Consider the following 72,089-nt stretch of genomic DNA (forward strand, 5'->3'; position numbering starts at 1 on the left):
GTCATAGCTGGAATGCCCGCATCACTAGCTGAGAGTTATGGAGTAAAGTTCTAGTTCTTGATTATTCAATTTGATACTATTTTCAGTTTTTTTATGCCAAGCTGGTCCATTATTTCCTGGGCCATGGATGTCTTTTTTAGGCGTGTCCAAAGTCATCTAGAATCGCTTACAGATTCAAAGGGTTAAAGCACACTATTGATATCAGACAATTTGTTAATCCACCACAGAGCTCTTTTCTCCACCAGGCAGTCTGGACAGTTCCTGCTCACTACTGATATTGCTGAACAGAGCATTACCTAAGGCTATTAAATGAAGGCATTTCCTACCATTGTCCATTCATCATGGTCCCCCAAACTTCCTGCTCTACCATCTGACTCCAAGCAGGAACATAGCCCTTTTCATTATCTACTCCAAAGCTTGACTGAGATATATTTTAGCACCAAAAAAAGAAAATACCTTTAATATCTTTCTATTCCATCCAAAAGCCTCAGTGAAAAACACATGAGTCTAGGATAAATTTCTCTTTTTGAAATCATTTACCTTTCTTCAATAACAAAACCAAGGCTTGGTGTGCTGACTCACATCTGTAATCTCAGCAATTTAGAAGGCTGGGGACTCAAGGAGGATCCTTTGATCCCAGGAATTTGAGACCAGCCTGCGCAACATTGTGAGACCCCTGTCTCTACAAAAAATACACAAATAAAGAAAAGCTGGGTGTGGTAGCCTGCATGCTACTTGAGAGGCAGAGGTGGGAGTATTGCTTGAGCCGGGGAGATTGACACTGCAGTGAGCCATGTCGGAGCCACTGCACTCCAGCCTAGGCAGCAAAACTAGACACTGCATCAAACAAACAAAACAAAAACAAAAACAAGTTAAATGCATACCACTTTCTATTACTAAACAGAACACTTAATATTTTTGTATAACTACCTCTTATTATAATAATCTTCAAAAACAGTGTGTACCTGCCTTATACTTAAGATAAGAGCATATCCTAATACATTCACGCGCACCCAGAGAGAGGCATACACACATATAATTTATACTTCACTGATAAAAATTTTACTGCCAGAAAGTACTATGTATGACCGTTCACTGTGAAATACCCAAACACGGCTCTCTGTATACCAGCTGATCTGCCCCCAGCACTCTGACCTCGCGTGTGAGTACTGTTCATGGCAGCCTCCCTGCCATGCAGTGAACAGGCCAGACACACCCCGGTTAATGCCTTTGTAGGCCCGGTCTCTGACTAGAACGCAATCCTTGAGATTCCTGTGTGACTCCGTTCCTCAGCTCCACGGCTTTGCCTATTGCCCCTATCCCCATAGACCACCTGGTGACCTTATTTAATACTGCAGCTCATGCCCTTTTATTGCACTCCTGAGGCCACCATCTTACCCTCCTCTAACTTTCCATAGCACTCATCGTCTTATCAATGAATACATAATTGATTGATTAGGCTTATTATTTCTCATTTGCCTTTCATCTCACCTGAACATAAGCTATTCTCTTTGTTTTGTCCTCTGATGTAGCCACAGTGCCCTAAATAGTGACTGGCCTATCGTTAAGTCTTTATCAAATACTCGTAATGAATGAATGAATGAAAAAAAGTCCTCACAGTCCGTTTTCACTGTAGTCTATTTCAGAAGTTTTCATCAAGATCATTCACTACAAAAACAAGAAGCCCATCATTGCATTGCATGTGTTTTCATCTGCTGATACTGTGCGTGACGGTGATGAGGTTTATCTGATGTAGGTGACTTAGTGTAGGTCAGGTCCTAGAACAATTTGCCTGGTATTAGACCTATCCAAGGAAGGTTACTGGGCTCACCAGCTTTCAAACTAGCCATGGAATAAGGTGTAAAATCCAACCCACTCACCTTCCAAGCAATGCTCAGAGCGAGAAGCAGGCAGCAGTGGCCAGTGCAACGCAGGGACTCTCAGCACAACTGGAACAAGTGAGTGGGATAGCGTATTTCTCAGGGAGCGCCATTTGCAGGGAACTCAACATTGTGCAGGGCACATCCTACTTAACCACACCCACCTCGGAGCCACACTTCGCCACTTTCCAACCATCGGGTCCTTGGGCAATATTTACATCTTCTAAGCCTCAAATATCTTTCCTATAAAATGTATCACTAATTTATAAGTCACTTTGAACATAGTGTCAGCCTGGAACAAGTGAAATACTCAGTCAATGTAAATGCTAAGCATACTGATAATGTTTTTGCAACAGAAACGAAAGTGAGATTGTTACTTTTAAGAAAGCAGTTCTATACAGAAGTTGGAAAACGACTACTTTTCAGATAGAAAAAGGCCAACGTCAAACTTAGCTTTCATAATGTTCTTCAGCATTTAAAATGGAGTTCTTAAGTCAAAATGGGGGTTTAATTATTTCAGCACTCAGGATAATGCATGTCCTGGCCTGTCTGCAGTGTCGTTTTGTTTTAGAATCTAAAGTAATTTAGGAAACTATTATGTCGTCGTCAAATCATTTATTTTTCTTTTATCATCGTCGGATTAGGTTGAGTTGCTCTTTGTGAAGAAGACTGATTTATCATCACTAAATCCATCCAGTTGTTCACAGGTCACAGATCACGTGAGGAGAGTGGAGGTAGAAGAGACTCTTTTGTAAAAGGCACACTTCGCAGTGCTGGGGGTAAGCGTCCCAGTGACAGGGATGTTAGTTTGGCAGGACTGCGAGTCCTGTAACTGTGTGCACATGTACCAGTTACAGTTCTCATCTAGGAAACAACAGAAAACACAAGGAGGCGTTGCAGATGAATTTACAGCAGAAGAGGAAACGGCTTCTCATTGTATTGCACTTATTGTAAACGAGTTCTCCTCATACATGACCTGACCTATATTGTACTCTTGTAAGATATAAGATAAAATGATTACAGAAATCATTAGAGGAAGGTAAACCCAATTTTAGAACTTCATATTGAATTAATTTTAGCTGTATACTTTTAAAGTTTTATTGTACAAATTATTTCAAACACATGGAAAAGCAAAAGAATATTGTAACAGATGCCTATACAGTTTGAACTCAGATAAATATAAAGGTAAAACCGTGTGGCAATTACCTCAGCTTTTTAAATGCAATGAAACCCTTGTAAGTTCATTTTTTTCTACTTCCTTCCCTTCTTTTTTAGAGGTAACTTCTATTCTTAAGTTGATTTTTATCTATCTCTTTATTGGTTGTTGATATCCAGAAAATGTGTAGTATTTTTACCTTTTTTAAATATAAACACTGTTGTAATGTAAGTATCTTCTTGCAGTTTGCTTCTGTAATCAATCTTGTTTTCAAAATTTATTCGTTTGGGTACATAAAGATCAAGTTCACTCATTTTAGCTGCTTTTCTTCGTCACAATTTATGGCAAATCATTTATTCACTCTCCTAATTTCCAGGTTGGCATTCATGCAAATCATACCCTAAGAATAACACTTAGATACACCTCTCTTTCTGCATATGGAGGATTACTTTTATGGCATGGAATTCTAAAAGTGGAATTGTTGAATCTGCAACTTTTCCAAATATTGCCAAATTTCTCTCCAAAATGGCTTTAGCGAATTATACTTGCACTAGCAACATATGAGTTTCCATATCTCTGCAACTCCATCCAGTCTTGAAATTATCACACTTAATATTCTACCTATTAGCTGGTGTCACAATGCTGTTTTAATTCACACTTTTCCGATCGAAAGTGAGACTGGCATCGTGTTTTACATCTGTATTTCTTAGCCCCATACTTTGTGGAAAAATACAGTTGTATGTCTTGCATACAAAGGTATTGAGAGCTTTAAAACTCCAATGTGTGTTACCTTCATTAGGAAGTCACCTTACATGTGGATAACCGTATGTATAGATTCAATATACTTGGAAATAAAATACATTTCCTATTGCTAAGGAAGTGAAAGTGCCCATTATATTACGACACTCAATGTTATTTAGATAGGTTAATGTATTTTTATCCTTACATGCGTTGCTATGTTGAGGTCGTATTATTTTTATTTTTCGTTTACATATTATAGGTGTTATAATGTTATTTAAATGGTTCTTAAGCACTACATAATGGGTATGTAAGATTCCATTAAGACAATATGAGGTAATTCTCAACCATTCATCTACTGTTGTAAGAGGGTGAATCCAGGTTTGATATTAAAGGCTTTTTCTGACAGGTAAAATTATGATTATTTTTACCTTACATTTTTTAAAGGGAGAAAAAAAAAAAAGAACAGAAAATAAATACAGAGGGTAATTTGTATTTCAAAATTAAGTTTTGGCTATTTATTTTACTATGTGTGGGGCGGGGAGAGGTTGCAGGGCAGGGTTAGTCTTTATTTTTCATAATTCCTAAATAATAAAATTCAGCAGCAATGGTTTTGGTTTTTCTCTGCTTAGTTATTACTAATAATGAAAATACTAGCCTGGTTGATTGCCCTGTTTCATAAAACGGAAGCATTAAATGTATGCTTTTTTTCCATCATTGAGGCCAAGGTAGAAAAATAGATAATAGTAACATGTGATGCTTCTTAATCCCCATAATTTACATGAGTTCAAATTTGAGGAACTGTGAAGTCTCAAAGTCTTTATTGCTTAGACTAAGGTCCCCCATATAAGGAGAGGAGAGAAAACAGCCAAAGAGAAGCAGCAAGGTTACATACATTAAGTCTTACTAAATGATGGCCACCGGTTTTTCCTTTCTCTGCAAGGATAAGTAAGAGAAGTCAGAGAGTCTCCGAGTGGTTGTGAAATTCTATTCTGCTTACATGGGGCTGCATTAACTGACCCGTCTCACTGCTGCGCTATGGTGAATCTCAGCTATTGACAATGTCATTTCTGTCTGATGCTCCTTTTGTCGTTTCAGGCATCTCTGTAGTCAGTCTGTTGGTTGAGAACTGGGCTCCTTTCCAGAACAAAATGAACATTAGGCATTTTGTCCTTTGATTTTTCATCGTGACTTTTAATGGCATCTAAAGGGCATATTACCAGTACAAATAAGAATATCTGGCCTATAGCTTGGCTTATAAAATATATGTTCCGTTTTTAGCATAGAGAGAAACATCACAAAATATCTTGTCTTCTCTAAAGATATTTCTGTTTTTGCATATGATTGAGACAATAAAAGTATTCTTTTTGGTGGGATCTATAACTTGGAGAAATCTGCCTGATTATGATTCAGATTAGAATGTTTGAAGTCTTATCTAGACTGTATTACTTGGTCATCTGTTTTCTTGATAGTTTTTATTTTTTTAATTTATAAACAATGCAAACAATTGATGTAATAGTTTACATGCACATAAAGAAAGATGGAATGCTCACAGTTTAAGATCTAGCCCACTAATGAAGGCCATCACATTTAGGGGAGCTGAGGGAACTACAGATAAATATTCTAGGCCAAAGGCCCTACCAGACTGAAAAGAATGTTTTTGTTTTTGTTTTTGTTTTTTTTTCTGCATTTTAAGTCCAAAGTGATGAACTCCAGTGGTACCTTTTGCCTTAGGGAGGTGTCCTCTTGAGACAACCAGCCCAAACACAGCTGATTGCTAGTTCTGACTGAGAGACAAGTAAATGTTTTCATAGCAAGTGATTCTGCCTACAAACTGAAAATACTCTTCCGCATTTGGTCCTCCAAGAGGGAATGCTGGTCTCTGTAAACAATTCCACTTGTCAATTCTGCCCCTACAACCACTCTGAAAACGATTCTGCAAGCTCAATATAGCTCTGGCAAGGGAGCCCCATTAAAAGCCTTATATCTCCTTAAAACAAGGAGAAACAACTGTTTTACATACTCAGATTCTAAGTTCCCTTGCATCTTGGTTTTAGGTTGCATCCATTATCGCTTCCAGTGTTTACATGGGTGAGGGCTGCCAATGTTACTAAAAGATTATCTCTTCATATTTTATAAACTTAAGTAAGAAGTGCTTACGAGCAGTACATGGCTGGGGTTTGAGAGCAATAGTCACGCCATACATTGTTCACTTATTTTTTATGCCCTTCACACTCAAGGAACCAGCAAACAATGTTATAATAAGTTACTTTTGCATGAGTCAATAATGTATTTGACTCTACATCGGGCTGCTAAATCCTCTCTTATTACGAGTATCTTAAAGTGCTTTAAATTTGGTTTGGAAATTTTCTATTTGTATTTTGTTCCCAGTTCTGAAACACCATTTTTCAATCTGCGGGTCCTGTCCTTTGGGGGGTGGTGATATGAATTTGATGGGTAGTGATCAGCTTTCCTTCAAAGTGAGAAACCAGAACAGAACACCAACTGGAGTGCCTACCACATGGGAAGATCAATATTATTTCAAGAAACTTTTGTTTAACAGATATATATAGATTTCTGTACTGGTATCCTGAGTCTTGTTGCAAAATGTATATTTGTTATGAATAACAAGAAGAGAAAGTTTGTAATCCACTGCTCTAGGGCATTTTATCTTCTATATTTAAATAAATAACTTTTATTCACATGAACACATTTATTTTTAGCTGAACTCTAATAGCATGGTACATTTTGTTTGACAGCTTGATATTCCTTTGTGTTCTCCCCATGGATATTTTTCACAATTCAAAAAAAATTCAATAGCAATTATTCAACATCAAAATGTCATTATCACTGCTCATCCTTCTAATTTTGTTTGAAGAGTCCTCTCTTTCATAGTATTTGCATTCCATTGGCTCTTTCTTCCAGTTCCCTGCATTTCCCTTTCTAAGTGTCATTTCTGCCTACCGTTTAAGAATGGGTCAACTTTGGAATGAAGGGAGTTTATTTAGGATTCATTCTAATTGACAATAAGTAGCCTGGGGATTTAGCTGCCACAGCTGTCCCTTATTAGATCATAGTTCAGGTCATCAAATTAAAATAAGCTGTCCTAAATTCTGCACTGTACAAGGGAAGAAAGAGAAAGCATTAAGCCCTCTGCAAAAGCCCTTTAGAGTGAATTATGTTGATGGTTTGTGTAGAGAATGGGCCAGATGACAGCTAAGTTAGAGCAGCCTGTCACTGCAGCTAATACTCACGTGTCATGTGTTAGACTGGGGCACCACTGAGGCTCGCAGTTGACTGGCTGTCAGCTTTGGTTCAGAAGGTCAAGGTGCACAGGGTGAAGCCCTCTCCATGCTTTCAGCATGCTGCTCTGAGCCTTCAGTTCCCAAAGTCTGGGATTTCTAAATTATGGAATGTTATGGGTCTGTGTGTAGAGTTTTAAATCACTGTCTGGTTTGGAAGCTGTTTTATTTTTACCCACATTTTTGTAGATGACTTACTTGGGAGAAAGATACACCTAAAAATAATTGATATTGAGAAATGCTCCTGGGCAATGGCATATAATGTTGCATGCTAATGGGGAACACCAATTTCTTTGCTGCCATGTTCCCTAATCATTTTACATTTGTTTATAAAAGTATAAAAGCACTGCAGATTGACACTATTGGTATAGGCATTTTACATCAACTAAATGTGCTCCCCTTCTCCTGTTTCCAATCCCAACTGAAAATTAAAGGCGTGAACAAGATCTTAAAGAAATAGACTATGGTGGGATGGGGCAGTGGGGAGGCAAGCTTAAAAGCATGCTATATATATTTTTCTCTTTAGTCTGACAAAAAATAAATGATAACAGATAAAAGAAGATCATTGAGATTTACTCAAACAACTCTCAAAGTTCACCAAAACAGTTCTCTCCAGCACATTTACCACTGCCTCTGATGTGCTGGGTGCAGGTTAGAATACTCAGATGATCTGGAACCAATTGAAGTTATGCAGTGAGATAGACTGAGTGTTCTCCTGACCATTCTCCAACTTTCTCATCAAATGTTGCACATTAGAAAACATCCTTCTCTTTTGGAAGACCTAACTATAGCCTACTACAATAAATGAGATAGAATAGTATCACCTCATAACCTGAAAATGGCTTATAACCCAAAACCTTATCATGCAAAACTAATCTTTCTTTGCTCAATAAGAGATTGGCCATTATTAATGAAGAACTATGGGGCCGTGTGAAATATCAACACTTCCATTGGTATAAAGCTTCCATTTTCTCAGATATTTAGAAAATCATAGATTAGACTATCATTTTTCAGCATAGAAGGTGAAAATAAACTAATCTTTGTAGACTACATACTATGCAAGGCCATTTTGATTGCTAAATGAAAATGTGCTATTTCATTTGACTCGGAAAAATAATAGTATTTAGTACATTTCAAACGTTTCAATACAGTGCTCAAAGTTACACTCTTGAAAATCATGAACATAAGAATCTTTTTTTTTAATCTCTATTTACTCAATACAACACTGGTCGTGAGATACATGTGTATAAATTAAGTTTATTGAGTTTTACCAAGTTTTTAATCCAGTTTCTGAGATATTTGTTAGGCTAATTGTCTTCTATCCTTTAATATGTCTTTCCATATCAAATCCACTTAATGTAAGAGAAAAATAACAGGGAAAAAACATTTCCAGTTTGGCAAAAGATGCTTCTATAGATATTAAAATAAATAAATCTTTATCTCCTCACCTGCTGGTAACTTCAGCACAATATCCCTTTAGTAATCTTTACTTGAAATATACATTTAGATAGATAGTTGTTTATTTAAGATAAAAGATAAAATTAACACTAAAGGAATAAGTTTCACAAAACAGTTATTTTTGAGTAAATTACATCTATGCCTGTGGGCTCAATTCATGAGAACAAATCAAAAATGTAATTTCATACTGAATCATTCCTATTATTTTCTAAGACCACCAAATATAATGCAAAATCAAAACATATCAATTATTAATCGGCCATGTTTGAAGGTGATTTATGGCCATTGGATTTGAGTTCAGGAATGTAACTTGACTGTTAATTTGCTTTAAGCTTTATGAGATTCTGAAGAGAATTTCCATTTGTATAATAGAGACAAGGCATGGATTGGCATATTACAAACAATAAAGCCATGAACGTGGACCCATATCAGAGAATTTCGTGAAGTGTAATTGACATAATTATATTTGAACCAGTTTGACTGAATTTATTATAACCTTCATATTCCCTGAAATGTTACACTCAATCTTTCAAATAAGTGTTATACACACAATATTTTTAGTTTCTATTTCACAGGTACTGATTCCCCCACCCCCCAAAATATAAAAGACCTTCTCTTTACCCTTACTTTTAATCGGGGAAGTGGGTGGGGTGGGCTGGCCTGAGTTTGAACTCTAAATAATCCCCTTCCTCCACATTTCCATGAGGTGCCACTAACATGTCGTAGGCGTAGACTTCAGCTTTATCTCCACTTGTGAAAATACTTGCTAGTCTGCAGCAAAGTACAGCTAAAAGTACAGAGCAAGGCATATTAATCTAAGGATCTAAAAAGCTTCTGTGTCAGGAAATGGCTACTGACTTTTTATCTGATACAAACTGCCATCCGTTTAAAGGGCACCTGATCGTAGAGAAAAGCCATTGTAAGAATTTTAAAGAGTGAGAACAAATGCTTCATTATTGACATCGTGAAAAGTGTATGCCCCTTTAATTCACAATACTAAGATGACCTAATAGCAGACCCCAAACAATTTCAAGGTCTATACTTGTCACTTTTATTTTAAGGTATTTTCATATAATCAATAACCATTCCTCATAACTCTGGTGTATTTTAAATTACTGAAATGTTTGCAGTAGCAGGGGTTATTTTTAATTGCTGTGATTGTAAAATCTGTCTCCCCTCTACCCCTTTTTATCATAAGCGGCTGGTGGAGAACTTAGCATCACCAGAATGTAATGGTAAGCCATTTGGGTGCCGATCACGTGTGTGAGTACAGAGCTACTTCTGCAATATTCTTTCTACGATTTTTTTTGTACTTTAAGTCTCAGTGGTGGAATTAATTTTTCCCCAAAAAACTGAGTGCAAAAGCAGAATAAAATTTTTATAAAAATCGTATAGTTCAGCAGCAGTTATGATATCTTATTCCGAGGCTGGTAGTTTCACCAAGTGTTTTGTAATAATTAATTAAATTTATATCTACTCAGAAAAATATTGGCATCCAATTTTACATGTCAGAATAAAAGAATAGGAACCATCAATGTCTATAGTCTCATCTGAAGGGGAAAAACAATAATTATGCTTAATAATAGGTTTTATTTACTACTCACTTCAGAAATATACATTTTAGATAGTTTATTTCATTTAGTTTGTGCAAAAACCTTGAGATATGGATAGTCTCATACTAATTTTAAAATTGAAGAAACTGATCCTTAAAATGTTTTAATTTTAATTAAATTAATTGCCCAATTCAGAGATAATAAGTGTCAGAAATGGATCTGGAATGGAGATTGGTCTAAGGTCTAAATAAAAAGCTAATGTTAATTATGATGCAATGACCATCTAGAATATTAGCTCAATTTGAGATTGAAAAATAGATAATGCTGAAGTATTTAATATTTAATGAAGTACTTTGACTATAAAGAATCAGTTGGGTCAGTTTGGAAGACTCAGAAGAAGATAGTGGGAATGTTTGGAACTTCCCAGAGACTTGGAGGGCTCAGAAAACAGGAAGATGTGGGAAGGTTTGGAACTCCCTAGAGACTTGTTGAATGGCTTTGACCAAAATGCTGGTAGTTATATGGACAATCACAATGAAGTGCAGGCTGAGGTGGTCTCATACAGAGATGAGAAACTTTGGGACTGAAGTAAAGGTCACTCTTGCTATGGAAAGAGACTGATGACATTTTACCCTGCCCTAGAGGTCTGTGGAACTTTGAACTTGAGAGAGATGATTCAGGGTATCTGGTGGAAGAAATTTCGGGGTTTTTTTTGTTGTTTTTGGAGATAGACTTTCATTTTTGTCACCCTGGCTGGAGTGCAATGGTGTGACCTCAGCTCACTGAAGGCTCTGCCTCCCAGGTTCAAGCGATTTTCCTGCCTCAGCCTCCTGAGTACCTGGGGTTACAGGCACATGCCACCACACCTGGCTAATTTTCGCATTTTTAGTAGAGATGGGGTTTCACCATGTTGGTTAGGTGGCGGAAGAAATTTCTAAGCAGCAAATCATTTTAGGGAAGCAAAACATAAAAGTTTGGAAAATTGACAGGCTGCCAGTGCAGTAGAAAAGAAAACTCCATTTTCTGGGGAGAAATGCCAACCAGCTGCAGAAATTTGCATAAGTAACAAGGAGTCAAATATTAATGGCCAAGAAAATGGGGACAATGTCCCCAGGGAATATCAAAAATCTTCACAGCAGCCCCTCCCATCACACCCTGGGAGGCCTAGGAGGAAAAACTGGTTTTGTGGGTCAGGCTCAGGGTCTTGCTGCTTTGTGCAGCCTTGTAAGTTGGTGCCCTGCATCTCAGCCATTCCAGGTATGGCTAAAAGGGGCCAAGGTAGAGCTCAGGCTGTTGCTTCAGAGGGTGCAATCCCCAACCTTTGGCGGGTTAAATGTGTTGCCAGGCCTATTGGTGTACAGAAGACAAGAATTGAGGTTTGGGAACCTCCACCTAGATTTCAGAGGATGTATGCAAATGCCTGGATATCCAGGCAGAGGTGTGCTGCAGGGGTGTAGCACTCATGGAGAACCTCTGCTAGGGCAGTGCAGAAGGGAAATGTGCAGTGTGAGTTCCCACACAGATTCTCTACTGGGGCACTGCCTAGTGGAGCTGTGAGAAAAGGGTCACAGATCTCCAGACCCCAGAATGGTAGATCAACTTACAACTTGCACTGCATGCCTAGAAAATCTGCAGACACTCAACACCAGCCCATGAAAGCAGTAAAAACATCAAAAAAAGCTTAAAATCAAGATAAACCTTGCAAACTCTTGGTATCCCATATGAGAGAGCAGGGCTTTTATCCCTATTTTGCGAAGCATTCTTATAAATCAAAAGGAAAAAAAAACTATCAGAGAAACCCCAAATGTTATGAACATACATTCATGCATACATAAAACAAACAACAGCCCAGGTTTCTCACCTATATTCCCAAATAAGAATCTATAAGTACCTAAATAAAAGAGATTTACTTGCAGTTAACAATATTTTTAAAGAAGAGACTAGACTGGGTTGCTTCAAAATTTTTATTAAAAATAATATTTGGTGCCTTTAATAGTACATCAATGAATTAATAAAATAATGTTTTGTTTTGCTGTTATATAATTATGAAGACATTATCATTATAATTGATTTTTATTAATTTTCAAAAATATTCTAAAAGTTCAAAAGTTCCTACTGTAGAAAAAACAGTGGGTCACAATATTGATGAGAATAAATAAACCACAGGACCTTCCTGCTAAGAACTTAAAACTTACTAGAAGTTGCTATCATATTTACATAACTGTAATAGAAGTTTCATTTGGGTGTTTTAAATGCCTGTCAGCGGAAGGTGAGGGAATATAAGGATGAATACGTTAAATTATGGTATTAAAAAAACAACTGCGAACACACCGTGGAATTCCATACCATATAAAGATGAAACAGAATTGGATATTTTTCTTTGTGAACTCTCTGAAGCTGAATAACAATGTATACAAAATTAATGTATACATTAATCTCATGTAAAAAGAACAGCATCCTTTGTAAAAGTTTTTCCATTTATTTACTTTATAGAAAAGATTTTCCAATCCATGTTATAAAAATATTCTTTATGATTCTATTATCTGTATTAGAACTAAGCCTAATTGGATTGGGAGATTTGGAAATGCATCAAAGAAGAAGCACATCCTCCCAGGGATGGGCAAGACTTTGGAAGGCCGACTTTGAGAGTGCAAGGCAATTTGTAACAGAGTCCCAACAGCCATTTACTCAAAACTTAAAATTCTTTTATTAAGATTCTGCATCACTCAGGGTTTGCACAGGAAAACTGAAACAACTCTGGTTATTTCAGGTGAAACTATGCTTAATTCTGAAAATTATGTGTTTACAAGACTGCTGGAAGGAGCGAACCTCAGAGAAGGCCACGGAAAACTAATTTTAAGCACTGTCTCGAAGAGAATTTGGAAACTACTCTGTAATCACTCCTGCTTGCTGCGTCAAGGTGAGAGTCTCACAGTAAAATGCCCAGAGGCTGCTGCAAAACCTCAGGTCAACTGAGGACCATGTGTTCTACAAAAACAGAGACAGATGCAGGGACCAAGTGGAGAGACGGGAAGGAATTTCTGAATGCCACATCCATTTGTTCTGGAGGCCTTGTGCCCTTTGAAGTATTTTACGATTCAATAAATGCAGCCTTTTGCCGAAAGCATCCCCGATTTAATGTGTGTTACATGCAACCAGAAGAATCCTGATTAATGCAAGCCTCCTACCTCTCATGACATTTGTTACTGTTGTTGTCAACACAAGCTTTTCCAGAAAAAGTTGTCCTAGTTCTCAAATGTTTGCAGTTTTCTCCTCAATAGAGAGTGATAGGACCTTCTCTCCATCAGATACGGAGAGTCCTATCCATAGGACGAGGATATGGAGAAGGTAAGAGATTTTATTCAGGTTCGTTCTGAAATCTTGTGTTTCTTGGAGTTCCCACATTTCCCTAATTTGCTTCAGGGGCAGTGCTATTCGATGATTAAGGCCAGGGACCCTGGAGTCAGCACCTCGACTGCCCTAGCTAACAGTCCTCGTGTTAAATGGAAGTGATTGTACTTCTAATGTCTAAGCCTATTGCAAAGATTGGATGGAACCCTGGGTGTGAGGAGCAGGGCCTACTAAGTGCACGGAGGAAATGCACTGGATACATTTCACTACTTTTTCCAGATTCTTGGGGCAGAAGTTGGGAGGTGGGAACAGTTGAAGCCTTAATTATATGAGCACCGTGGATAGTACCAGAACATAGCCTTTCCTTACTTTAAAGTATTCCAGGATGTACTCATTCTTTTTGTTTTACTGGATGCATAATGTCTAAGTTGAGCTGCTATTACAGAAGGTTTGCTCTTTGAAGAGATAATAATAAGTTGAACTCAATTTACTGAGTAAATCTGGATCAAGCCTTTCATGCTATTTTATTGCCTCAATCTGCCATTATAAAACCATCCTATAAAGAAACGTGATGTAGATTACTAATAATGGTATTTTCATTTTAATCTAACTCACTGAGAAATAAAATGTTGGTTCCCACTTAAACTGTTATTTGAGGAAACCAGTGAGAGGAAAGTCATTCTCAGAGTATGTAACCTCTAATAACATAACACTTGGACTGTATTTTATTCTTACTATATGATTAACCCTTCATCTTGCAGATACATTTCTCAAAACGAGTACACTCAGGATTGTACAAAATTAGTACACATGATTATACAAGACAACCAAAGGCTCTTTTAGGATTACATAACCACATAGGATTATACGAGAGACCCTTTGGTTCTCTCGTATAATCCTATAAGCATACTTAATCAGGAATAATGGACACTATATTGTTTAATACAAGCTAAAATAATGTTTCTGATCAAGATAATATATTATCATGTATTTTAAAAAAGCATTTCACAGGCATTCAGATTTCCTTCCTTTACTGTGGCCCATGTATTTCTAGGTTCTGAAATAGATTAATAAAATATAAAATAAATATAAACCTATGTTTGAACATAATTATACTTTAATTACATATCTCTATATCTGTCCATCTAAACTTGCAGACCTTAAACATTATGAATTATGGATTTTTATAACGTTCTTTAGTTCCTGTTATTGATCATTATTTTGAAAGCTGAAAATGGGTATAAAAAACAAAGAAGACATCAGCTTGGCAACATAGAGAGACCTCATCTCTACGAGAACATTAAAAAATTATTCTGACGTGGTGGTGCACACCAGTGGTCCCGGCTATGGGAGGCTGAGGCAAGGGCATCTCTCCAACCCGGGAGTTGGAGGATGCTGTAAGCTGTGATCTTGCCACTGCACTCCAGCCTGGGCAATAGAGTGAGACTCTGTCTCTACAAAAAATAAAAAAAGAAGAGAGAGACAGAAAGAAACCGGAGGAAAATGGGCAGAGTGGCCAATTGGAGTCACAGTATAGCGTTCCTGGTTCCTGTCACCTGCTCGCTCTGAGGTGGGTTAACTCTGGAAGTCTTCAGCATTTCCACTGCTCTTTGATTTACCTTTCTTGGTACCTCAAGAGATTCCTTGCCTCCCTTCCCAAGAAAGCCTGGATGCCAATGTGGAGATGCGGCAAGATCTAAAGTGATTAAAGCTTTCTCTGTCTACCTCTCTGTCCCTCACCTTTTTCCAGAGAAATTAGTAACTGCCCCTGTTACTGATTTCTTCTCCTTGTCCAGAAGACAGTTCACCAATGACTCATATGTTATAATTTGTTTCCTGTAAAAACTGATTTTTTTGTGATTTTTTTTTTAATATGTGAACTTGAAACAGCCACAAAATAAGCCATTTTACACAGTTGAGTAATGATTATTTTTTTGGTCCAGTTACACAGGAAACTTATTTTCTCCTCATTCTCATAAATCAGAGAATATGAATTCTGTTATCGTTAAACTTCAATTAGCAAAATGGAAAGAAGGTCAGAGACTTAATTTGGATAATGAGGACTTCAGATAAGGATGGGAAGTTCTTAACGTAAATGATGCATGTACAGAAACATGGCCTAATTCAGATAACAGAGCTTTTTAGATAAGAGGTTCACATAATCGACTTTTCTGAGAGTTGAATTAAAATGTAGACAAAAATGCATTAAAAAACAGTTAAGGATAGATTAGTAAAATACATGTATAAGACATAGAGACAGACTCAACTAGACACACCCAGCAGCATATTTCTTTTGTTGAACAAACCTTTCATTCTCTTTACCTACTTACATTTTATTTGAAAAAAAAGCCCATGTGCTATTATAATATGAGGGGTTTTCTCCTGGGCACAGCCATTAAGAAATACAAGCAACTTTGTATCAAAATGTGTTCTTACAATAAATGCTGAGACACATTCTTCCTTTCTGCTCCTTCGGGAGCTTAGTTAAGTTATTCTTGGTGCTCTTCCAAACCCTTTCCAATATCCTCCATTCCATTCAACACTATGTTTGTGTCCATTTGTTTCCAAAATTAGCTGTTCCGTTTAGTCAATTCAGTTTTTAAAAATCCATTCTGGAAAACAAACAAAAGAAGTAGTAATTGAGTCAGCCATTTCTTTATTATTATTATTTTTACCATGTAATCATCTGTTTTGAAAAAGAATTAATGATTTTATAGGTACATTGTATTTATTGAAGAAGAGTTTAATGGTTAAAAAAAATTTCAACATATCTTACAAATTCTCTGAATTGGGCCCTAAACATCCCTTCCTATCTTTGTAATTGGCAAATTATTTACACCTATATTCCATTTGAAAATATATCTTTATAATAATGAAATTAAACTAAATTTATTAAATAATTTTGCAGCAACTGTTATTCTGTAAAATATATGGCAATGTCAAGAAAATAGATTTTACATAAATATTAGCTTTGTCATCACACAAGTATGCATATATACATCTATGTATTTTTGTACTTTAATTTTGTTGCAATCCTTACATATCTAACTCTATAATACATTGACTATTTTTTTTGTTTGGCGGGGGAGGCCCTTGAATTTACACTAGTATGTGCTTTCTTAGGAATGGGAAGTTTAATTCCAAGACAATCTCATGTATATTGGCTTATGTTTATCTGTCTGTGGCCAGAGAATTATCTAACCAGATCAAAATAAAGTCTTGACGTCATGTTTCAACACATAAGCCAGAGAATCGTTTTCTTTCATTCTCTCAGTAAAATTGTGGTAAGAAACATAGACTGCTTCGCCATAGCTTTCATTCTTATTGTCTTCTCTTTTAGGGTATTTTCCTTACAATGACAGCCTAGACAAGAATTCTTGTGTGAGTCATTATTTATTGAGAATGTGTTCTCTGGAAAAAGAACGAAAGAGTAAGGCACAGAAAAATAAGCAAGAATGTGGTCTAAGGTGCAGTCTACATTCAACCCGATTCCACAGGAAACTATGTAGAAAGAATTGCATTCCCGAGGTGCCCTCCCATTGGGTTAAGGTGTCAGGTGACTCATCGTACCAATCTACTGGTCAGTCATTGGCTGAGGGCTCAGTGTGAGGTGAGGTGGGGTGCTGGGGAGATCTGTCACATAATCCCTGATTCAGCAGGGTGGCTTTGGTTCACTGAGGGCAACTTGTACAGCCAGTACTCACAGCAGCTGGTGAATTTACAGCCATCCAGTAAATTTGAAGACATACTATCAAAAGTGTTTCTACAACTTCTTTTCTGCTTTCCATTAGACTAACTAGATTTAGTTACCCTTGTTTAGAGCTTCCTCTTGATGTCCTAACTATATTCTAGAACAAAAGTCAGAAACTTTTCCTGAAGAGGGTCGATAGTAAATATTTTTCACTTTGGGAACCACATATGGTCTCTGTCACAGATTCTTCCATGTTCTAAAATCTCCTAGAGTTGTAGAACATTAAAAAGTATGATACAACTTAATACTCAAACAAAAATTGTTTTTATAAAGAAAAGGATAAGGTTAGAGTTTTAAAATATGAAGCCTGTCAGACTTGAGAAGTCAAGCAATGATGAGAACATGGGATGGAAGAAGTCAGGGGGAATGTGATGCAAAGAACAGTCCAGATGTAGCCCATCAGAACCAAGGCCATGAAAGGTATTCTAGAAAAATCCAGAATCTTCTTGCTGTTCTTTAATATTTTTCTTGGACGGCATGTGTGCTTTGAAGGTAGTAGACCTATTTACTTAATTACAAAACTCCAGACTAATGAGGACTACAATACACACCTAATACAAGAAAGCATATTGTATCCTCTTACTCCATCACCCTGAGGCCCAAAGAGAAACATCCCTTCCACGTGAGTTAAGAAGACTTGTGAAATCAAGCCAAGCTGAGCTCAGAGGAGTCAGTGCTGACCAGAAATCATAATGTATCATCAGCGGTGTGTCTGGAATTGGTGGGTTCTTGGTCTCACTGACTTCAAGAACGAAGCCGCGGACCCTCGCGATGAGTGTTACAGTCCTTAAAGATGGTGTGTCTGGAGTTTGTTCCTTCTGATGCTTGGCCGTGTTTGGAGTTTTTTCCTTCTGGTGGGTTCGTGGTCTTGCTGGCTTCAGGAGTGAAGCTGCAGCCCTTTGTAGAGAATGTTACAGCTCTTAAGGTGGTGCGTCTGGAGTTGTTTGTCCCTCCCGTCCGGAGTTGTTCATTTCTCCTGGTGGGTTCGTGTCTTGGCCTCAGGAGTGAAGCTGCAGACCTTCAGGGTGAGTGTTACAGCTCACAAAGGCGGCGGGGACCCAAAGAATGAGCAGCAGCAAGACTTACTGCAAAGAGCAAAAGAACAAAGCTTCCACAGTGTGGAAGAGGACCCCAACGGGTTACCACTGCTAACTTGGGCAGTCTGCTTTTATTCCCTTATCTGATCCCACCCATGTCCTGCTGATTGGTCCACTTTACAGAGAGCTGATTGGTCCACTTTACAGAGAGCTGATTGGTCCATTTTGACAGAGAGCTGATTGGTCCATTTTGACAGAGTGCTGATTGGTGTGTTTACAACCCCTGAGCTAGATACAGAGTGCTGATTGGTGCGTTTACAATCCTTTAGCTAGACACAGAGTGCTAGACAGAAAAGTTCTCCAAGTCCCCACCAGGACAGCTAGACACAGAGTACCGATTGGTGCATTCACAAACCTTGAGTTAGACACAGGGTTCTGATTGGTGTATTTACAACCCCTTAACTAGACATAAAGGTTCTCCAAGTCCCTACTAGACTCAGGAGCCCAACTGGCTTCACCTAGCAGATCCCACACCAGGGCTGCAAGCTGAGCTGCCCGCCAGTCCCATGCCTTATGCTGGCACTCCTCAGTCCTTGGGTGGTCAATGGGACCGGTGCTGTGGCCCAGGGGGCGGTGCTCGTCAGGGAGGCTCGGGCCATGCAGGAACCTGCAGCCGGGGGAGGGGGAGGGGAAGGATCAGGCATGGCAGGCTGCATGTCCCAAGAACTGCCCCGCGGGGAGGCAGCTGAGGCCCAGCGAGAATCCGAGTGCAGCGCCAGCAGGCTGGCACTGCTGGGGGACCCAGTGCACTCTCTGCAGCTGCTGGCCCGGGTGCTAAGCCCCTCACTGCTCAGGCCTGTGGCACGAGCTGGCTGCTCCGAATGCAAGTGTGGGGCCTGCCGAGCCCACACCCACCCGGAACTCGTGCTGGCCCACGAGCGCCATGCACAACCTGAGTTCCAGTCCAGGCGTTTCTCTCCACAACTCTGGGCAAGCAGAAGGAGCAGGCTGCGGCCTCGGCCAGCCCAGAGAGGGGCTCCCACAGTGCCTGGAGGGTTGAAGGGTCTTCAAGTGCACCCAGAGTGGACTCCGAGGCTGAGGAGACACCGAGAGCAAGGGTTGCTAGCACATTGTCACCTCTCAGCAGGAAATAGAAGTTGTTCTCATAAGCCACTGAAGCATTTTGGTTAGTTGTTACTGCTGTGAAAGCTGACTAATACAGAAAAGCTGACATACTCACTTCTGAACGAGTTTGCCTCATTAGCATTTTGGAATGGAGTAAAGAAATAACAAGTTAGGAATTAATCATTCTGTAAGAAAAATGAACATTTATGTATGCAGATACTTCTTAAAATTTTTAACATCAGTTAACTTGTTTAATTCTCATTAAAGCAGTCCTGAGTCACAGGTTAAAATAGTTTGCTGAATTTTCAGTGGCAAAGCTGAGATTTGAATACAGGCATTCTACCTCTAAAGAGTATATACAGGTAAGATTTACACTACCCAGATGCTATAGTGAAATGTGTGTGTTCATATAAACTCAGGATCTGGGCGTTTCATTTTTGTGGCTGTTTTTAGACAAAGAAAAGTTTCAAATAAATAGAGAATTTCTGGCATTTCGAAGAAGACAAAGGGAACAGAAATACAGAGACCTGTAGAATTGAGTAGTATTGTGCCATGAAAAAGACAGATAATGCCAAATTCCTTTCCTCTTATTGAAGGCTTTGTATATTTCATTTTACTAGGAAATGTGGCATATCCATTTATTCATATCATGGGTCTTGATTTTTGCCTAAGTAAGGTTGAATTTCTCGCTGTTCTAGCAAACAGACGATGCCTAACTAAGCCAGATGGCCCAATAATGTTGGAAAGACATTTTATGTGGTGACAGATGTTGAAATGAACCATACTGGCTACACAGTAAATGCTTGAAGAGTTTTCTTTAAACCGATTAATCAGAGGAATGAAAAAATCAACAAAAACTATGAATAAGGGCAAAGAGAGATGACTAAATTTTATTTGAAGATTGAATTTTAGTAAGATGAATGGTTGGGGAAAACCCCAGAAATCATGAAACAAATACATGAAGAATCAAGTACAATTAATGATGAAGAATCAACTGAAAATTTCATACCTTTATGTTATTTATTTATTTGATAAGACAGGGTCTTGCTCTGCTGCCCAGCTTGGTCTCAAACTCTGGGCCTCAAGTGATCCTCCCATCTTGGCCTCCCAAAATGTTGTAATTATAGGCATGAGAAATTTCAGTATCTTTAGTTGTGTTTTTAAGAAATGTCAAAACAGCCTGAGAGAAATTTGTTGTAGCACTTAAAACAATCAATAGTCATTATTTGCATGTAGCTCCTAGAAAAATAAAAATAAACGTATTTTGACAAAGGATGTGAATAGACAATCTATAGGAAAACATAGATTGTCAATACATGAGTGAAAATATACCCAACTTCATTGGCTAATCAGGGGAATGCAACTTATAACATTAAGATACTATTTCTTCCCTGTTGGAAGAGTTGACAAAATGTATTACTAGTATAATTAAGAAAAAACATTATCATATAATACCAATTTTAATATAAAACACTAGTTTTTCCAAGTAAGTGGACAGTATCTGTTCATGTTTGAAGTATACATACTGTGATTCAGAAATCCAAATTCTAAGCATCTGTCTTGAAGAATAAAAATCAGAGATGCTTTGAAATTGGAGATAGAATAAAAGTAATAATATATAATTACGATTAATAATATACATAAAATAATAATACAGTCATAGGTAATAATATATAATTATGAAAGGGATAGATTTTCCCATCTCTTCTCATTTCCAAATTTCAAGGAAGTGCTTTTATTTTTGGAATTTCTTGTCTAGCATAGAGGGCAGGGACTTGGGAAATGCACTTTCCCAGAGTGAGTGTAATAAGGCAGAGACTGTGGAAAGGGGTGGCAATGGTGCCAAATCAACCACAGAGAACAAGACCCAGCACAGTCTACTTCTTTGTCAATAAACACACACACACACACACACACTCACTTTGTTTCAGTTAGTTCTTGCTAACTCCGTGACTTGACAATGACTTATTATTTCTTAGGATTCTGTGGTGTGGTTGGATGGGTTCTCTCTTTCTCTCCTAGTTTCACCTGGGTTTACTGATGCAGCTACATCCAAGTGGAAGGTACAGGTAGGCTCACTCACATTTCTGGCAGTTGGTACCTGCACGTGACAGAGGACACTGAGTCCTCCACCCGAGCTCACAGGCACAGAAGGCTTAGACTAACTTCCTTTCAGACCAGCAATCCAAAGAGTGAAACTGGAGGCTGCATGTTCTCTCAACGCCTAGTCTCAGAAGTTATGGAGCAGCGATCAGTTACATTTTGTTAAGTCACTGAGCCAACTGAGATTCAAGATTCTATATATTACTTGGAGGAGAGGCAAAGTCCCATTGAACAGAGGTATGCAATCTGGGGTGGTAGAAATGTGTGAAACTATTCGTAATCTTCCACACACTCTTACTCAAAGCTAAATATTCATGCCCTAAAAAGAACAGCATTGTCATCCAGAGTGATAAACCTATGCTTCATACAAGCTAAGATATGCTCCTCCCTACCCCAAAAGGGAGAGATGCAAAATGGGGATACACATGCCCTATATGCCTTTAGTCCTTTTCTTGGTGATTACATTGTTGGGATAGTGTAGAGGAGAAATTAGATAGTAATTGTTATGTTTATACTTATGCATGAAAGGGTTTGTGCAAAACTCTAATGTCTTCATTTCTGCAGCCAGTCATGAGGACATAGTTAGTGTTTGTAATTTCCAGCTTCCATTCTTCACTCCATGTTACCCTTGCATTCAGTCAGCAGGAGTTTGTTGAAGTCCTACAGGCACTAAATTAAGCAACTCTACCTAAATCTCTGCTTCATGGTGTTGTGACAGTTTGGGTCCAGTCATGATCTACATGGTTACTTAAATAGGAGAGGTTTAATCTAAATAATTACCGTAGTATAAGAAGAAATAATGGTACGATATGCTACCCTACAGCTTAGGGAGCATATCCAAAGATGAACAATTTTGGAATGGACCCTCTCCACCAAGGCTGGGGCTCTGACTTCTTCGGAATTGTATTTGCAGGCCAGTGAATGGCAGATAACTTTTCTGGTTTGCACAGAGCAGAGCTGGTGTGCAGCTGCTGGGCAAGTGAGAAGCAGTTTCTGGGGCACTGCTGAGCCTGTGTCTACATGCACCATTGTGCAGAAGGGAAAGGAGCCAGTGGGGAGGGGAGAGGAGGTATGTAGCCGGCAGTGTTCTCTTTAGGACAGGCTGCAGGGGATAAACCCGGAGAGAGAGCTGTGCAGTCAGAGGGTGTGGGGCACCAGTTTAGGCAGGAGACCAGGAGCACACAGTGCAGGAGGTCTGGGACATATGATGTCTGCATCAAGTGTGTATTAGTCTGATCTCATGCTGCTAATAAATACCTGAGACTGGGTAATTTATAAAGGAAATGGTTTAATGGACTCACAGTTCCACATGCCTGGGGAGGCCTCACAATCATGGTGGAAGGCTAATGAGGAGAAAAGTCATGTCTTATATGGTGGCAGGCAAGAGCTTGTGTAGGGGAACTCTTCTTTATAAAACCATCAGGTCTTATGAGACTTATTCACTATCACGAGAACAGCATGGGAAATTCCTGCATCCATGATTCAATTACCTACTACCAGGTCCCTCCCACAACACTTGGGAGTTATGGGAGGTACAATTCAAGATGAGATTTGGGTGAGGACACAGCCACAGCATATCAAAGTGCAAAGGCGATTGCCATGTTGTTCTGCAAGGCTGTTGCTCTCCAGGCACTCTGGGCATCTCTCTGTGACAGAGTACCAGCTGATGACCCTCCTAGCCACACTTGCTGGAGGTACAGCCACCAGAGCTGGGAGAAAGAACCTCCTCCTTCCACAGGGTACCTCCAATGTCTTTCAGCTGATAAAGTTTATGAAGGTGCCCAGTATAAAAGAGAAATGTTTAAGAAAAATTATCTATTATTGTGAAGCTGGTACAAAGAGGGTGAATTTAGACATGAGAATCAACAAATGAATAATTGCACGGTGATGTCAGGAAAATACACTCCTTTTTAGTTAAACCATTAATAGTTAAGTTTCTGTTCATTGCAACATTATTTGTAACAGTCAAGACATGGAATTAAATGAAGTGTCCATCAACAGATGAATACATGGTGTGTTAGTCTGTTTTGCGGTACAATAAAGGAAGACCTGAGACTGGATAATTTATAAAGAAAAGAGGTTTATTTGGATCATGGTTCTTCACCAGCATCTGCTTGGCTTCTGGTGAGGCCTTAGGAAGTTCTTACTTATGTAAGAAGGTGAAGGGGGAGCAGGTGTGTCACATGGTGAGAGCGGGAGCAAGAAAGATGCCCGGCTCTTTTAAACAACCAACCTTCACGTGAACTAATAGAGTGAGAACTCACTTATTATTGCAAGGACAACACCAAGCCTATTCATGAGGGATCTGCCCCCATGACCAAAACACCTTCCACTAGGCCCACCTCCAACTTTAGAGGTCACATTTCAACATGAGATTTGGAGGGGACAAACATTGAAACCATATAAAATGAATAAAGAAAATATGCTATAGATACAAAACGGAATACTAGTCAGCCTTTAAAAAGAAGGAAATCCTATCATTTTTGACAGTATGAATGAATCTGGAGGACATTATGTCAAGTGAAATAAGCCAGGTACAGAAAAACAAATACTGCATTATCTCAAATGCATATGGAATCTAACAAAGTTGAACTAATTGAAATAGAGAGTTAAATGGTGATTACCAGGGACTTGGGGGAGGAGTTTGGAAGATGTTAGTCAGATTATAAAATTTCACCTAGGAGTAATAAGTTCTAGAGATCTGTTGTACAACATGGTGTTACCTTAAAAATCAATGAGGGCGAGACTCTGTCTCAAAAAAAAAAATCAATAAGAGGGATTTTAGATGTTCTCACCACAAAAATGGTAAGTATGTGAAATAATATATACATATTAATTAATTTGATTTATTCGTCCCTCAACATGTAAATATTTCAGAACATTGTATTGTATATGATAAATATATACAATTTCTATTTAATTATAATAAGTGTATTAATTTTTAAAATCTGATTTATTTTGTTCATCAAATATAATACATACTCATAATTGGCTGGGCATGGTGGCTCGTGCCTGTAATCCTAGCACTTTGGGAGGCTGAGGCAGGTGGATCATGACGTCAGGATATTGAGACCATCCTGGCTAACACAGTGAAACCCTGTCTCTACTGAAAATACAAAAAATTAGCTGTGGTGGTGGGCGCCTGTAGTCCCAGCTACTCGAGAGGCTGAGACAGGAGAATGGCGTGAACCCAGAAGGCAAAGCTTGCAGTGAGCCGAGATGGCACCAGTGCACTCCAGCCTAGGAGACAGAGCAAGACTCCGTCTCAGAAAAAAAACAAACCCATAGTTGTAAAATTAACTATTAGATGAATATTTGGTTTAGAAAGTGGAAGAAATATTTAAATAAAGTGCTGCATTTATATAATTTTTGTTTTATTTATATTTTTGTCTAAGAATTTAAATGATTATTATGCAAATAAATGAAAAAGATAAGTTGAAGTATAAATTTAAAACCATGAGGTGATTATTAGAGAACAGTATCTAGCTGTAACAAATGATTTTTATCATCATTTAAAAATTTCAAAATTTTCGATTCAATTGTTGTCACATGTGTATGTAAATTATAATTTTATCATCATTGTCTATGTATAATTATTTTCATGATGAAACTTCACTCTTTGTCTCTCTTTTTTATCTTTTTGAGACAGAATCTTGCTCTGTCATCAAGTCTAGAGTGCAGTGGTATGATCACAGCTCACTGCAGCCTCAACCTGCCAGGCTCAAGTCAATTCTCCCACCTCAGCCTTCTGAGGAGCTGGGACTACAGGCACATGCCACGATGCCTGGCTAATTTTTTTATATTTTGCAGAGATAGAGTCTCACAATGTTGCCTGGGCTGATTTCTCCTGGGCTCAAGCAATCCCCCGACTTTGGTCTCCCAAAGTGCTGGGATTACAAGTGTGAGACACCGCACCTGGCCTTGTCTCTTATTTTTGCTATTGTTTTATATTCTTTTGTCACAAGACCAAGTAGCACAAAAATATCTTGAACAATAATATCTCAAAATCAAAGCTTTGAGACAATAAATGCTTCCTTCACAATATATTAAGATGTTAGATATTGATAAATTTATCAAAACTACCATGTGTTTAATCATTTTGAAGATCCCCCTAACAAAAATATGCTGACTTTCTCTTTTGTTAGATTATCAGAAATATTCAACAGAATTTGATAAGACTGAGCCCCAAATTTTGTAGTAGCAAGAAGTCACAATAAGAACTCAACTCACATATCTCATATCATTGCAAACAGGAACAATGAAATTTTCTCAGAGAAAAAATGAGTATCATGTTTCACTTCGACAATCATGATAGAAATATGAGCAATAATATTTCAATGAATGAAGCGTCAGAGAGTTCAAGTATCCCTTGAAAATATCAAATTTCTGAAACTGCTATTCACAGTTGGTAAAGAAAATGTGATATCAGCATCAGTGCTGAACTTAGGAATAATATATCTCAAATGTGATTCTGTGCTTTTAGGGAACATAATGGTGTTATTTTATGCTTCATCACTTCTTGTTTTAAGAATATTCTCTATTTGAAGTCTAGCATGAGTATCAAATAGAATATGATTTTTTGTCAGTTTAATGTATGTGGAAAATGAATGCATGATTTAAACGAGACATGAAATTATATTTCCAGTTATAGCTCTACATAAAGATTTCTAATGACAAAAAAATGAGGAACATGAAACTTGCAAAATAATATAGCTCATCCGTGAGCTCCCTTATCCAATACTCTTAAGATTTGTAGTTTTACCCCAAAATAAATTTATGATTCCATAATTTTTATTCATTATCAGGATATCCTTGCAATGATATATTTTCTTTACTATGTGTGACATTCTCATGCTTACATCTTTAGGCAAGGTTAATTTTCATTAAAAAAAAAAGAAAGTGAAAACTGAACATGTAAATAAGATAGTTAAACCTTCTTTAAATTTGTTTCTTTTATTCTTATTTACATTCCATTTTGTTTCATATTATGGCTATCAGAGTCCACACGCCTTCAAAATATTATGCCATACAGCAGCATGACTCCATTCACTCTTAGATACATCTCTAACAAAGTTCACGATTTGACTACAGAGTACATTACGAAGACCTTCTCTTGAAAATTATTTTCTGAAGAATACATTTATAAAGATATTGTGGGGCAGGTGTTTGTTTCAATGAATGAATAATTACCTTATTATATTCAACCCTATATAAGTAATAGCACATTTGGATGGTGTTTATGATTTTTACATTCATCTTTGTAACTACTTTCCTTGATCGATAAAGTCTATTAGTCCACAAAATTCCATTGTCATCTTTCTGTCATCTGTGGTTCATGGCTGTTGCAACATCACAAATCATAAGCAATGTCAGCACTGCACCCGGCTTCATTTCAGCTGCCACATCCCTGACTGACACTTTTGACAGTGACTTAAAGCTTTTCCTTAATTACCAATACAAAAATCCTCTGACTTGTGTGGAAGGATTTGGTTTGCAAAAATGGACAATAGAAAGTCATTCTAAATCTATAAGTAGAGGAATGACATAAAGTCTGTGCCAAGCCCAGGATGCTATATCAAGGGATGTGGGATGGAGGCTGTCAAGTGATAAACCCCAACGAGGGCAATCATGGCTCAGAATATAGATTGTGAATGGGATTACGAAACAGGTGCAGAAGCTGCTGTCATACGATCAAGAGCACACTCAAGATTCGAGTTCAAGCCTTCCAATTCTAGACTGTGTGTTCTTAATCTCTAGAACTAAAAATGATTTTGCCCATTTAACCTGTGTTTAATAGTACTTTTGTATAATTTATGTATGCTAGTATTCATGGATGTACATATTCCTCATCGATATTCTGGCTGGTCTGTCAACCCCTGAAGATCTGAGATGGTTTCTTTTGTGTACAAATGAACTAAAATGTCTTAGCAAGGATGGAAGATTACTGGGGCAAGAATTACATGATAAACTTCGAATTGATTATATTCTAGGTTGCTGACCAATAGAGAGAAGAATAGAGGTTACTCTGGAGAAGAGATGTGAGTTTTATTTTGGGTGAAACCAAAACTAAGCTAATTTAAAAGAGTAAACAACAAACAAACACAAAAACGAGTTGTGTGAACCTTAGTGTGTGAATGTACTAGGCTTTATTTTGGTTAGTCATTAAGTAATAACCAAATTTGTTAAATAGTTAAAGTGTTCAATGAAATAATAAACAGTGAAATATTATGTGAAAGGGAGTTCACAGGATGCAGGAGCACAGAAGTTTCATGAAGGGTTCATAGGAAATATTCCACATTTTCTTTTGTATATGATTCAGGGAGTCTTAGAAAGCCCTCCACACCCCCAAGTATGGAAATACAAGCTAATCAGAACATTTTAAAGATGTATAAATTGTGCTGGAAGGTCAACATACTACCTACAGAATCCACAGAAACAATGCTTAGCAGGGAAGGCTTATTTTAAATGATTAGCGCAACAAATGAAAAGTGGCATAGTAAAGAGTGGCATGGTACTTGCCAACTTTCCCTCTTGTAAAATGGCTAACATACAAGTTTATTATGGAATCTAAATAGCCTTGGAAGTCTAAAAAAATGAGAAGAAAATAAGAACAATTACAATATTTCTCTCTAGGGTTATTGTGTGTCGTACAATTATTTAAAGGTTTTTCATGTAAAAAGTTTGAATGATTGCAGGAGAGGGTATATAATACAGGTATGACATGGTTTCGCTGTGACCCCACCCAAATGTCATCTTGAATTGTAGTTCCCATAAACCTCATGTCATGGAAGGGGCCCAGTGGGAGGTAATTGAATCATGGGAGCAGCGTATTAGTCTGTTTTTTATGCTGCTGATAAACACATACCTGAAACTGGACAATTTACAAGAGAAAGAGTTTTAATGGACTTACAGTCCCACATGACTGAGGAGGCCTCACAATCATGGTGGAAGGCAAGAAGGAGCAAGTCACATTTTATGGGAATGGCGGCAGGCAAAACGAGAGCTTGTGCACAGAAACTTCCGTTTTTATTTTATTTTATTGTTAGTATTATTGTTTATACTTTAAGTTCTGGCTACATGTGCAGAACGTGCAGTTTTGTTACATAGGTGTACACGTGCCATGGTGGTTTGCTGCCCCCATCAACCCGTCACCTACATTAGGTGTTTCTCCTAATGTTATCCCTCCCCTAGTCCCCCAACCCCCTACAGACCCTGGTGTGTGATGTTCCCCTCCGTAGGTCCATGTGTTCTCATTTTCAACTCCCACTTACAAGTGAGAACATGTGCTGTTTGGCTTTCTGTTACCATGATAGTTTGCTGAGTAAGATGGTTTCCAGCTTCATTCATGTCCTTCCAAAGGACATGAACTCATCATTTTTATGGCTGCATAGTATTCCATGGTGTATATGTGCCACATTTTCTTTATCCAGTCTATTATTGATGGACATTTGGGTTGATTCCAATTCTTTGCTATTGTGAATGGTGCTGCAATAAACATACGTGTGCTTGTGTCTTAATAGTAGAATGATTTATAATCCTTTGCATATATACCCAGTAATGGGATTGCTGGGTCAAATGGTATTTCTAGTTCTAGATCCTTGAGGAATTGCCACACTTTCTTCCACAATGGTTGAACTAATTTACACTCCCACCAATAGTGTAAAACATCCCTATTTCTCCACATCCTCCCCAGCATCTGTTGTTTCCTGACTTTTTAGTAATCGCCATTCTAACTGGAGTGAGATGGCACCTTATAGTGGTTTTGATTTGCATATCTCTAATGACAGTGATAATGAGCATTTTTTCATATGTCTATTGGTTGTATAAATGTCTTCTTTTGAGAAGTGTCTGATCATGTCCTTTGCCCACTTTTTGATTAGGTTGTTTGTTTTTTTCTTGTAAATTTGTTTACATTCTTTGTAGATTCTGGATATTAGCCCTTTGTCAGGTGGATAGATTGCAAAAATTTTCTCCCATTTTGTAGGTTGCCTGTTCACTCTGGTGATAGTTTCTTTTGCTGTGCAGAAGCTCTTTAGTTAACTTAGATCCCATTTGTCAATTTTGGCTTTTGTTGTCACTGCTTTTGGTGTTTTAGACATGAAGTCTTTGACCATGCCTGTGTTCTGAATGATATTGCCCAGGTTTTCTTCTAGGATTTTTATAGTCCTAGGTCTTAGGTTTAAGTCGTTGATCCATCTTGAGTTGATTTTTGTATAAAGTGTAAGGAAGGGGTCCAGTTTTAGTTTTCTGCATATGGCTAGCCAGTTTTCCCAATATAATTTATCAAACAAGGAATCTTTTCCCCATTGCTTGTTTGTGTCAGGTTTGTTAAAGATCAGATCATTGTAGATGTGTGGTGCTGTTTCTGAGGCCTCTGTTCTGTTCTATTGTTCTATATATCTGTTTTGGTACCAGTACCATGCTGTTTTGGTTACTGTAGCCTTGTAGTATAGTTTGAAGTCAGGTAGCGTGATGCCTCCAGCTTTGTTCTTCTTGCCCAGGATTGTCTTGGCTATGGGGGCTCTTTTTTGGTTCCATATGAAGTTTAAAGTAGTTTTTTCCAATTTTGTGAAGAAAGTCAGTGATATCTTGATGGGGATAGCATTGAATCTATACATTATTTTGGGCAGTATGGCCATTTTCATAGAACTCGGCTATTGAAACTTGTATATGCTTCATGAAGTTCTTGTGCTGTGTTTTTCAGCTTCTTCAGGTCATTTATTTTCTTCTCTATACTGGTTATTCTAGTTAGCGATTTATCTAACCTTTTTTCAAGGTTCTTAGCTTCCTTGCATTGGGTTAGAACATGCTCCTTTAGCTCAGAAGAGTTTGTTATTACCCACCTTCTGAAGCCTACTTCTGGCAGTTTGTCAAACTCATTCACTGTCCAGTTTTTTTCCTGTGCTGGCAAGGAGTTGTCATCCTTTTGGGGAGAAGAGTCGTTCTGGTTTTTGGAATTTTCAGCCTTTTTGCGCTGGTTTCTCCTCAACTTTATGGATTTATCTACTGTCAGTTTTGATGTTGGTGACCTTTGGATGTGGTCTTTGAGTGTATGTGCTATTCCTTTCTGTTTGTTAGTTTCCCTTCTAACAGTCAGGCACCTCTGCTGCCAGTCTGCTGCAGTTTGCTGGAGGTCCACTCCAGACCCTCTTTGCCTGGGTATCACCAGCGGAGGCTGCAGAACAGCAAAGATTGCTGCCTGATTTTTCTTCTGGAAGCTTCGTCCCAGAGGGGCACCTGCCAGATGCGAGCCAGAGATCTCCTGTATGAGGTACCTGTTGGCCCCTCCTGAGAGGTGTCTCCCAGTCAGGATACACAAGGGTTAGGGACCCACTTGAGGAGGCAGTCTGACCCTTAGCAGAGCTTGAACACTGTTCTGGGAGGTCCGCTGCTCTCTTCATAGCTGTCAGGCAGTGATGTTTATGTCAGGTGAAGCTGTGCCCACAGCCACCCTTTCCCCCAGGTACTCTGTCCCAGGGAGATGGGGGTTTTATCTATTACATGCCTGAGTGGGACTGCTGCCTTTTTTCAGAGATGCACTGCCCAGAGGAGAGAAATCTAGCAGTCTGGCCACAGCAGCCTTGCTGAGCTGCAGTGGATTGCACCCAGTTTGAACTTCCCAGTGACTTTGTTTACACTTTGAGCTTAAAACCACCTAGTCAAGCCTCAGCAATGGCAGACGTCCATCCCCCAGTGAAGCTCGAACATCCTGGGTTCATGTCAGATTGCTGCTTTGCTGGCAGCAAGAATTTCAAGCCAGTGGATCTTGGTTTGCTGGGCTCCCTGGGGGTGGGACCCGCCGAGCCAGACCACTTAGCTGCCTGGCTTCAGCACCCCTTTCCAGGTGAGTGAATGGTTGTTTCGCTGGCATTCCAGGCGCCACTGGGGTATGGAAAAAAAGAACTCCTGCAGGTAGTTTGGTGTCTGCCTAAATGGCTGCTGAGTTTTGTGCTTGAAACCCATGACCTGATGGGGTAGGCACTGGAGAGAATCTCTTGGTTTGCAGGTTGCCAAGACTGTGGGACAAGCAGAGTATCTGTGCCAGAGTTCCTCAGGCTAAGTCCCTCCCAGCTTCCCTTGGGCAGAGGAGAAAATTCCCCAACCCCTTGTGCTTCCTGGGTGAGGTGACACTCCACCCTGATTCGGCTTGACCCCCTGTGGACTGTATCCACTGTCCAACCAGTCCCAATGAGAAGAACCAAGTACCTCAGTTTGAAATGCAAAAATCACCTGCCTTCTGTGTCGATATTGCTGGAAGTTGCAGACTAAAGCTGTTCCTATTCAGCAAGTGCCATGCTTTGGCAGCTTTCTTGTGGTGTTGAGTCTGTGTGTGGATGGCAGTCAAGAATTGAGGTTTGGTAACCTCTGCCTAGATTTTAGAGACTGTATGGAAATGCCTGAATGTCCAGGCAGAGGTATGCTGCAGGGGTGGAGCCCTCATGGGAAACTCTGTTAGGGTAGTGCAGAACAGAAATATGGGGTTGGAGCCCTCACACAGTTTTCCCACTGGGGCACTCCTAGTGGAGCTGTGAGAAGATGACCACAGTCCTCCAGACCTCAGAATGGTAGACTCACTGACAGCTTGCACCATGTTCTTGGAAAAGCCCACAGACACTCAATGGCAGCCTATGGAGGAATCTGAGAGTGGGGCTGTACCCTGCAAAGCCACAGGGGTGGAGCTGCCCAAGGCTGTGGGAACCCACCTCTTGCGTCGGTGTGACCTGGATGTAAGACATGGAGTCAAAGTAGTTCATTTTGGAGCTTACTTTAAGATTTGACTGTGCTGCTGGATTTTTGGACCCACATGGAGGCTGTAGCCCCTTTATTTTAGCTCCTTGCTCCCATTTGGAATGGCTGTATTTACTCAATGCCTGTATCCCCATTGTATCTAGGAAGTAACTAACTTGCTTTTGATTTTACAGACTCATAGGCAGAAGGGACTTTTCTTGTCTCAGATGAGACTTTGGACTTGGACTTTTAGGTTAACACTGAAATGAGTTAAGATTTTTGGGTACTGTTGGGAAGGCATGATTGATTTTGAAATGTGAAGACCTTAGATTTGGGGGAGACCAAGGTGGAATTATATGGTTTGACCCAAATCTCATCTTGAGTTGTAGTTTCCATAATCCCCATGTGTCATGGGATGGACCCAGCAGGAGGTAATTGAATCATGGGGTGCGATTACCTCCATGCTGCTGTTCTTGTAATAATAGTGAGTGAGTTATCACAAGATCTGATGGTTTTGTAAGGGGCTTTTCCTCATTTTACTTGGCACTTCTCCTTCCTGCCGTGGTGTAAATAAGGACATGTTTGCTTCCCCTTCTGCCATAATTGTAAGTTTCCTGAGGTCTCCACAGCCATGCAAATCTGTGATTAAATTAAACTTCTATCTTTGTAAATTACCCAGTTTCAGGCAGTCCTTTAATGCAGTGTGACAATGGACTAATAAAGGTGGTTTTCCAGGTTTATGAGGTTTTTTTTTAAATAAGTTATGCAATTATCTTCCTTACAGACTCCAGGACTGTAAACATTATAAAATATTTTTAACATATATAAAGATACATGCTATGGAGATTAAAAGGAACTTAATTTCCAGATTATCTTGTTAAAGTTAATATATCTTGGAGTTATTTAAGATGAATATCTTATCCTAATGATTCTCCAACTAACCAGAAAGTAAAATAGAATAACTTCAGCTTTTAATTACTAATATTATATTTGTAGATTATTGTGCAGTTGAAAAGACACTTTCATTTTGTCATGTATTCTCAACAATATCTTTCACAATAAATGAATTGATGGCATCATCATTATCATCATCATCATCATCATCATTATCATTATCATGACCATCATCTCCATTTACAACAGTATGGGGTAATCAATAAGAAATCATTAAAGATGCCTTTGAACTTAATAATAAAGGTGTTGTTATTAATATAAAGTACAGATAAGAAGGTTCAGAAATAAACTGATGAGATTTTTATATTTTTCTCTTTTCTATCATTACATTTTTTTCTAATTCTAATTTGGCAGTTATAAATTAGAATAACAGTACAATTTTGTCTTCAGAATTCTGGGTTGCCCCATAAGTTATTAAAGATTTTTCATGCTGTTTCAATCATAAAATTAAAAGCAATTCTAGAAATGAGCTACTGCTAAATCACATAGCGATTATTATAATTAAAACTGTAGTGGAGACTAAAAGTATATTGTAGTTGTAGACTCTAAGTAAAATCATATATGCAAATAACAATAAATAACAATACTGATAACTACAAGTGTGCATTTCCATAATCATTTTTGATTTATAAAACTTTTACCAATACAAATTTAAATCCAAGATTTGCAAGTATATCCTATTCATTTCTTCTTTTTAAAAAAGGAAACACTGTCTCTACACATAATTCTTAATTCATTTCTTTTATAATCAAGTCTTCATTTATTTTACAATAATTTAAAATGAAATTTTATTATACCAAACTTTATATTATAAATCATTTTATTATCACACCTTGCTTCTTCCAATCACACTTTTTAACTTCAGCATTTATTCAATCGTTCAATCTAAAATGATTGAAGGAACAGAAGATATACACTATGAGGCAGAGGAATAAAGACAAATATCCACAAAACATCACTTTGCATCAACATGCTTAAACATGGATAGCTGCAAACAGAATCTGACCAAACTCCAAACATGTAATAAATGTCTTAAAATGTATTTCCCTATAAGATGATATATAGAAAAGACTTTTAAAAGTTGTGAGAATTAAATGAGATCCTTGGTTCAATGAGTGTATGGGAATCTTGCTGGATTGCAAAGCCCTGGTATGCAACTGGAGTCATCTTGTAACTAAAGGGGTCATTCCTATACGGTAACTCAGGGAACTGCTCACTCAAACAGTAGATAATGGTATTTCCTGTTCTTCCTGTGAGTTGGAAGAGTCTAAACAACTGTATTGTAAGAGTCTCACTGCTTTAGGTGAGGCCAACGTGATTATTTCACTAAGGATTACACTATTTCTCTAGTGAGTGAAGCTCTCTTTTTTGTTTGAGAAAATACAGCAGAAGAGTCTGCCTTATACAGTTTTCTCTTGCAACACTGAAAAGGCTATTAGTATTTACTGTTTACTGAGGTGAACATTGTTTAAATTTGCATTAGACAATCCATTTAAGAAACAACTAAATGCTGATGATTACAATGTCTGCATTACATTAAAACTGTTAATTTGTGGCAGTAATAATTTAGGATTTTAATTATAAGCCTGAAAAGCAGATTTAGAAATGCAGTTGGCACGACTAATGTTAATTTGTCCTTTAGCGTTTATTGAAAGCAATATATCCAATGTAATTATAGTGCATGTCAAATAACCCACTATTTTATTTTTTAAATGTGTGATTCCTTAATTTGCTTGATTAAGATGACTTGCCATCTGTTAAAATTTTTGTTGTGTCGTTTTTGGTGGGTTTTACATACTTATCAGCAATGACTTTATCTACAACATTTTTTATTGATTCAATGATCATTTTCCTGATGCTTATCCATTAAGTCTCTCACTGTGTTATTCATCATCATTTTCTCTATACTTATTACATCAAGGGTCATGTAATGTCTACTTCACTAAATGCTGCAAATGTTGTTGGGAATCAGATGTGTGCTATCATAACAGACATGAAATTAATGGCAAGCATATAGTCCTTGGGTTCTTTTTCATTGAAACTAGTACAATCTACTAAGAAATTTTACCTCTGTGATAAGATGACTGGTTCTAGCCATATTAGCCTTGTATAAATCTTTCACTGTTTTCATTTCTTCTTCATAATATTCTAAAAACATTGTTAACGCAATGTGTATTCAACTTTATGAGAGCGCATTTTTAATATCTTTGGCTGGAGATTCAATAGAATCTATGGATATAATTGAACATTTATGGATATAATTGAGCTGAAAATCTCATTAAAATCTAAATATGTCTTTCATACAACTTGTATGAACCCTTTCATTCTAATTTTCACTGATTAAATTTTAGAATAACTGACAAGATTATAAATATAGTCTCTTCTTTATTTCAACCACAATGTGAACATATCCTAACAAATTTAAAAGAATAAGCTTTAAAGAGTATCAAAGGCATTTATGAAATATGTGCATTCCAATTTTATTTGTTTTCACTCACAAAGTTTTTATTGACAGTAATTCTTATTAAAAATTTCAGTGTCAAACAATTTTCATGGTTACGCCTCTTACCTTACTCACAAAATAATATTTGACAGCAGCATATTATTAATATTTTTACTTTAACTGGGATAATTTGCAAGTGTTTTACATTGTTTGCAGTGAATTTTAACAACATTTTATTAGTCAACAGGGTCATACAATATTGGATATTCTATGAAAAAATTATTTAAAACCAATAGCTATGATTTAGAACTGTTTAAAATCAACTTATATTTGGAGATAATTATTTTACAAAAATATTAACATATGTTTTTGATAACTACATTATAAAATTTTAAAAAAGAACTTGGTACCAGGTGAAGTAAGTCTTTTTTTTAAATCAAATTAGTTTATATTATAGAAGGCAGGACTATCTAAGTATGCTAGTAATTCTCAGTTGAGCTGTCATTCAAATCACCCTTTTCAAAATGTGTTCTAGGAAATTTTGTTTTGGAGTTATCCTAGAAATATTGTCAGCCTATTATTTACTGTAAAACAATTACGCAACCTTTTATATAAAGTAACGTGAGAACTGCAGTACATGACAAGACAACATTTACATTTTTCTCAAAACATCAGTGTCACATATGCCTCTTTCAAACACCTGAGAATAATCCTCCATTTAGTTAGACCCATGTAGAACTAAGAGAACATTCACAATAGATTTTAAGATGTGTTGCTACTAACTTACTATAAGGAGAGAGCCTAGAGTTTGCATGTTTTAAACTAGGTTTAGAATTTTTTCCTGAGGATTCAGGTAGGTTGATTAAATACAGTTAGACTTTTGCTTTACTCAACATGTATTTGACTACACACACGTGCACATATGTACATGCACAGATATATTTTTCTTTTATTGGATCACTTAGGATTAGAATAATAATAACACTGATAATAGTAATCATAGCTATCATTTGTCATATATAATACTCTTTCATGTCCTGTAGAGAAATTGTGGTATTGGTTGATTCATGAATATTATTTTCAGTGATGGCAATAATCTTTCAAGATAGTTATTATTAGCTCCATTTTAAAAATCAAGAATATAGAGCTTAAGGAGATTACAGCATTTACCTGTATCAAAGTACTAGAGATCATGTCTGCTTAGTTTTAAATTCCACATTTTCTGTATTCCCGTAGATTTTAGAGAAGTATGATAAACATATTCATAGTATGAGATTTTAACTAGTTCTCATGGCCCTGCTTTCTGACTTCAATGAGGATGAATTTCAATCACTCATGTGACTATACCAAATAACAAATTGTTGATCACAGACACAAAGATACATTTTGCCATATTTCTAAAAATAAAGAAATCACTATTTACAATCTATCTTCATGTTCAATGCTATTCTAAGAACTAAAAACAAAAGCAAAAAATCCTCTAAGACAAAAATATTAAGATGCATAGTACTTCATCTCTTGAAACACAATTATGCACACTTTGAAAATGCCTGTCTAGGTAAATTTAGGGTCTATGATTTTAAAGTAGAAATTATACTCTCATTAACAGCACACACGCACACACACACACACACACACACCCCCTATGTGGAGTTTGATCTCATACCCCCAAACCAAAAATTTTTATTGACTATTTTAAGTTCACTAAAGCATATTAGAATCCCGCTGCAATATTATTATTATAATAAGTTATCCCTTGTTTGTATATAAATCCATTATGAGAAGGTGGTGTTGATGATTAGAACACATTTGCCTTTAAAAAAAACAAGACTATTAGAAGTTCTATTATATTCTCTCATGCAAATAACATTCAAAGTTTGGATATTAAATAGAGGCATTTCCAGGCACAGATCAACTCCTTGAAAATTATTGTAGGAGGCACTTTAAAGGGAAAAATATGTTTGGCACAGGAAATTGCATTTAACTAAAAGCATTTTTAAAAATGGGCATTAACAAATTAGCTGGGAATGAATGCATCATTCCCATCTTATGCTCTCAAGCACTTAATGCGGATAGACCTACAAATCACATTATCATCACTTTCCATACCTTCATCAAATGTCATAGCAACAGCTGCCCTAGTAGCTCTGAGTATGCCTTAGGCTAAGGGAGACATCTGTTTGCTGACAACTTCAGATCAAATGACAAATGGGAGACAGAAATGTCTGTGCATGGTAAGGTCAGAGGCCTTACCTATTTGTTAGATTCAGTTGTAATGGGACTTTCTTCTTTTGATAGACAGGGAAATGATTAACATCATATCAGTTAATGATAATAGTAATTCTTCTTCAATCAAAATTAAGTATGGTTACAAAAGGAAAATTATTGTTGTTTTGTGAAGGACAGGTGTTAGTTGACACACTTTTTTCCTTTTCTTTTTTTGGTTTGTGTTGACAGTCATCACACTTTAAAAATAACCACAGATGTTTCTTTTAGTCTGATCAAAATGAAATTAGAGACTATAGGTTCCATTTCTTTTGAGTTCTAAAGAGAGTGGTCTTTTAACTTAAGGTTTACTTATTTAAAATATGAATTTAGTTCTTTCAAACTAAGAAAAAAGTCTATTTACATAGTTTATAGTCACTGAATGTGAATGCCCATTTTTTAAGTGAAAATAACCAATGTAAAAAGCAAGTAATTCCATTATTTTAGTTACTTTTAATCCTTTTTTAAATTCAGGTGAGAGCTTGGTTTCTGTATGAAATCACCTTGAAGAATATTGTGCTATTCTTCCTCATATTGTTTCCTCCCAAAATGACAGAGACAGATACTTTGTGAAGGAAAAGTTCTCAATGCTCAAAGAAAGATGCCTGAAGCCTTTCGACAGAGTTTTGATTCTGTTAGGTTTTATCAAGCCTGCTTGAAATGCCATCCTTTTGTGAGAGAGTCTTGGTGATAAAGAAAGATGACATAGATTCCTCATACAGACATATTTTATCGTTGGCAATTCCTGCATTATTTTTGTAATATGTTTTGGTTAGTGTATGCTTCATTTTCACATGATCCTATGTTGCTTCTTTTAGTCTTATTTTTTTCTTAAGTCTAATGTAGTCAATATTATAGAATGATTTACTGGTCCTTTTAAATGATTCATTTTGAAATCTACAAAATTCTAATATGTTTATGTGCAGATTAACTTGTCAATTAGATATATATGTAAATTTAGCTTTTTACTTTTCTTTTTGATTTCAATGTTTATCTATTTATCCAGTTCATAAAATTGCTAATGTACAGGGAAAATGCCTAAGGCAAACAACTTTTTAAAATGCAGTGAAGAAAATTGTTCCCTGTATTTCTTCCTTTTTAGCTATTCTCTTATGAACAATTCTTATCTCATTTCTTTCACTTTTTACTCACTTTATTATTTTAAGTTGTCTTGCTTTATATTTTATTCAATACATGACAAACTTACTTCTCACTAATAAGGTAATATTAAATTTTGAAGTTTAGTTCAAAATCAATCTGATGCAAAAATCTTTGATAGATTAATATTGCTTCATTTGGCATACATTTATTTAGTTTCTATATTTTCTTACTGCAATACTAGTATCTCAGACTAGAAATACGAGTGGGGACTAAGTCTATACTTCATAATATAAAAATCTAAGAATTAAATATTTGAACACTATACATATATTTTGTGAGAGTGCAATAATATGGTAAACATAAAATAGGGGTCAAAGCAAATTTACTTTAGATGGTTTTAAAAAGGAGTCATTTGTGCTCAATCTTGTTAAATAATTTTATTTTTATGTTTATGATTCACCTTACTCTCTTTCACTTTATATATTCTGTTTTAAAAATGACATTAAAACATTGGAAGTGCTTTTGTTTTTTTTACCTCTCTTTATTTGGATGTCCTAAAAGTTACTTCAATTGTTTTCCCAACAACAAGAAATTAATATAGAATTAGATGCTATAACTAGACACAGTCATTAAAATCCCTAAATTGTAAAGCATGGGATAAAATGTAAAAGGCCAGAGGCTTACTGACTTATTGAAAATATAGTAAATTCCTTAACTTCTTTTATTTGAAAACAAGACTTTATTAAGTCTACCTATAATTTACTAGTTTATTTTAAAAGCCACATTATTTTTAGTTTTCTAATGTGTAGTAAACTAAAACATTATCTTTTTTCACACAAAACGCCTATTCTGTTCTAGTAGTTAGCTTTCGAATTAAATTTCAGAATTTAACATTATCTTAAATATATATCAATGTTATTAATTTAGGCACATTATGAAATAATTTAATGAGAAATATGATATGAAATAACTAAGTTATCAACTCATAAACTTTACAAGATATATTTAATTAAATTGATGAAATACATTCTTTAGGATACAAGATCTAATTACAAAAAGATATGAACTACATTTCAGATAAAAAGATTATACTGTCTCCAAGTTATCCATATATTTAGTAAATTCACAATTAAATTGTAAATGTAAAATAAATTTCTGATAAAAGATTTAAATGTTTCTAAAAGAGAAAAGTTAAAAACAAAGAAATGATGAAGATCATTTTTCCTCTCAGATGTGGACACTACCATGCGATTATAGTAACTGATGTAGGATGGCAGTCATTCAGGACTATAGACATTTAGGATTAAAAGAGGCTTATATTTTAGAAACAGTTAATTTTCTATGCAAAGGATGCATTTCAAAGCAATGCAGTAATATTTTGTTTAGTAATTCGTGATGGGATGATTGACTGCTCTTTTGAAAGAATTGAAAATAAATCTTACTAGTGCAGAATGTAAGAGCAAAAACTCGAGTCAAACTTCCTAAGTTCTGATTCCACACCTTCCAATTACTGGTCAAATTGAGACTTTCATTTATGCTAGAAATTGCAAAAACATTAATTCATTGACATTCATCAGGCCACAGTCAAGTCTAGCCTTTTGGAGTTAAAACACCTCTTGTTCCCAGGTTGCTTATGGATGATCTATGAGTCCCAAGGCAGGAAGCAAGAAGAGTAATGCACGAAATTGAAGCAACATGCTATCAAGCTGTACCTGAATGAAGCAGAATGTGGTTGGTTCAGCAGTGGATGGAGTGACAGTTGAGACCAAGAAGATTTGAAACGGCATACATGAAGTGTATGATACAATATTCAGTATTCATTCAAACCAAGAATGGCAAAAAGGAAGAGACACAGAACAACAATTCAAACAAAATAATAAAATGGTAGTAAATGATTAGATAGTAAATTTAAACTGCAATGTATCAGTAATTGATGTTTTTGCAGATATTGTTGTGTGTCTTGTTTTTATTGAGTCTGACAATGGACACTGTTCATAAATGCCCTATTGAACAGTGTACATTGTCAGACTCAATAAAAACAAGACACACAACAATAACCTCTCCACTTAAAGGGGACACATATTCAATATAAGAATACAGAGTGTGTTGAATCATAAGAACAGAAAAATTTTAACATACAAACAAAGTGTTATATCTATAATAAATTACAACAAGTATAATTTAGGGCAAAAGCCATTATTAGCAATATAGGGGTATTTTATAACAGTAAAATATCAACTTGACAGCAATATGTAACTATATAAATGGCATATCCATAGTAATACAGACTCAAATTAAATAATGCACAAAATAAAATGATTGCAAAGAGAAACAGACAAGTCTATATTTACAGTGAGGCATTTTAACACACCAACTGAGTAAATGCTTATCAAGTTAAAAATCATAAGATCATCAGACATTTGAATGATACTGTTAAAACACTGGAACTAAATGACATAAACAGATTCTTTTACCCTACTCAGAGACAGGCAGTTTTCAAGATGATCTGGATCATTTTACAAAATTGACTACATGCTGGTCCCTCCAGAAAATCTTACCCTAGAGGGAAGGAGGAGAGGTAGAGATTTCCTTCTCTGGAATCATTAGTAGCATTTAAATCTCTTCTTTCCATTTTCCAGTGGCCCGTGTCACCTTTAAACACATCTGTATGACTTTTTCAGGGGTTGTCGCCTACAAAAAATCTTGATATTTTATCTATTTGCAATCAGAAATATATATTCGCAAATATTAATTAGAATCAAATGGAAAATATTAAAATGTCATTAAGCCTATTAATAGAAATAGAAAAGCTATCCAAATAAAAATGTCTTCATTTGAAACAGTCTTCACATTCTTAAAAACAGTGATGTTTGCCAACAAATCGAAGTCCTTTGCTAGCTGATTATCTCCTCACAAGGGATTTTCATATCTTCACAAAGATAGAAATGGACATTTTTATTTTTCAGAATCATAATTTTAAAAGTGTAGTTATACATATATAGATGAGAAATGTAAACTCCTGAAACTTATATATTTTAAAAAACTAAATGAGTATAAGCAAAAGATGGAATGTATTATGATAATATTGTAGATAAACTGAAAAATTACTATATTTTAATCTTCAGTAAATATTTTCAGAGTAGAAATTACTCCAAAATGGCGCACACTACATCTCCATTCTCCATGTTCGAGAATATGTTTATTCATTGATTTATCATAGATATTTTCTTTGATTTAAAAAAATTAGAAATGTAAAAGAACAAAAGCAAGAAAGACATTTTCCTCTCTTTCTGTTTTATTTGCACAAGGTCTAAATCTCGAATAGCAGCAAATGCTTGATTCCTTTTCTCCCTGTTCTTAGTTACCCATCTTGGTTTGGCGTTGAAAAGATGAATATCTGATTTCATATTTTGATTCTGGAGCAAGGTCCTTAAATAGTGAACAATAAATTTGGTATCAAATAGCATTACTTTTTAGTGTAAGTATGTATTTTAAAATTTTACACAAAGTAGTGCTACATATAATTAAGTTATTTCTGTGGACATTTTCTATATTACCTTTAATCAAACAAAGCAAGTCTTCCTGTTCTAGTTTAAGATGTCACCTTGCCTTTGCCAATTACAAAAATATCTGTAGTAGCACAAAATCTGCAATGCAAATCACTAGCACCCCTCAAAATAGTAAAGTAAAATCAATATCAGATTTCTAGATCATTTTCTTCTAACTATAATGTTTGCAAGGCTGTATTAATACAAAGAAAAAACAGGAACTTCCTCATAAATCAAGGAAATTGTGCACTCCACTTCCACTCTCAACTTCCGGCTCAGCACAGTAACTATCTGGGTTTGGGAGCAAACTTAAATTATTCCAGAAACTTTGTAGTTCTTCCACTGTGACTATTGTTTACTAAGTAAAATTTCCAAAACTAAAGTCACAATTTCTTAAACGCATGCATGCAGACAGACGCAAACTCATTTACCTAACTTAAAACAAACAATAAAATGAATGGAAAACACATCATTAGGTGAATAAAATATGAATTTTTTTTTAAGTTGCAAGACAACATTTTGAGAATAAATAAAAGAAAATAGTAATAGAAATCCCACAGCATAGAAAAACAAAATAATAGAAATACAAAAATAAAATTTAAAAGGAACATGCCTGGAATACACAGTTAAGGAAACAATACAGAAAGTATAATAAAGATACAAACAAGATGGAATGAAATAAGAAAGAAATGATTCAATTACTAAAGAATCAGTATAATAGACCCAGAGCTCAAATTTTAGTTTCTCAATTAAAAAAAAAAAAAAAAAAAAGAGAGAAAATTGAGATGAAATAATCAAAACTGTAAGCCCAGGAAATTTCTTGAAACTGAAAAAAAAAATGAGTTTTCTGACTGTTAGGGTCACCTACTTTCCAAACAATGAAGGAAAATTAGAACTGCAAGAAGGGCCACTTTTTCAAATTTCGGTTTACCAGGAGCTGGAAGATAATCTTAAAGACTTCCAAGGAACTCGTTAACATAACTATCCATGTCTTAAACTCAATTCTGGAGACTAGAGAGGATTAAAGAAAAGGTATTACTGTAGAGAAAAGAAATTCCCAACCTTAGTTCTATATTTAACCAATTCAGTAGGAGCCTAAAATAAAGGCAATTTCATACATGGCACTTTCTCAAAACCATTACCTTTATTTTTGACATAATCTCCTTTAAAAAAAAAAAAAAACATGAAACAGGAAGACAGGAAAGATCCATTTGACAGAGTACTTGACATAGGAGAGAGAAGAAAATACTCATGTGTCTGAAAGTATTCAAATGGGGAATGTTAGGAGATGAATTAATTTAAAAAATGAGTAAGAGTAAAATAGTTTAAAATTAGACCCTGAGGAACTCCTGGGAAGACAAAGTAACACAAGGAACAAGCAATGTTAGGTACTGCGTAACTTTCCTCAGGGTGATGTGTGATAGCCTCAATATAATTATGTAAACACTTACATTGCTAAAATGAAATTCGGAGAACTAGTTTGAGTAAAGGGGAAAAGAAAGTGTGTTATGCATGTCAGAGTTGGAAATATGTGATAGGGTGAAATTCTCAATTTCCTAATTGGAAATCATTAAATCATAACCAAAACCTGAAAATTCAAGAACTAACAACATAATCGATGTTGAGACATGGAATTTGGTACCTGATGAACAATTAGAAAATTATTGAAAGCAATTTCTTCTGGGTGATGCTACAAGATAGAAGAAGAAAGGACAGAAGGCTCTCCATAATCAGGTGGACACTGTGATTTTTTAAGTGGTATGCCTATACACCTTTAAAAAACGACTCAATTTAAAAGAAAATTAAGAGATGCTAATAGCAAATTTAAAGAAAATTTAGTAAAATATTCAATTGTGTAAAGATACACAAAATATTGGTTTTCTATGTGACAGCAAAGATGAATTAAGGGATGGGGATAAAACTCATCTCAATAACACCAACATTAAAATAAAACATAATTCATATATTTAGAAATATCATTACAGAAATATGTTGAACTTGTGTTAAAAGCCTCTCGTCAAAGGTAGTATGGAGGATTATGTAAACTTAATTTGGAAATACAAAAAAAATTAAGAATGTGTAGTGCTGTTCTTTAATTCTAACTGTAATGGCTGAATATTTTGATCCTGATTGTGATACTATAGCTTTCATTGCTAGAGAGAAATCATACACACACCACACAAAAATAAGAAACTGAAAATAATTATAACAGCAAACCACAATTATAAGAGTGAACACTTATAACTGGAAACATAATAGATTTTTTTTTGGTTAACACTACCTTATGTTTGATCAATTCTGTAATTTTTTGTGTAAGATATTGGAAATCATGGGAAAATTAAACCAGTTTTTATTACAGCAATTTGTTCTGATCTGCTCTTTCTTCCATTGTGTTGATATCAACTATGCAATTAAAGATAAGCTTAAGATAGTTTTTATTTCTCTTTCATGAACTAAAAATTACCCTAGTATAAAGAGTGTTTCGATTTAATGAACAAGAATAAGCAAGAGTACATCTTTAATGCAAGCCAATAGGAAAGAATGCTGGAAGTTTTAGCTAAATAAATAATTTAAAATACAGTTGTCATCAAAATGCCATTGCCTCAGTTTGATTCACAGTTTCTCATTGATTTGAAAAACCTGTTTATTTTTTCATTTGTTTTCCTCTTGGGGATTGTACGTGAATATTCATAATTTTTACAGTCAACGGCCAGAAAAATTATGACATTTCTTTGTGTGAGGTGGAAGTATAAGCTATTTACTGATTTGTTGCTTCTTACCTCTGCATTCATTTCTTAATATGTGGATTGCTTGGTCCATCTGAAATTACTTTCCATATATATGATTTCTATTACCTAATATAATGTGGCCATCACAAAATGTCATTTCAGATGATAGAGTCATGAGTTGGTTACTGAAACAAATATACATGCACTTATGAGGGACATAAATAATGGATTTTCCAATACAAGTTTGAATGCTAGCAGTAGAATCCTCAGACATTTTTATTTGTAGCCTCTTTGTTTTATCGTGCTCTAGAAGGTAAATATATCAGAAAATGTTTAGTACACTACAGATATCAGTCTTAAAATATAATGTAAATTGAGCCATTCTAACATCAAACAAATCACATAACAAAATGGATCATTTTTCAAATGTGCTTTACTGTTTCTCCTTCCCTGGCCATTTGATTTTATTCATTTTGACAGCTATTGATTAGCCACTGCATATAAGGTATTGTATTAAGGACTATATGGGGTATCCATAGAGCAACTAGGTCCAGTTTGTGGCTTCTAATAGCTAATAGCAGAGTAGGTGACAACTATGAACACAAACACAACTACAATAAGAAAGGTTTAGGTTAAGTTGGTGAAGAACTACAAAACACAATGAGAAAACAGTAAAAAGATCACTTCATACCAGAGGATATGGGTAAGCTTTTGCAGTTGTGGTTGGGGCTGGAGTCTTTCAAAATTCATAAGACGTTACAAAAATTTGGAGTCGGTGATACCAGATGACCAAGCAGATGGAGTGTAAATAACTAGTCATGGAGATTGGTATTTTTTGGAGAGTTATAAGGAAACAAAGTGTCTAATGCAGTGGCCACTAGCCACACACGGATATTGAGCGCTTGAAATATAGGATGAGTACCATGCTGAAATGATACTACTCAGAATAATAAGGTAAAATACAGAAAATTTAAAAGTACAAATATTTGAATTCTGGGATGGCCACTTAAGAGCACTATGGACTTGATAACTCATTTAACCTGTATAAACTTAATTTATTTCTTCCATCGAATGGGGACAATTATCCCAACGTGAAATAGTTGGTGAAAGAATGGATACTTTTATTCTTTTTCACTTGTAAAATAGACTGCATGTGAAGTATTGAACACAGTAATAGTACCATGGAAAATATTCAATCAACCGAAGCTAGTATTGTAATCACTTTCAAGGTAAGTGACTTGCCCAAGGCAAGAGCTAATGAATTGACAAAGCAAAGAAACCCTAATGGCAGTCATCGTTGGACCTTAGGTACACTCTTAGATCACCTCCTGAATTTTCTCAGTATGTCCAATAGTTTTTGAAATAATGAAACATTGGCCTTGCCCATTCCCATTCCATACTTTTTTCCTTTCTTTCTTTCTTTGTTTTTTTGGAGATGGATTCTCACTCACTCTGCTTCCCAGGCTAGAGTGGAGTGGAGTGATCTCGGATCATTGCAACCTTCACCTCCCAGGTTCAAGCAATTCTCCTGCCTCAGTTTCCCGAGTAGTTGAGATTATAGGCATGCACCACCACTCCTGGTTAATTTTGTTGTTGTTGTTGTTGTTGAGATGCGGTTTCACAGTGTTGACCAGGCTGGTCCCAAACTCCTACCTCAAGTAATCCGCCTACCTCAGCCTCCCAAACTGCTGGGATTACAGGTATGAGTCACCGCACCTGGCCCATTTCCCTACTTTAATCTGTCCTTCCTCAGGTATACCACCTAAATGCCTGATTTCATGATGGTAATACCTCAGTGTTAAGAACTGGTTAAAATTTGGGTAGAGTGGGGGTAGAGGAAATGCAGTCTTTCACAGACAAGATTTCTGGGCCCTTCTACTCTGAAATTGTTTTACCATAAACGAGGCATTGCTGCTAAGAATGAGACATGGTAATTAGATTTCTTATCGTAAAAAAAAAGTGAAAAATACTGACTATTGCCTTCATGAACAATGTATGTAAACCCGCAGAAGTTCTCATGCAAAAGATTTATGGCAAACCACTTTTAGCCTCTAGTTTAGAAAAGTATGTATTTTATAAGCTCTTGCTTCCATTTATATGCTACATTAAATGACCCTCAGTACAATATATCAAGATTTATGCATGTATGCATATATTTAAATGATAAAGTTATTTTTGTGCTTTTCAATTAAAAGTCTACATTTTAATAAAATTGTGTTATAACTGTGGAGGTGACAGAGGGAAGTTCTGTACACCTATCAACCGTTAGATCATTTGCCCTATTTTCCTTTTTAATATTTTTTTCCGCAATAAATGTTTTAGTAGCAATGCCTGTCTTATCTGGGACATAATGTATAACCAATACCAAAGATCGTTGACTATTCCTTGACAATTTTAGTTTATCAATATGGTATAATTAAACCTCATTTCCCCAAATCAAATATTAATATTGTAGAAGGCTTTTATTCCATAGCCAATTTTTTTCCTTCTTGAGTGACACACTTCTTTGAAAGTAACCTCTAAGTACCTATAATGAGGGGGACATGTTGAGATGCAAAGATTATATAACTATTGAATGGAAGTGATAATATGCTCTTAATAATCCCATTAATCGAGGCAAAGTATACTAAGCCTGAAACTATTCATGTAAAATGTTCACAGGCTGAGGCTGCAGGATTCCTTCTAGCCTGGCAAATGCATTCTCTTTCTACTAGTGAGCAGGTAAATTGAGTTGCACAGGGCGAACCATGGGAAGTGGGATCTGATGCTTCCATTTCTCCCCAGAAGCCTGCATGCATTATTTCAGAAATCTGCCTCTGGATGCCATGATTGAAGGAGAGCTGCTGTGCGCTGTTTACTGGAGGTTTGAACTCTGGCTAATGAACTCTTCCTAGCTGACAATGCTGTTCTCATTTGCCCTGTCATGAGGTAGCTGTAAGAAAATTTTAAAGGGCCTCAAGCAAGCAGGTAGCAAGTGGCTGCTCAAGATTAATTTCCATTGGCAAACCCTCTACTGCAGCCTTAGTCTGAATACCAGTAACGCAGGATTAAAGAACAAAAGCAAGCAAAGAAAAGCTCACCCCAGAGGTGAAAGAAAGGTGAATTGTGCAAATATGGACATCGAAGGTATTCAGACAGACGCATCGTTTCCATGTTGCGAGACCTTAAAGCACTCGGAACCTCCAAGAAAGCTGTTGATTGGTCAGATTGCTCACTTTTGTCCCCTCAAAACAAGATTGTCCTGAACTTACAGGAAATGTACTCAAAAGTAGTATGATTTAAGACAGTCTTCCAAATACCTGACTCATTTGCAGATAATCAGGGCAATTCCAAAGGATTTTATGTGTTTTAAGCCCTAAAAATGCAAATATCCAGGAAAGGGGTAGCACTAAACAGAGCTGGCATGTATGCCTCAGTGCAGGTGTACATCTCAGTGTCTCCTGAAGCCAGGGCCTTAGAGGATCGTAGAAATAGCAGGTACCCTGACAGCAGGGACTGGAAGCCACAGGGAGAGCAAAGAGCAGAATCCATACTTACACCTCAAGATGAGTAGAACACAACATAACCGTTTTGCTATGAGCTCATCACCTTCTTCACCAAACTGCATCCCTGTTACTTCTCCACTAACCTCAGGACATACCAATTCTTCTAAAATGCTTAGCTCTCTCAAGCTTCTGTGTCTCTCCAAATAATGCTGTTTTCCTTCCATGCATTTCTTCCTTCTCTACCATATTTGACTTGACTAATATCTAGCAGAGATGTCAACCTGTTCTAGTCAGTTTTTGCTGCTATAACAGAATACCACGGACTGGGTCATTAACAAAGAAGAAGAATGTATTTATCATAGTTGTGGAGGCTGAAAAGTCCAAGATGAAGGCACCGGCAAATCTGGTGAGTGGTAAGGGCTGCACTCTGCTGCCAAGATGGCGCTTTGATGCTGCGTTTTCAAGATGAGAGGAACGCTGTGTCCTTGCATGGCAGAAAAGAGTAGAAGAGAACAAGCCACTCCTTAAAGAATTTTTTATAGCAGCAGTAATTTATTCATCAGGGTGGAGCCCTTATGATCTCACCTGCCGTTGGTCCCCACCTCCCAACACTTGCACTAGGGATTATGTTTCTAACACATGAATTTTAGGGAACACATTCAGACTATAGCCCAACCCCTCCAGGAAAACCTTTCTGACCTCTGCTACCACTGACTCCAGACTAGGCTTGGTATCCATCCTTGCTTCCCAGCATCATGTACATATCACCATTACAGAATTGACCACGATGTCCGACATGTCCTTCTTCACGTGGCTGTCTCTGCTCAGACACTGCCTACTCATAAAGGTTAAACACTCAGGTTCAAAATTCTTTTTTCATGTCAGAGCACAGAACCACAGATATAGTAAATGTTCAAAAAACACGTAGTGAAAAGAAGAACTTTAAAACAATACTGAAAATGCTCTTTCATAGATATAAACACACATATACATATATGCATAAATATGTTGAACATTTACCATTTTGAAATAGTATATTAGTTTCTAAGCATTGTTCTTAACAAAATGGAAACACGTGTTTTCTGTCAAGTAAAGACTACAAAAGAAGTGGTTGATATCAGAATGACGTACATATGTAGAGAACAAATAAACATATATACCCCAACATCCAAAACAATCACAAAATAGCTCTTTGTGAAGGAATATATGAATCACACGATGTCGGTCCTTAAATGGCACTGCATTGGCAGGGAAATGTCATGACATACACTTCGTGTAACAAAGGAAAAAAAGTTATGAGCTCAAGTTTAGGTCTCTGATTTTAGTTCTTCACAAATCTACTCACCTTCTGTTTCTAATTTGCTTTAGCTCATCTCTTTATTCAGTTTCCATTTGAGCTACTCTTCTCTCCACACAGATCCATATGGTGCTGCCTCTAAGAAAGCCTCGGTAACTTAGAGCAGCCAAGTGGCTTCCCTCCCAGACTCTGTAGTCCAGTCAGTGACTCGTGCATTCTCGCCAGATGCTGACTCTTAGCTTTAAGAGGGTTGCCGAGAGGCATATTCGTCAACTATTGCCTTATGCAACAACTGGCCATCTGTCTTGCCGTTGCTTTAAGAGGCTAGAGCTTCAGTTTCCAGACATTTCAGATTCACAACATGCACCTTCAATAAATGTTTCAAAGATGTTTAGATTAACAACATTCTGCCAAATGATGTTTACTAAGGTTATTTTGAGATTTAGTGACAAAATCACAAAACAAAGGAAAAAACATTGATGCTATCATTCATGCATGCACGTAGCAAATTTATATCTATGAATTCTTCATATGGGCAGCACACAATATATGTTTACAAATATGGACACAAAATCAGTATACATATGACTACTACTGGCTATCTGGTTCGATATAGAAGGTTTTGGTGTAAAACAATATTTTCCACTTGTGTACAAGAATTTTTTAAAGTTACAAGATATGGCCTTAGACATATTTTGAAAGAAGCAGTGTATATATTGTTTGGAAACACATTAAAATATAAACTAACTCCAAAGGTGTAGGGAGCCACCATGGTACATGTATGCCTACATGGCAAACCTGCATGTTCTGCAAAAGTATTCCAGAGCTTAAGGTGAAATAAATTGTTTAAAAATCCCATTTAAGGCCGGGCGCGGTGGCTCAAGCCTGTAATCCCAGCACTTTGGGAGGCCGAGGCGGGCGGATCACGAGGTCAGGAGATCGAGACCATCCTGGCTAACATGGTGAAACCCCGTCTCTACTAAAAATACAAAAAACTAGCCGGGCGTGGTGGCGGGCGCCTGTAGTCCCAGCTACTCGGAGGCTGAGGCAGGAGAATGGCCTGAACCTGGGAGGCGGAGCTTGCAGTGAGCCGAGATCGCGCCACTGCACTCCAGCCTGGGTGACACAGCGCGAGACTCCGTCTCAAAAAAAAAAAAAAAAAAAAAAAAAAAAAAAAAATCCCATTTAATGAACCACTACAATTCTTCCAGTCAGGAGTTTGAAATAGGCAGAATCATGGTTTGAAATGACTGAGATGGTGAAAATGGGCATAGAGCTTATCTCTATTAGTTGCTTCTATGCAAATATGACTTAAGTACCATTTTGTTCATTTTATGGATGAGAAAACTGAAGTAAGTAGAAAATCACCTGACCAAAGTCATAAACTTATCGAGGAAATAATAGGCTCTAAATCAGATCTGACACAAATCCCAAAGTTCTTTCTTTTTAAGAAAAAAAAAAAGGCTTTATTTCGAATAGTTGATATCCAGTCAACTGCTAATATTTAAAGTGTAAAATTTGTTGTTTTAATACTAGCAATCATTTGTAAAACCAGATTCAAAATCAGGAGCAGACTGATTGCTCCCCAAACTTTGTCATAATCCTTTTAACAGTTTTGTCCCACTCTCTCACCACCACACCTCATCGCCAGGCAACCACTCAACTACTTTATTTCCCCAAACACTAATGTATGTTTCCTAGGATTTAATATAAATGGACCCATACAGCAATTGCACTTTCTTGCCTAACATATTTCACGGGCATTTGTAATTTGAGAATCATCCATGCTGTAGTATATATGAATTGTTTATTCTTTTTATATTGCTGTGTAATGTTCTATTGTATAGTTATACCAAGTTTGTTTACTTATTCATCCTGCTGGTGGACATTTAAGTGACTTACAGTTTTTGGCTATTACAAGTAAAGGTTTTGTAAACATGAGTTTATTTGACTTTTTGCAAACATATTCTTATTTTTGTCTTCTTGAATTATCCAGGGGTGGAGTTGATATAATGGTAGGCAAATGTTTACATTTTCATAAACTGCCAAACTGTTTTCCAAAGTGATTGCATCATTTCACATGTTTTTCAGCTCTATGAGAGTGTTCCTGTTCCTTGAAATTCTCACCAACACTCAGAATAGCCAGTTTTTAAAAGTTAGTCATTATAGGAGGTGTCTATTTGTATTATGTTGCAGTTATGATTTGCATTTTCCTAATATCCAATAGTGCTAAATATTTTATTTGATAAAATATCCATATGCTTATTTGCCATCATTTTTTCTGTGAAATAAGTTTTCAAACTTTTGCTCACTTGTTTTATTTAATATTATTGAATTTTAAAAATACTTTATATAACTTGGATACAAGTCATTTTCAAATATATGATTTGCAACCTGTTATAGTGGCTTCCTACAAATTTTTATGTTGTGTTATCATTTTGATTAAGCTCCAAATTCTTTAAAATTTCCCTATAATTTCTTTATTGTCCCATGGGTTATTTAGAAGTGTGTTATTTATGGAGATTTTCGAGTGATCTTTCTGTTTGATTATAATTTAATTCCATTGTGGTTGGAAACACACTTTGTATGACTTGAAACTTTTTACACATTTGGTGTGCCTTAGTAAATGTTCCACGTAAAATAAAAATTGTATGTTTTGTACTGTTGTTTGATAAGATTGTTCTAAAATATCACTTTAGTGACATTGGTTGATAATCTTATTCAAATCTTCTGTATCCCTCCTGATTTTCTGTCATTCTACAAATTATTTAGGGTGGGGGTTTGCCATGTAGTATTTTTGCAGGGTATAGAATTCTAGGTTGATAGTTTTTTCTTCCAGTACTTTATATATGGTGCTCCACTCACGTTTTGTTTGCAATTTTTTTCCAAAGAGAAATCTGTTATCATTATAAGTTTTGTTCTTCTGTATATGTTCCCCTTCTTCCTGCTCTGGTTGCTTTTTATGTTTTTTCTTTTTGAGTAATCTGTCTATGATGTGGCTGAAAGTACATTTCTTCATGTTTCTTGTGAGGAGTTTTCATCAAGTTGCTTAGATCTGTGGGTTTATAGCTTGCAACAAACGTGGAAATGTTTTAGTCATTAAGTTTTGGAATAGTTTTCCCATTCTTTCTCTCCTCTTTTTGAAGACTCATATTACAAGTATATTAGGCCACTTGAAATGATCCCACTGTTTGTTGATGTTTGATTTTATCTCTTTTCCTTTTTCCATTTTGATTTTACTGCAATATCATCAAGTTCACTTACCTTTTCTTCTCTGATATCAAACCTTTACAATATATTTTTATCTCAGAAAACACAACTTTCCATTTGTTTAGTTTGCATTTGTGTTGTTTTTATAACTTCTGTGTCTCTACTTAACTTTTTGAACATATGGAATACAGTTACAATAGCTGTTTTAATGTACTTGTCTGCTAACAATAACATCTTTGGCAGTTCAGGGTTGATTTAGAATGATTTTTTTTTTTCCATTTATGGGTAAAATGTTCCTTTTTGCTTTACTTGCTGGAAATTTATGATTGGGTGCCAGATATTGTAAATTGTATATTGTCAGGTGCTGCATATTTTGTATTCTTATAAATATTTTTAGTCTTTGTTTTGGGACACAGCTAAACTACAAATAAACAGTTTTATCTGTTTGGTTCTTGCTTTTGAAATTATTTAAGTAGGAATAGTGCAGTATTATAAGACTAAGTAGAGCCCACTATCGAGGCAAACTCCTCTATGCGCTTTCCCCAATGTCCAGTGAAACATGAGGTTTTTCCAGTCTACCTGGAGGGAACAGGGACTGTTCTGTGCCCAATATAAATGATAGGCAGCTTTCTTTCTAATCATTTTGGATGGTTCTTTTACTCCTTATAGCATGTGTTTATTAGCTCTCAGTTACATATACAAAAGAGATTTCTGTAGATCTCTAGCCTCACTCTTCACAGCTCTCTCCTGCCCAGTACTTTGTCTTGTAAAGTCTAGTCACCTTGGTTTCTGACTCTCAGCTCCATCTCCTCCACTCAGGGAGTTTGCTGGACTGCTTCTTGGCTCAGTTCCTCTAAGCCATGGCCTGGAGATTATTAAGGCTATAAGCTAGAGTTATTGTATAACTCACCTTATTTGTATTCTACCTCTTGGGGATCATTGTTCTTCGCTGCCTGAAGCTCAGGGTCTTGAAAACTGTTCTGTATGTATGCTGTCTGTTCTGGATATTGTTCATACTTCAAATGTAAGGGTAAATCCAGTTCCTTTTCCTCCATCTTAGCTGTAAGTGGAATCCTAAGCTAAATAATATTTTATCACAAATATTAAAACAATAACAACAACAAACAACAACAAAAGAAATGGTATTAATAAACTACACCACAAATTGTATTGGCTACTACTGGGTGGTGTCATTAAAGATTGGGAGAGGCAGGATTTTCTTGTATATTGTACATTACACTGTGTTTTTTTCCTTTGAAAATTATATGCAATTAAAACATACACGTAGATCAATAGCACAGAATAGAGAACCCTGAAATAAATCCACATATATAGAGCCAAACAATTTTTGACAAAGATATCAGGAACATTCATTAGGGGAAGGACAGGCTCCTCAATAAATGGAAAACTGGGTATCCTTACGCAGAAGAATAAAACTAGATTCCTCTATTTCACCATATACAAAAAAAAAAAAAAAAAACCTCAAAATGAATTATAGACTTAAGTCTAAAACCCAAAACTATAAAACTACTGGAAGAAAACAAAGGTGAAATGCTTTAGGACATTACACTGGTAAAATATTTTATGAATGAGACCTCAAAAGCATAAGAAACAAAAGCACAAATCGACAAATGGGATTATATCAAACCAAAAATCTTTCTGCATAACAAAAGAAACAATCAATAGTAAAAAAGGCAATCTCTAAAATAGGACAAAGTGTTTGCAAACTATTCATCTCACAAGGAATTAATATGAAGAGTTTACAAGGAATTCAGATAATTCAACAGAAAAACAACAACAACATAAAAAATGTCCCACAGCATTTCAACTTGGGTGACAGAAATCCTGTCTCCAGTATATATATATATATATGTGTGTGTGTGTGTGTGTGTGTTTTGTGTATGTGTGTGTGTATACATAGTGCACATAAACACAATCAAACAGCACATAATTCAGAGGAGGATGTCTTAAGATTTTCAGGTAAAACCTCATTTATTTAAATAAAAGGTATATTTTATACATCTGCAAATATTAATGGGGTGTAGTGCCATCTTATCATTATTTTACTTTGCATCATCCTCATGAATAACGATGATGAACATATTTTCATTTCTTATTTGCCATCTGTATATTCTTTTTGTTGAAGAATCTGTTCAAGTCTTTTGCTTATTTGTAATTAGGTTGCTGATTTTTAAAATGTTGAGTACTAAAATGTTTTGAAAAAATCTGAATTAAAATTCTTTCTAGATACGTGATTTACAAATATTATCTTTAAGTCTATAGCTTACCTCTTTATTGTTCTGACTTTCTAACAAGAAAATACTTTTTTTATTCTCCAATTTGTCTTTCTTTGGGGGGATTTGCTTGTTGTTTTTTATTAACGAATTCTTTGCATAACCACATTTGAGGAATTATTTTCTTTTTTTTTACAAGCTTTACATTTGCGTGTTTTACATCTACATTTATAATAGATTACTAGTTAATTTTCATATATAGTGTGAGGTTCATTTTTTAAAATATGTGAATATCCCATTTTTCCAACAACATTTGTTGAAAGGCTATTCATTCCTCATTAAATTACTTTTTCACCTCAATTTAAAATGAATTTGTAACATATGTGTGGATATCAGGACTCTCTCTACAGCTCTTTTGTTAAATTTGCAATACCGTATTATATTGTCTTGATGACTGTAGCCTTCTAGTAAGTCTTAAAATTGTATTGCATGATTTTCTTTTACTTTTCTTTTGTTGTTGCTGAGACAAAATATCACTACATCGCCTGTCACCCAGGTTGAAATGCAGGGGTGCAATCATGGCTCACTGTAGCCTTGACTTCCTAGGCTCAAACAATCTTCCCATCTCAGCCTCATGAGCAGCTGAGGCCACAGTCATGCACCACCATGCCTGGATCTTCCTTCCTTCCTTCCTTCCTTCCTTCCTTCCTTCCTTCCTTCCTTCCTCCCTCCCTCCCTCCCTCCCTCCCTCCCTTCCTTCCTTCCTTTCTTCTTTAATCTTTAGTGGAGACAAACTCTTGCTACATTGAACAGACTCTGCTTGAACTCCTGGGCTTAAACAATCCTCCCTCCTAGGCCTACCAAAGTGCGTGGATTACAGGCATGAGCTACTGCACCTGGCCATATAACCTAATTTCTTAAACTTTATTCTTCTTTCTAAATCGTCTTAACTTTTCTACTTCCTTTACCTTGCCATTCACAGACCTGACTGACCTATTTATGGATGACCCTGTTTGTTTCTCTGCTAATTTCCTCTTGTTTTTAGAGAACCAGATTGTTTGCTTCAAAGTCTCCTATAAACATCAGGTGAAAAAGCAAAGGGACGTGCAGTTCAATGAAAGTATTCATGTTTGCAGCTAGGTGTAGAGAAGCTACAGGATGCACCTCAGATCACGGGGGTTTTGTTGCTGATGTTTGTTTGTTTTTAAATTAATGCCATTGCCCAAGTGTGAATCTCAGTCAATGCAAACTACATCTCTATGGATGGGAGTTGGGCATCTTTACCTTTTAACATCTTCCGGGGTAATTTTGACATTAAGTGTATGAAGGAGGACTGCTAAATAAGTAGTTTGCAAAGTAAAGATAAAGGTCATGATATCTTCTAAAGAACATTCCAATGAGTACTGCCCCAATCAGTAGGGTTTATGCTTGTCACATATGTGCAGTATTACCACTTCTGTATTAACTGGCTCTGCAACATACTGCTTTCTCTTCCTCTTAAGTGCTTACAGGAGTAACTATCTCAACTGGGAAAAGTTAACAAAAGATTTTTCCTTAAAAGCTCTTAAGAAGACTTCTTTTTAATATAAATATATATTTTTAACTTTTGTGGGTACATAGTAGATGTATATATTTATGAAATACATGAGATGCTTTGAAATAAGCATGAAATGAGAAATAATCACGTCATGGAGAATGGTGTATACATCCCCTCAAGCGTTTATCTCTGTGTAACAAACAATCCAATTGTACTCTTTTAGTTATTTAAAACTGTATAGTTACATAATTATTGACTCTAAGACTCAGCTTTTCTAATGATGAACCTAGCTTACACATTTATTTACAATTAAAAAATCTGATAAGAATATTTTCAGATACGTTCTTGGTTTAATAAGTGGATGCGCTTCAGTAATAAGAAAGGACATAGAAAAATAGTGACAGTAGAAAACAATTCCTTATAAAGTTATTATAGTAATGTTTTTGATTTTATAATTGCCCAGTTTACCATGAGCTGTCAGATACTTGCACTCTTTCAGTGTAAATGCAAATTTCACATCATTTGTAATTACAAAAATATTCACTTCAAAAGCAGAATAAACAGAAACAGCCTATTCCCAGCAAAAAAATAAGAGCAAAAGTGTTATTGCTTCTAGTTTCAACATTCTTTAGAGCAACTCATGGTTCACACATAGTCACATCATACTGAACATGAAATAGTACACTTAATGTCTGATAAAATGTTCAGATTGGAATACTTACAAATACATTTTGGATCAGAAAAGCCTTAATTCACATATCACCACACATTAACTATAAATATAAATCCTGACTACCGTCCTGCTGCTTGGTAACTGCCCTTAAGAAGAGAAACTCTGAGCTTATAATTTAATGTATTTGTTTTCTTCAATTGAAAACCACTGGGATTCAGCCAACTTTTATACCATGGAAAGAAGCACATTATTCAAGAAGATTCCCTTGAAGTCTCCTGGGTGAAAATTATCATTTAAAAGTCTTCCTCTTGCTTGTGGTACATATGTTGTCACAGGCAATACAGCAAATGTAGCCATAAACTCACTAAGAGAAGTCTTACTACAGCATGATTATGAGGCACAAGTTGAATTAACTAGAATTGTTTTTACGGAATGAGGAAGCCTTATGCTTTAAAGCACTGTGTACTGTTTAGATCTCATGAAAGCTCTATTTATGGGTGTCGATAGTTAAAGGGATCATAGCTACAAAGAGAATCACCTTTGGGGATAGAGCAAAAAGCATTTGTAGATTGTTTATGTTAAAGGGCTTTATCATCCAGTTTATATAGATACATTAAATTCATCACCTTGTAAAGTGTATTTCATTATGATTTTCACAAGATTATCACCTGCCTTTGTGGAGCAGAAAAATGTCAATGGCTATTATCATTTATCACAAATAGCTTCCCCCTTCAAAGAAATAAAGTGGTTTTACGTGTGATATTCCATTTATTTTTGTAAATTAGCAATGTTTCTGTGAAGGAAAATGTTATCATCCTCAATTTATTGAAAGAAAGTAACAAAGGCTTGAAGAGGTTAAGTGACTAAATACAAAACCAGGAAATGGGCCCGGCGCGGTGGCTCAAGCCTGTAATCCCAGCACTTTGGGAGGCCGAGACGGGCGGATCACGAGGTCAGGAGATCGAGACCATCCTGGCTAACACGGTGAAACCCCGTCTCTACTAAAAAATACAAAAAAAAAAACTAGCCGGGCGAGGTGGCGGGCGCCTGTAGTCCCAGCTACTCGGGAGGCTGAGGCAGGAGAATAGCGTAAACCCGGGAGGCGGAGCTTGCAGTGAGCTGAGATCCGGCCACTGCACTCAAGTCTGGGCGACAGAGCGAGACTCCGTCTCAAAAAAAAAAAAAAAAAAACAGGAAATGGACATTGGTACAATATGCATGGCTTATTCAGGTTTTGCCAGTTTTACACGCACTCATTTGTGTGTGTGTGTGTGTGTGTGTGTGTGTGTGTGTGTGTGTGTGACCTTCCATGCAATTTTGCTACATGTGTAGATTTCTTGCAACACAACCATAATCAAAATTTAAAACTGTTCTTCACCCTAAGATTCCCTCATGCCCTATGTCAACATCCCCAAACTCTATCCACCACTAATCTCTTCTACATCTCTATAATTTTATCATTTTGATATATATAATATATATATTTTATTAATACTATATATAATATATGTTATATAACACATGTAGATTTTATATATTATATATTATATATAACACATATATTTTTATATATTATATGTTACATATATATTTATGTATATTATATTGTTTTTAGAAAACCAGATATATATATTTTATATATATCTTGTTTTTAGAGAACCAGATTGTTTGCTTCAAAGTCTCCTATAAACATCAGGTGAAAAAGCAAAGGTACATGCAGTTCAATGAAAGTATTCATGTTTGCAGCTAGGTGTAGAGAAGCTACAGGATGCACCTCAGATCAAGGGGGTTTTGTTGCTGATGTTTGTTTTTAAGTTAATACCATTGCCCAAGTGTGAATCCCAGTCAATACAAACTCATCGCTATGGATGGGAGTTGAGCATCTTTACCTTTTAACATCTTCCGGGGTAAATTTGACATTAAGTGTACAAAGGAGCACTGCTAAATAAGTAGTAATATATATCATATATTATATATAATATATTTATATTTTTATATATATATATATTATTTTTTTGAGATGGAGTTTCACTCTTGTTGCCCAGGCTGGAGTGCAATGTCGGGACCTCGACTCACTGCAACCTCTGCTTCCCGGGTTCAAGTGATTCTCCTGCCTCAGCCTCCCGAGTATCTGGGATTACAGTCATGCGCCACCATGCAGGATTAATTTTGTATTTTTAATAGAGATGGGGTTTCTCCATGGAGTCAGGCTGGTCTCAAACTCCAGACCTCAGGTGATCTGCCTGCCTTGGCCTCCCAAAGTGCTGGGATTATAGGCATGAGCCACCGCGTCAGGTCGAGAATTTTATGTAAATGGAGTCATACAGTATGATTCGTGCATGTCTCTTGAGAATTAGCTTCTAGACTCAGCACTATGTCCTTGAGAGATTCCTCCAAATTGCTGTAGTTGTGTACATCAATAGTTATTCAGCTTTCATTACTCTATTTCATGGTGTGAAATACCATAATTTCTGTAACTATTCTTTCGAGAAAAATTTGGGTTGTCCTCATTCTTGACTATTATACATAAAGTTAACATGTACAAGATTTGGGGAACATAAATTTATGTTTCTCTGAAATAAGAAACCAAAAGTGCATATATTTGGTTGTCTGGTAAGCAATGTGGTTATTCAGACACACAAAAGTAGATAGAGCTAAGAGTGACAGGGTTGTGTTACGGGTAAGGATGTGTTCTCTGAGACCAAAATGTCTTTGTTTTATATATGAGCTTCACAACCTGCTACTCATGAGACCCTCATTGATAAAAATGAAGATTATAATAACAATGATACTATTTCAAATGGAATCATTGTGATGAATGTATTAGTTAATTTATGACAAGTCCTTAGACCTACAACTAACAATGAGTTTTCAATACATGTTAGCTATTATTGTAATTGCATAACTTTGGACACCAGTCATATTAAACACTTTCCCATATATTTGGTATTTCTTAAACTTCTTCTCTTGTAGAATAAATGTTCATGCTTAAATATACTGATGTTATCTAAGAATATTTATTACTGAGTTGAATAACTTTTATAGGGTTTTGGAAGCAAATGCATTCAACTGTTTCAATCAATATTAATATACATAATTGTTTATAAAAATCAATAATGAAATTTTTTAAAAAATTCCTAGGAATGAGCCTTTTTATAAAATTTATTTTATGTTTGGAAGGGCTAGTCAAGACATCGAAGGAGAATGTTAACGAGCCAGCCGATATGAACAGTGTGGTGCCTAAATTTCCTATGTCTGTGAAATTTCATGGCAATCTGTAAAAAATTAGCCAAACTTGTTTCCATTAAATACACTGGTGGTATTCAAATAATTTAAGTTCTGGTTCCAAATCGAATATAAAACTGTGCTGAATATAAAGAAAAAGGAAACCTCAAAACCACCTTCAAAACATATTGAAACCTTAAAATATTTCTGGACGTTTTAAAGGGTCCCAAGAGTAGAGAACAAAGTTTGGTGATAGTGTTTTGAAATGAACAGGCAAGGGCACTCTCTGGACATAATCCCTCAGGCCAAATACACTGTGTAATTTGGCCTAGAGCACCATTTCCACTTTCTATTTTGCTTAACTCCAACGTGTTTAATAAAAGGCAACAAAGAGTAAATATTTATTTCAGTGAGCTTATTTTTCCAAAAACAGCACTATGCATCCACCTTAAACTTTTGTTATTTTTATAACAAAATATTATTATTATTTTGTTATTTTTATACAATTATTGTACATTTTAGATTTTATATTAATTCATTAATTTAACACATACAGTGAGGGCTTGTTGTATACATGGTACTAACCTGGCCACTAAGATCATAGGATTGACCAAGAGAGAGAAAGATTCTGCTTTCATGATATTTGTTCTGTTGGGAATGTTGACAACCTTAATGGTAAATAAGTGAATGAACATGAGATACAATTTCAGGTCATGATATGAGCATTGAATGGTAATTGGGCAGGGTCCGGGTATGAACAGAAACTGATGTACTGTCATTGGTGATCAGAGAAGTTTTCTCTGACCAGGGTAGAAGCCCAGAATAAAGGAGAAAATAAGGATGCAGTCATTTCCAGAAGAGTTTTTCAACCAAAGAACAGAAAATTCTAATGCAACTGAAGATGAATGGGTGATTGATCTCAGGGATGAGGTTATACTTAGTTCATTACATGTGGTTTCAAGCCTGTGTGAAAAAACACAGAGTTGTGCCAAGACGAGTTTTTGTAAGGTAGCCTCTAAACCTTTCTAAGCTCCCAGTTTAATTTCCAAAGAGCCCATAGTTGAAAAGGGCGAAGCATTGGGAATTATTGCAATCACTGTTTGTATGCCCTTCTTTTTTAGTATAGCATGCATTCCTCAAAGTAGTAAATAATGGTGTTTTACTCATCTCATAGTGCAAAAGATTCTAGATCTCTGTGGGATAAGTCAGGCATCAAGTCAATGTCTATTGAATGAAATATTTTTAAGTCCCTGAGATTAAGATCATTTTGTTCCACAGAATAAAATGGAGCCAATGTTTAACCCTTATTGTTACATTTTCCATACCAGGTGTGAGGGTTAATGCTGAGTGTCAACTTGATTGGACTGAAGGATACAAAGTATTGTTCTTGGGTGTGTCTGTGAGGGTGTTCCCAAAGGAGCTTAACATTTGAGTCATGGACTGGGAAAGGCAGACCTCCCCTGATTCTGGGTGGACACAATGTAATCAGCTGCCAGCAAGGCCAGAATAAAAGCAGGCAGAAGGAGGTGGAAAGACCAGACTGGTTTAGTCTTCTGGCCTTTATCTTTCTGATGAGGTCTCCTGCCCTGGAACACTGTACTCCAGGTTCTTCAGCTTTGGGACTCGTACTGGCTTCCTTGCTCCTCAGTTTGCACATGGCCTATTGTGGGACCTCACCTTGTGATCACGTGAGTCAGTACTTTTTTTTTTTGAGATGGAGTCTCGCTCTGCCACCCAGGCTGAAGTTCAGTGGCGCGATCTCGGCTCACTGCAAGCTCCGCCTCCCGGGGTCACGACCTTCTCCTGCCTCAGCCTCCCGAGTACCTGGGACTACTGGCGCCGCCACCTCGCCCGGCTAATTTTTTGTATTTTTAGTAGAGACGGGGTTTCACCGTGTTAGCCAGGATGGTCTCGATCTCCTGACCCCGTGATCCGCCCATCTCGGCCTCCCAAAGTGCTGGGATTACAGGCTTGAGCCACTGCACCTGGGAAGTCAGTATTTCTTAATAAACTTTCCTTTATATCTACCTCTATCTTATTAGTTCTCTCCCTCTAGAGAACCCTGGCTAATACACCCAGCCAGTCTAAGAAAAAAAAAAAATCATCAATAACATATTTTTTCCTGTTAATTTAGTCTCAACAACTCTATTGTCACAAAACTGCATACACCAATGTTCTAACTTTGTTTACTTGGAAATAGAAAGGAAAAGAAAAGTTTATATGTTGGTCTATTCTACATGATGATATTCCTTTATGGAGTCAAGCATCATTTCCTAAGTATCCATTAAAACTTGCCTATTGGGTGCTTTGTATGTGCCAAGCCAGAAAGTAAGGGTGTTTGTTTTACCTACCAATGTATCCCAACTGCCTATGCTAAAACTAGAAGGCACTCAAAATGCATTGTCTAGTAAATAAATGATTTTAACAAAGTCTTGATTTAAAAAGTAATATTTCTCATCAGAACAAAAATATATTTCATTTTAAAATAGAATGACTGAAAAGTATGAAAATTCAGTAGGACTTCTGTATTTGGGTTTTTACAGTTTGGCTGTGAGAAATATTGATAAGTTTTTAAAATAAAACTTCTATCAACACGGTTCAATATCCAAATATTTATTGAAAACTTTTAATTATTTGTACTATAAATATTTTACTAAATGAATTGCAAAGGCCATCGTGTAGATAAAATCTTGCTCTTTTTCTTCCCTTACTGTTCTTTTTCATCAATCTGTGGTATTATTCTTTTTCCTTCACTCAAGTGTCAATGTATTTATGGTATGATAAAATTTCCTACTGATGTCCACAAGTACTTATCTCTCTATGTATATCATCCTTAACTCTGTATACCAACTGAAAAATACAACTTGAAGTTCACTTTTTGTAGTATTCTCTTTTTAGCTATTTAATACACTTGCTCATTTTAATATTTCCAATGTATTTGCTCCTTTAAAAAAAATTGGACAAAACTGATGTGCTGATTCAGTTGTGAGTCTCATACACAGAATATAAATGAGTTAAACTGAAAATTATCAGGAATGCTAAAGCAAGGAATCTTTAATCTCAATTGGATGCTCAATGAACTTAACCCAATAAATCGTGTGCTTAATTATGAATGAAAAGAACACATTTACAGAATATGAAAAATTTTCAGTCCATGGGTCATGAGGAATCTCATTTTTTGTTTTATATAGATAGAATCAGCCTCCTAATGTAGAATGTATTTGTTACAGTCTGAATGATTCTGCCCCATTCCACTTCAAATTCTTATGTTAAATTTTTTTTTTTTTTTTTTTTGAGACGGAGTCTCGCTCTGTCGCCCAGGCTGGAGTGCAGTGGCCAGATCTCAGCTCACTGCAAGCTCCACCTCCCGGGTTTACGCCATTCTCCTGCCTCAGCCTCCAATTCTAACCTTCAATGGCATATTTTGAGATGGAGCCTTTGGGAGTAAATGAGCATCAGATGAGGTCTTGAATGTGGGGTTCTTGTTTTTCCTACCAGCCTATCTCAAGTACCTCCGCCAAAACCTAGAAGACACCAGAGTGTTTGCCCTCTCTTTTTCCATGTGAACAAAGCAGAGGCCACGTGAGCACACAGCAAAATGTCGGCTGCCTGCAAGCAAAAAGAAAAGACAGCCCTGGGAAAAGAACCGTCACCAGAAACTGGCTGAGCTGGCACCCTGATCTCAGATAGCCAGACTCCAGAATTGTGCAAAAACTAATTCTTGTTGTTTAATACACCTAGCACGACTAAGAAAATATTTTTCCATGGTGTATACTATCTTATTTTTTTTTTCAGGAACACGCTAGGTCAAATGTGTATCATCTAAATCAAATTCGCTTGAGGAAACCAAAATTTCTATTTTCATTTTCTGAAATTTAGTGCTGGAGTCAATAGTAGGGATTCCTGGGATTCTTTAAGGTTTTCTCTTTCAGACAACTGACTTCTCTCTCTGGTAGTCTGCTGTTTACAACAGTATCAGTCCCACATATTTATAAATGAGACTAACTAGTAGGAGTGAGCTTTTCATGCAGTGTTAACAGAGGAGAAAGCTCAAACTTCCCAGAAGTCCATAGACATATTTTCTTTGCTCGTATTGGTCTGAATCGTGATGAATGTCTTCAGTCAGTGTCTTTAAAGTGCTATAATCCTGGTCTGCATTTTTGGGGGAAAAGAGTAAGGGCTAGGTTAAAGAGTACATATTTTGAAATCAGGGACGCTTAGCCAAGGGAAAGGGAGCAACAGATACTAAGCACCAATAATTAATGTCTACTACAATAGGAACATAGAAAACTATTTACTTTATTTATGCATGTTATGACTTCACTATTCATTTCAGTGGCATTAATAATTAAATTTGTAAAAAGATGGACAATAATTTCTCAAATCTGAAAATGTTTAAGAACAGTGCTGAGGAAATTTACGCTTAAATGAAAAGATGTATAATACTATGATCTTCCAGATTCCCTTCAATCCTGAGATTTTATAAGTGTGTGATCATTATTGTCATTTTAGTCTTTAGTGTTCTTTCTTGAAATACACTATGCAGAATAATCTTTAATATTAATCTCTAATATTAATCTTTCTGAGATTGCAATAATTAGACAAATGTGTTTAATTGGCAGAAAGTATGCCAATATTAAAAGAGAAAGGAATTGTGGACTTATTTATTTAGGGGTTTTATTCAATAAATACCTCTAAGAGGTAAAGTCACCGTGTAATCTGGCATCATAGTCAGCATTTAGGTCATCTTTGGTTATTGGTTACAGGTTTATCAGTTTCTACAACCCACTCTTTTCATAGGTTTTATATTTAAATCATAATTTTGTAGTTTATTGTACTTCATTCATTTGTAATTCAACACATATTTTTTAGCTGATAATTTTGTAGAAATCACGACACTAACCATATTGTGTTTGGAGGAGCTATATGAACTTGAGTATAATGTTTTCTCCTTCAATTTCTTCATCTGCTAAATAACATTTCCTACATCATAGTGTGATTAAGATTAAATTAGACAATGCAATAGCAAGAATTCTCTGGATGATATTTACCATTATAATTATTGTTATTACTTAGTAGATGATAAAACTTGCCAACTTAGGAGCAACAATGATGACTTGTGCCATGACAGACTGTGACAAATTGCTCCTATATGATGCTGGTGAGCATGCATTCTCTCAACTCTCAGAAAATTATAAATGACTATCATCTTGGCTTTATTGTGGCATTATTCACAATAGAGAGACAAAATCTACCGAAGAGCCTATCAATCGATGAATAAGTGAAGGAAATATCACACATACATATACACAATGGAACATTTTCTGGCCATAAAAAAGAATGAAATTCTGTTATTGGCAACAACATGGATGACTTTGGAAGACATTATGTCATGTGAAATACGTCACACATGAAAACATAAATACTGCATGTTCTCACTCTTAGGTGGGAGCTACTCTCTACCTTTCACAGAGGTAGAAAGTAGAAGATAGTTACTAGAAACTGGAAAGGGTGTATTTCAGTAGCACAGAAAGAGAGTAAAGAAGCATTGGTCAATGGGTACAAATATAAAATTAGATGGAAGAAACAGGTCCTAGTGTTGCATAGTACCATAGAGTAACTATAGGCATAAAGATGTTTTGTATTAATCTTCTCTAGAAGAGAATATACAGAGTGCTCTGAACACACACAAAAAATGATAAATATTTGAGGTGCTGTAGATCTCAATTACACTGATTTAATCATTACACATTGTATGCATGTATCAAAATATGACATACACCCCATAAATAGGTACAGTTATTACATATCAACACAACTAATAAACTAAAAAAGTCAAGCAATTTAAGAAAAAAGGAAAAAGAAAACTGACTTAACCTGGATTAAAAATTCTGGCCTTAAAATGTAAAGAATTAATTTAAAACAGGATTTTAGGGGAAATAATTTCTCATAAAGTGCAGTAGAGCATAGAGTAGTTTAGAACAGGTTTTCTCATATCAGAGTGCCTAATTTCAACTCTAGGTTCTACTAGTTTCCCAATGTGTGCCCCGGGGATGTTTACCTGATTCCATGGCTCAGTGTCATCATATTATAAAACGGGCTCATTATAATAGCACTTACCTCAAAGGGTGGTTTTAAGGATTAAAAAGTCCAAAGGGTTTAGGAGAATGATGCATGAAAATTAATTTTTTATTATCTCTTTTAATATATAAAGTGTATACCAACAATAAACATTTAATTTTAATATGTAAAACAAAATTCATTACGATATCCACTTATTTATTTTGTTTTTAGACTAAACAATTATGTTGCTAATGATGAACTGCATTTATGGCTATAAATAAATTGCTTCAGGAAAAATCAAAGAAGTAACATAAAGTATTTCTTTACCTATCTTATGTATGCATGTGTGTGTATGAATATATATCCATATTCTCTGATAGCCACCTTAAGTTAGGTGAACACTGTGCAAGAGGAGCTCGCTCTCTCTCTCTCTTTGTGTGTGTGTGTATATATGTGTGTGTGTGTGTAGCCCATATATATACATGTTTAGCATAAATATATACATATTTACAATATATACTATAGAGAGACAAAATCTCCCTAAAAGCCCATCAGTGTATGAATAAATAAAGGAAATATTGCATATATACACAATTCCAGCCATAAAAAAGAATGAAGTTCTGTTATTGGCAACAACATGGATGAGTTTGAAAGACATTAGGTAAAGTGAAATATGTCACACATAAAAAGATATATACATATTTACACTAAACAAGAATTCCAAAGAAATGTATTAAGCAGTGCATGGACTGTGTATACACATATGTGGTAGGCAAATTCAAATAAAGAAGAAATACTTTAAGGGGAAAACTCAGAAAAGACTTCAAACTTTAGCAAGATCTTGGGTTATTTTTTTTAAAAAGTTTTAGATTCAGTGGGTACATGTGCAGTTTTGTTGCATGTGTATATTGCCTAATGCTGGGGTTTCGGCTTCTATTGAAGCCATCACTCAAACAGTGCACATAGTACTCAACAGGTAGGTTTTCAGTCATTACTGCCCTCCCTTGTTCCCACCTTTTGGAGTCCCCAGTGTCTCTTGTTTCCATCTTTATGTCCATATGTACCCATTGCTTAGCACCCATTTATAAATGAGAACATGTAGTATTTTGTTTTCTGTTTCTGCATTAGCTCACTTAGAATAATGTTCTTCAACTGCATCCATATTGCTGCAAAGGACATTATTTTATTATTTTTTATGGCTTTGTAGTATTCTGTGTCATATATGTACACTTTCCTTATCCAATGCACTACTAACGGGCACCTAGGTTGACTTCATGACTTTGCTATTGTGCTAGTACTCCAGTAAACATACGTACGCAAATGTCTTTTTGGTAGAACACTTTCCTTTCCTTTGGGTAGATAGATGCTCAATAGTGGGATTGCTGTGTTGAATGGTTCTAGTTTTAGTTCTTTGGAAAATGTTCAAACTGCTTTCTACAGGAAATGAACTAATTTACATTCTCACCAATGATGTATAAGTATTCCCTTTTTTCCTCATCCTCACTGATATCTGTAATTTTCTGATATTTAATAAGAGCCATTCTGACTGGTGTGGGATGGTACCTCATTGTGGCTTTAATTTGCATTTGTCTGGTGACAGGCTTTGTTGAGCTTTTTTTTATATGTTTGCTGGACATTTATAGGGCTTCTTTTGAGAAGTGTCTGTTCATGTCTGTCTCACATTTCAATTAAGTTGTTTTTATCTTGTTTAATTGTTAAGTTCCTTATGGATTCTGGATATGAGTCCTTTTTTGGATGCATAGTTTGCAAATACTTTTGCTTGTTGTGTAGGTTGTCTTTTTACTCTGTTGATAGTTTCTTCTGTTTTGATGGCCTCATTTGTTTAATTAAATCCCAATTATCAATTTTTGTTTTTGTTACATTTGCTTTTGAGGTCTCAGTCATAAATTATTCGCCTAGGTCAATGTCCAGAAGAGTATATCCTAGGTTTTCTTCTAGGATTTTTATAGTTGGTGGTCCTATATTTAAGTCCTTAATCCATATTTGGTTAATTTTTGTACATGATAAAAGGGAGGGGCCCAGTTTTATTCTTCTGCATATGGCAAGCCAGTTTTCCCAGCACTGTTTATTGAATAGGGTGTCTCTTTTTCATTATTTGTTTTTGTCAACTTTGTCAAATATCAATTGATTGTAGGAGTGTGGCTTTATTTTTGGGTTCTTTATTCTTTTTCATTGGTCTATGTGTTTATCTTTGTACCAATACAATGTTGTTTTGGTTACTATAGCCTTGTAGTGTAGTTTGAAGCCAGGTAATGGGATGTTATATTACTCTCTTCTTGCCTTGCTATAAAGAAATACCTGAGACTGAGTAATTTATAAAGAAAAAAGGGTTTAATTGACTCATGATTTTGCAAACTGTATGGGAAGTATAATGACTTCTGGAGAGGCCTCAAGAAACTTTCAATCATAGTTTAAGGCAAAGGAGAAGAAAGTATATTTTACATGGCTGGAGCAGGAGAAAGGGGGCAGAGGTGCTACACACTTTTAAAAACCAGTTCTTGCGAGGACTCACTCGCTATCTCAACATAATACCAAGAGCAAAATTTCTGCCATTATCCAATTACCTCCCACCAGGTCCCACCGCCAAGATTGAGGATTACAATTTGACATAAGATTTGAGTAGGGTCAAAGATACATATCATTCTACTCCTGTCCCCTCCCAAATCTCATGTGCTTCTAACATTGCCAAATACAGTTATCCTTCCCAACAGTTTTCCAAAGTCTTAACTCAGTCCAACGTTAACTCAAAAGTTCAAAGTCAAAAGTCTCATCTGAGACAGGCTAATCTCTTCTGCCTACGAGTCTGTTAAAAAAAAAAGTAAGCCAGGTACTTCTGAGATACAATGGGGGTACAGCATTGGGTAAATACACATTTTCCAGAAGGGAGAAATCAGCCAAAAGGGGCTACCAGTGCCACACAGGTTTGAAAGCCAGCAGGACAGCCATTAAACCTTAAAGCCCCACAATAATCTCCTTTGATTCCATGTCTCACATCAAGGGTATGCCAGTGCAAAGGGTGGGCAGGCACACAAGGTTTTGGGAAATCCTTCCCCTGAGGTTTTGCTGGGTACAGCCTCCATGGTTGCTTTCATTGACTGGCATTGAGTGCCAGCAGATTTTCCAGGTTCATGGTGCAAGCTGTCAGATCTGCCATTCTGGGATCTGGAAGACAGTGCCTTCTTCTCACAGATCCACTATGTAATGTCCCAGTGGAGATGCTCTGTTGATGCTTAAACTCTGCATCTCTCTGCACTGCCCTAGTAAAGGGTCTCCATGAGGGCTCCGCTTCTGCAGCAGGCTTCTGCTTGTACATCCAAGCTTTTCCATACGTTCTCTGACATATAGGTGGAGGCTCGCAAGCCTCAATTCTTGCACACTGTGCACTTGCAGGCTTACCACCACATGGAAACCACCAAGGTTTATGGTTTTCATTCTCTGAAGCAGTGGCCTGAGCTGTATCTAGGGCCCTTTTTAGCCACAGCTGGAGCTGGAGTGGCTGAGATGCAGTGAGTGGTGTCCCTAGGTTTTCTAGAGTGGCAGGGCCCTGAGCTTGGCCCAGGAAACCATTCTTTCCTCCTAGGCCTCCAGGTCTGTGATGAAAGGGGCTGTCTCAAAAACCTCTGAAATGCCTTTAAGACATTTTTCTTATTGTCTTGGCTATCAGCATTTGTCTTCCTTTTAGTTATGCAACTTTCTGCAGCCCCATTCCTCTCCTGAAAATGAGTTTTTATTTTCTATCAAATGGCTGGACTGCAATTTTTCTAAACTTTTGAACTCTTGTTACTCCTTAAACATAAGTTTCAGTTTTATGTAATTTCTTTGCCCACACATATGAGCATAGGCCAAATCTTGAAGCTTTGCTGTTTAGAAATTTCTGCTGCCAGATATCATAAATTATCTCTGTCATGTTCATGTGTGGGGGGGGTGGGTAGTGGACAGGAGGGGCTATACAATTTTAAATAACCAGATCTTGTTAGATCTTAATCTCAACTCGGTACCAAGGGGAAAATTCATCCCATCAAACCCTACCTCTAACACTGAGGATTACAGTTCCATGTGAGATATAGATGGGGATACAGATCTCTAAAACATACCAGGTGCCTCCAGGTTTGATATTTTTGCTTAGGATTGCCTTGGCTACTAGGGCCTATTTTGGTTCCATAAGAATTTTATAATTTTTTTCTGATTCTGTAAAAAATTATATTGGTAATTTTATAGGCATTTTATGGAATCTGTAGATTGCTTTTGACAGCATGAATACTCACTGACTTTTCCAATCTATGAGCATGGAATGTTTTTCCATTTCTTTGTGACATCCATAATTTTTTTCATCAGTGTTTTGCAGTTGTCCTTGTAAAGCTCTTTCACCTCCTTGATTAGATGTATTTGTAGGTATTTTATTTGTGGCTTCTGCAGATGGAATTGGATTCTTGATTTGCTTCTCAGGTTAAACATTATTGGTTTATAGAAATACTACTGATTTTGTATGTTAATTTTATATCTTAAAACTCTACTTAAGACATTTATCAAGTCCAGGAGTCTTTTGAAGGAGTCTTTAGGGTTTTCTAAGTATAAAATTATACCATTGGTGAGTAGAGATAATTTGACTTCCTCTTTTTCTGTTTGGATTCCTTGTAGTTCCTTCTCTTGCCTGATTGCCCTGACTAGGACATCCAATACTACGTTGAATAAGAATAGTGACAGTAAACATTCTTATCTTGTTCAAGTTCATAGTGGAAATGTTTCCAACTTTTTCCCATTCAGTATGATGTTGGCTGTAGTTTCATCATAGAAGCTCTTTTATTTTGAGATATTTTCCTTTGATGCCTAGTGTGTTGAGGGTTTTTACCAGAAAGGTACGTTGGAATTTTTTTTTTTTTTTTTTTTTTTTTTTTTACGCAGTCTCACTCTGTCACCCAGGCTGGAGTGCAGTGGTGCACAGTCTCTGCTCACTGCAAGCTCCGCCTCCCGGGTTCATGCCATTCTCCTGCCTCAGCCTCCCAAGTAGCTAGGACTACAGGCACCCACCACCACGCCCAGGTAATTTTTTGTATTTTTTTTAGTAGAGACGGGGTTTCACTGTGTTAGCCAGGATGGTCTCGATCTCCTAACCTCGTGATCT

The 72,089-nt window shown here is 36.3% G+C and overlaps 1 long non-coding RNA gene across 1 annotated transcript; it reads left to right on the forward strand.

Moving 5' to 3' along the window:
* The first annotated feature begins 11,070 nt into the window (after nucleotides 1-11,070).
* Nucleotides 11,071-43,675, forward strand: LOC110741736. Its single transcript, XR_002518504.2, has 2 exons — nucleotides 11,071-13,435; nucleotides 40,572-43,675. It is a non-coding gene; the product is annotated as an uncharacterized LOC110741736 (long non-coding RNA).
* The last annotated feature ends 28,414 nt before the right edge of the window (nucleotides 43,676-72,089 follow it).

The sequence above is a fragment of the Papio anubis genome, chromosome 15 (genome assembly GCF_008728515.1).
Source record: "Papio anubis isolate 15944 chromosome 15, Panubis1.0, whole genome shotgun sequence".
Lineage (NCBI taxonomy): Eukaryota > Metazoa > Chordata > Mammalia > Primates > Cercopithecidae > Papio > Papio anubis.